The sequence below is a fragment of the Heterodontus francisci genome, chromosome 29 (assembly GCF_036365525.1).
Source record: "Heterodontus francisci isolate sHetFra1 chromosome 29, sHetFra1.hap1, whole genome shotgun sequence".
Lineage (NCBI taxonomy): Eukaryota > Metazoa > Chordata > Chondrichthyes > Heterodontiformes > Heterodontidae > Heterodontus > Heterodontus francisci.
In genome coordinates, this window is record NC_090399.1 from 19,577,999 (window position 1) to 19,648,956 (window position 70,958).

The following is a 70,958-nucleotide window of genomic DNA, read 5'->3' on the forward strand; positions in this document are numbered from 1 at the left end:
AGTCCCTCACATTAATCCCAGTCTGGGCCAGTGTCGATGTCTCAGTCCCTCACATTAATCCCAGTCTGGGTCAGTGTGGGTGTTTCAGTCCCTCACATTAATCCCAGTCTGGGCCAGTGTGGGTGTCCCAGTCCCTCACATTAATCCCACTCTGGGACAGTGTGGGTGTCTCAGTCCCTCACATTAATCCCAGTCTGGGTCAGTGTGGGTGTCTCAGTCCTTCACATTAATCCCAGTCTGGGTCAGTGTGGGTGTCTAAGTCCCTCACATTAATCCCAGTCTTGCTCAGTGTGGGTGTTTCAGTCCCTCACATTAATCCCACTCTGGGACAGTGTGGGTGTCTCAGTCCCTCACATTAATCCCAGTCTGGGTCAGTGTGGGTGTCTCAGTCCTTCACGTTAATCCCAGTCTTGCTCAGTGTGGGTGTCTCAGTCCCTCACATTGATCCCAGTCTGGGTTAGTGTGGGTGTCTTAGTCCCTCACATTAATCCCAGTCTGGGTCTGTGTGGATGTCCCAGTCCCTCACATTAATCTCAGTCTGGATCAGTGTGGGTGTCTCAGCCCCTCACATTAATCCCAGTCTGGGTCAGTGTGGGTGTCTCAGCCCCTCACATTAATCACAGTCTGGGTCAGTGTGGGTGATCCAGTCCCTCACATTAATCTCAATCTGGGTCAGTGTGGATGTCCCAGTCCCTCACATTAATCTCAGTCTGGGTCAGTGTGGATGTCCCAGTCCCTCACATTAATCTCAATCTGGGTCAGTGTGGATGTCCCAGTCCCTCACATTGATCCCAGTCTGGGTTAGTGTGGGTGTCTTAGTCCCTCACATTAATCCCAGTCTGGGTCTGTGTGGATGTCCCAGTCCCTCACATTAATCCCAGTCTGGGTCAGTGTGGATGTCCCAGTCCCTCACATTAATCTCAGTCTGGATCAGTGTGGATGTCCCAGTCCCTCACATTAATCTCAGTCTGGATCAGTGTGGGTGTCTCAGCCCCTCACATTAATCACAGTCTGGGTCAGTGTGGATGTCCCAGTCCCTCACATTAATCCCAGTCTGGGTCAGTGTGGATGTCCCAGTCCCTCACATTAATCTCAGTCTGGGTCAGTGTGGGTGATCCAGTCCCTCACATTAATCCCAGTCTGGGTCAGTGTGGGTGATCCTGTCCCTCACATTATTCCCAGTCTGGGTCTGTGAGGATGTTCCAGTCCCTCACATTAATCCCAGTCTGAGTCTGTGTGGATGTCTCAGTCCCTCACATTAATCCCAGTCTGGGTCAGTGTGGGTGATCCAGTCCCTCACATTAATCCCAGTCTGGGTCTGTGTGGGTGTCTCAACCCCTCACATTAATCCTAGTCTGCGTCAGTGTGGGTGTCTCAGCCCCTCACATTAATCCCAGTCTGGGTCAGTGTGTGTGTCTTAGTCCCTCACATTAATCTCAGTCTGGGTCAGTGTGGATGTCCCAGTCCCTCACATTAATCCCAGTCTGGGTTAGTGTGGGTGTCTTAGTCCCTCACATTAATCCCAGTCTGGGTCTGTGTGGATGTCCCAGTCCCTCACATTAATCCCAGTCTGGGTCAGTGTGGATGTCCCAGTCCCTCACATTAATCTCAGTCTGGATCAGTGTGGGTGTCTCAGCCCCTCACATTAATCACAGTCTGGGTCAGTGTGGATGTCCCAGTCCCTCACATTAATCCCAGTCTGGGTCAGTGTGGATGTCCCAGTCCCTCACATTAATCTCAGTCTGGGTCAGTGTGGGTGATCCTGTCCCTCACATTATTCCCAGTCTGGGTCTGTGAGGATGTTCCAGTCCCTCACATTAATCCCAGTCTGAGTCTGTGTGGATGTCTCAGTCCCTCACATTAATCCCAGTCTGGGTCAGTGTGGGTGATCCAGTCCCTCACATTAATCCCAGTCTGGGTCTGTGTGGGTGTCTCAACCCCTCACATTAATCCTAGTCTGCGTCAGTGTGGGTGTCTCAGCCCCTCACATTAATCCCAGTCTGGGTCAGTGTGTGTGTCTTAGTCCCTCACATTAATCGCAGTCTGGGTCAGTGTGGGTGTCTCAGCCCCTCACATTAATCCCAGTCTGGGTCTGTGTGGGTGTCTCAGCCCCTCACATTAATCCCAGTCTGGGTCAGTGTGGGTGATCCAGTCCCTCACATTAATCCCAGTCTGGGTCAGTGTGGGTGTCTCAGCCCCTCACATTAATCCCAGTATGGGTCTCTGTGGGTGTCTCAGCCCCTCACATTAATCCCAGTCTGGGTCAGTGTGGGTGTCTCAGCCCCTCACATTAATCCCAGTCTGGGTCTGTGTGGGTGTCTCAGCCCCTCACATTAATCCCAGTCTGGGTCAGTGTGGGTGATCCAGTCCCTCACATTAATCCCAGTCTGGGTCAGTGTGGGTGTCTCAGCCCCTCACATTAATCCCAGTATGGGTCTCTGTGGGTGTCTCAGCCCCTCACATTAATCCCAGTCTGGATCAGTGTGGGTGTCTCAGTCCCTCACATTAATCCCAGTCTGGGTCAGTGTGGGTGTCTCAGCCCCTCACATTAATCCCAGTCTGGGTCAGTGTGGGTGATCCAGTCCCTCACATTAATCCCAGTCTGGGTCAGTGTGGGTGTCTCAGTCCCTCACATTAATCCCAGTCTGGGTCTGTGTGGGTGTCTCAGTCCCTCACATTAATCCCAGTCTGGGTCAGTGTGGGTGATCCAGTCCCTCACATTAATCCCAGTCTGGGTCTGTGTGGGTGATCCAGTCCCTCACATTAATCCCAGTCTGGGTCAGCGTGGGTGATCCAGTCCCTCACATTAATCCCAGTCTGGGTCAGTGTGGGTGATCCAGCCCCTCACATTAATCCCAGTCTGGGTCAGCGTGGGTGATCCAGACCCTCACATTAATCCCAGTCTGGGTCAGTGTGGGTGTCTTAGTCCCTCACATTAATCCCAGTCTGGGTCAGTGTTGGTGATCCAGTCCCTCACATTAATCCCAGTCTGGGTCTGTGTGGATTTCTCAGTCCCTCACATTAATCCCAGTCTGGGTCAGTATGGGTGATCCAGTCCCTCACATTAATCCCAGTCTGGGTCTGTGTGGATTTCTCAGTCCCTCACATTAATCCCAGTCTGGGTCAGTGTGGGTGATCCAGTCGCTCACGTTAATCCCAATCTGGCTCAGTGTGGGTGTCTTAGTCCCTCACATTAATCCCAGTCTGGGTCAGTGTGGGTGATCAGGTCCCTCACATTAATCCCAGTCTGGGTCAGTGTGGGTGATCCAGTCCCTCACATTAATCCCAGTCTGGGTCAGTGTGGGTGTCTTAGTCCCTCACATTAATCCCAGTCTCGGTCAGTGTGGGTGTCTTAGTCCCTCACATTAATCCCAGTCTGGGTCAGTGTGGGTGATCCAGTCCCTCACATTAATCCCAGTCTGGGTCTGTGTGGATGTCTCAGTCCCTCACATTAATCCCAGTCTGGGTCAGTGTGGGTGTCTCAGTCCCTCACATTAATCCCAGTCTGGGTCTGTGTGGATGTCTCAGTCCCTCACATTAATCCCAGTCTGGGTCAGTGTGGGTGAACCAGTCCCTCACGTTAATTTCGTGACAGAGGACCAGGTGGAAGATATTGCTGTGTGAGGGGCGGGAGTAACACTGGAGTAATGTGGGAGCAATGATTCTGAAATCAATTCCCTAGGAAGCAAAAACAGTGGAGTTGGGAATGGTCTTGGGTGTTTGATTGTTGTGTTTCTATGTGGAAGAGTATCAGAGGTTCTACTTGAGGTGGGATTTGGGGAAAGTTGGCCGTCGTCTGATGGGGGCAGGGGGCAGAGGTGAGGAAGGGCAGAAAATAACCAAGAGATTTCTGCAATGTTATTCACAATTACAGTTGCCTCACTAGTGATAGACTTTGACATGATTTGTTTTACATCGTTGTAACAAGCTGAAGCAAACAAATGTTGCTTTCCCAAATACATGGACAATTTATCTTTTAAAATGTAAAGAACAATTGGAAAGAATGACTTTTTGGTGTTGGTGGCAAGGACACAAAAATCGAAATCAGTAACTGGGAGCATCACTCCAGAGGCTGGCTCTCCTTTGTTGAGTAACATTTTTCTACTGATCCCTTTCCCATCCCCTTCTCCAGCTCTGCTCAAGGTTCAAACTTATTTGAAATGCGGTTAATTATTGCCGTGTTGTTACATAAATCCCAGCGTCTTTTGTCCAGTCCACTCAGTGTCCGCTTGGATCTGTGAAGGCTGTAATTTTGGGATCAGTTGGTGCAATTCTTGTTTTTTGAAAGTTCTTTTTTGCAGTTATGTATCAACGACTGTGGTCATGGATGATGTATCTCTTCGGACTCACCTTGCAAGCTCTTTGGCAATGTGAATATGATGAAAAAGTGGCTGCTGGAAGCCTCAACAAGACCCAGGTAAAAAGAACTAAGTCCGGCACAGCTTTTTCAAGCCAGGAACCGGTGGCTTGGATGGGGAAATATGGGACGTGGGGGATTGAGCCACTGAGACCAGGAAGGTGTTGAGGCTACATTTCTTGCCTGTGCTGATGGCAGACAGGGGTGACCTAAAGCAGGCCTCTTTTTTTTTTCGGGAGGGGACAGAGAATTCAGCCTCGACCTCTAGCTGCTGAATTGCTAGCCTGCTGGAAAGCGCGTGTATGCGCGTGTGATGCCCTCTGCGGTTAAGCAACTTGCTGCGCAGTTTAGTCCGTGGGTCTGTGAGCTGAGTCTCCGGAGCCGCATGCGGCTGATTAAGGACTCGTGCGGCCACTGACTTTGACCGATCGGACCTATTTTGACGGCAATTAAATAGCTTGTTTCGTGTTTGTGAACTTTTATTAACATTGTACTTGTGAGAAAGTAGCATTCAATTATCAACTTTTTTTTTGTAAAATCCTTTAAAATATTGTTGAAATGGCCTGTTTTCCATCATTATTGGCATTTACATAGCAGCATTGCGGCTGTTACGATCGCGCAGCTTTGACTAAATTTCAAAAGATGGCCCTTCTTGATGCTAAAGTTGCCGATCCCCGGCCTAGGCCCACATGTGAAGAATGGTCATCAGACTGAGTTGTCAAAGAGGAGGCCAGTGCCATGTAGCAGTACAAGTCCGAACAAGCCAGGATGGAGGGAAGATAGCAGCCGGGGTGGGAGAGAAAATAAAATGGTCAGATGTGTCGCGGAGGGAGGGAAAGAAAAGGAAGAGGTAGAAAATGCCACTCAATGACTCGGCGGTAACTTGGGGCAGGATGGGGCCAGGAGGGCAACCGTTGTCACTGGTACGAAACTTGCACGAAATAAAGCATCATGTCGACACTGCTGTACATTAAAAAGACCTTGGGGTAGATCTTGGCGTTGAGTGATGGTGCAAGATGGACGACACTGAGGTGGCAACTCCATTTTACATCATTCCCGCTTTGATTCCAATGGAAGTAAGCGCAGGGAGAGATGAAAATCTGGCCGCCAACTCAACACACTATTTCCCAAAGTCAACAGCTAGCCCGCTTTGTCTTTTATGAAAGCGTTTGACAAACTTCAGTGGCGGACGCACTGGAAGGATTGTGTGTTGGCTTTACCAAGCATTGCGATGATGCTTACCGATGTGGTTTATAGATTGCGCCCTGCAGTTAGAAACAAACACAAAAAAAGTGCACTTTTTCCATGAGGCTCGTTGCCTCTTTACACAGGATACACAGACGTTATGGGGATGGTTACTGCGTCCCTCCACTAGCTGAACAACAACTTGCATTTATATAGCACCTGTAGCGCAGTAAAGTGCCCCCAAGGTGCTTCACAGGAACGATGATCAAACAAAATTTGCCACCAAGCCACGGAAGGAGTTTTAAGGACAGGGGTCAATGAGGTAGGTTTTAAGGAGCGTCTTAAAGGAGGAGGGAGAGGTAGAGAGGCGGAGAGGTTTAGGGAGGGAATTCCAGAGCTTGGGACCTAGGCAGCTGAAGGCACGGCCGCCAATGGTGGAACGATGGAAATCAGCCAGGATTGGAGATGCACAGAGATCTGAGAGGGTTGCAGGGCTGGGAGAGGGTACAGGGATAGGGCATGGCTCATTTTCCCAGCAGTAACATAAAGCAAGAAAGAACCTGCATTTATATAGCGGCTTTCACATCCTCAGGCCAACCTAGTGTGCTTTGCAGCCATTTTGTTTTGAAGTGTTGTCATTGCCGTAATGTAGCACACAGCAAGCTTTCAGGAACCGCACTGTGATAATGACCAGAAAATCTGTTGGTTGAGGGATAAGTATTGACCTGTTACATGAAAACACAAGCAGGCCATTCAGCCCATCATGATTTATCTGAGCAGTTTGCTTTTTCCCTTTGTGCATCCATGTTTGTTTTTCATTTGTGGATGTCGCTGGGCGAGGCCAGCATTTGTTGCCCATCCGTAATTTTCTGTGAAATGAGTGGCTTGCTAAGCCATTACAGAGGGCATTTTAAGAATCAATCACATTGCTGTGGGCCTGGAGTCACATGCAGGCCAGATCAGCTAAGGACATTAGTGAACCAGATGGGTTTTTACAACAATCGACAACGGTTTTATGGTCGCCCTTAGACTAGTTTTTTAGTTCCAAATTAATTGAATTCAAATTTCACCATCTGCTGTGGTGGGATTTGAACCCATGTCCCCAGAGCAGTAGCCTGGATCCCTAAGTTACTAGTCCAGTGACATTACCACGACGTCACCGCCTCCCCAGTTTGCAAAGTGATTGCGCTGCTCTCTGCCTTGGCTGGAGGGACTGAGCACAGCTGTGGCGCAGTTGGGAACACTCTCACCTCTGAATCAGAGGGTTGCAGTTTTAGGCCCCATTCCAGAGCCGTGAGCAGAAAATCAAGGCTGACACTCCCAGTGCAGTACTGAGGGAGTGCTGCACTGTCAGAGCTACCAGCTTTTTGAATCAGCTGTTGAACCCATCTGCTCTCTCAGGTGGACATAAAAGATTCCATGCCACTGTTTTGAAGAGGAGCAGTGGAGTTTGTCCCAGTCTCCTGGCCAATATTTGTTGCTCAACTATCATCACAAAAACAGATTCTCAGGACATGTTGTTTCTGGGAGCCACTTTTCCTACATTACAACAGTGATGACACTGCAAAGGGTACTTCATTGGTTGTAAAGCTCTCTCGAATGTCCTGAGGTTGTGACAGGAGATATCTAAATGCAAGATCTACTTTTCTTGTTTGGAGGACCAGGAAAATTACAGTCCCCTCTTCAGTCCCTGAAATAGATAATTAGGAAGGAAACACACGTTTTGCTTGTTTTGTCACCCAACACTGGTTCCAACTTGGGAATGCAATAGGTTACTGATGAGGGAATCTTCAGAGCACACCAGCCTTACAAGGACTCAGCGGTATGTATGACCTCTAGTTCTAAGCCATTGATTACGGAAAGATATCTAATAAGTTACTAACAAACAGAGGTTAGGCTATCAGTGGCAGCTGAAAGCAGGTCCTTTAATCATGTAAACACATAAGGTCACAGAGCAGGTTTATCATTGGATAATTGAGGGGTCGGGGTTCAATGGTTTATATATAGAATAATGGATACCTGGGAGTGAGTTACAGACTGGAATCTAATCGAGGGGTTCAGATGGTTTATATATAGAATAATGGATACCTGGGAGTGAGTTACAGACTGGAATCTAATCGCGAGGTTCAGATGGTTTATATATAGAATAATGGATACCTGGGAGTGAGTTACAGACTGGAATCTAATTGAGGGGTTCAGATGGTTTATATATAGAATAATGGATACCTGTGAGTGAGTTACAGACTGGAATCTAATCGAGGGGTTCAGATGGTTCATATGTAGAATAGTGATTACCTGGGAGTGAGTTACAGGCTGGAATCTAATCGAGGGGTTCAGATGGTTGGGTAATGGTGTGGCTGGTTTCCACTGTTCTCCTTGCAACAGACCACAGCAATTGTTTTTGCTACGAGTGTCTTAACCCCCTGTTTTGTATTTGTTAAATAAACAGCTAGTGACTGATTTCCTTGTTGGTTTAAAACAAATGCATGGGAACATCACCACCTGCAAGATCCCCTCCAAGTCACACACCATCCTGACTTGGAACTATATCGCCGTTCCTTCACTGTCGCTGGGTCAAAATCCTGGAACTCTCTTCCTAACAGCACTGTGGGTACACCTACCCCAAATGGACTGCAGCGGTTCAATAAGGCAGTTCGCCACCACCTTCTCAAAGGCAATTATCTGGGCAACAAATGCTGGCCTAGCCAGCGACGCCCACATCCCATGAATGAATAAGAAAAAAATTCTGGTTTTCTATTCTTCCTGCCGAAGTGGACAACCCCACAGTTTCCCACATTATACTCCATCTGCCTAATTTTTGCCCACTCACTCAACCTATCTGTATCCCTTTGCAGAGTTATGTCCTCCTCACAACTTGTTTTCCTACTTAATTTGTATCATCTGCAAATTTGGCTACAATACACAGTCCCTTCATCCAAGTCATTAATATAGCTTCTAAATTGTTGAGGTCCCAGCACTGATCCCTGTGGTATGACACTAGTTACAGTTTGCCATCCTGAAAATGTCCCGTCTATCCCGACTCTCTCTCTTTTCTGCCAGTTAGCCAATCCTCCCTCCATGCTACTGTATTACCCCCTTATCTTGTGCAGTAACCTTTTATGTGGCACCTTACTGAATGGAAGTCCAAATGCACTACATCTACTGTTCCACTTTATCCACCCTGCTTGTTACCCCCTTTCATTAAACCAATTTGACTCTGCCTGATTGCATTATGATTTTCTAAATGTCCTGCTACTACTTCCTTAATAATGGATGTAGCATTTTCCCAATGACAGATGTTAGGCTTACTGGCCTCGAATTTCCTGCTTTCTATTGCCCCCACCACCCCCCCCCCCCCCCCCCACCTCCCAACTTTCTTGAATAAAGGTGTTACATTTGCGGTTTTCCAGTCTGCAGTGACATTTTTAGAATCTAGGGAATTTTGGCAGATCAAAACCAATGCATCCACTATCTCTGCAGCCACTCCCTCTGAGACCCCAGGAAACAGGCCATCAGGTTCTGCCAGCCTTGAGTCCCATTAGTTTTCCTGGTACTTTTTCTCTCGTGATGGTGATTGTTTTAAGTTCCTCATTCCCTTTTGCCTCTTGATTTTCTACTATTCTTGGGATGTTTTCTGTGTCTTCTCATGTGAAGACGGATACAAAATACTTGTTCAAAGCCTCTGCCATTTTCTCATTTCCCATTATTAATTCCCCAGTCTCACCCTCTAAGGGACCAATGCTCACTTGTCTGTTTTTATATTTCTTGCTAGTTTTCTCTCACAGTCAAATTTCTCCCTTTTTTTTAAGTCATCCTTTGCTGAGGCAACCAGGGATGGGTAACAAATGCTGGCCTTGCCAGTATTGCCTCAATGATAAGAATGAATTTTTCAAAATGATTAAAGATGAGAAGGTGTATAGGTGACAATCCATCACAAATGTGGGCTTGGCAGCACTAAACCCTGTCGTGAGTTACAAGCTGTTATCTAACTGGCAGATGTATACTCACAATTCCCAGTGTCGCTGAGCTCACCATCCTGGGTTACAGTACCCTTTGCACAAACATATTAAATTTCCAAAGCATATCACAGACCATTCCTGGTCCATGCCAGTGTTTATGCTCCACAAGAATTTCCTCTAACCCCTCTTCATCTCACCCCATCACCATCTCCTTCTATTCCTTTCTCCTTCATCTGTTTCGCCTTAAATATATCTGTGCTATTTGTTTCAATCACTGCCTGTGGTAATGAGTTCCACATTCTCACCACTCTGAGTAAAGAAGCTTCTCCTGAATTCCTTATTGTATTTATTAGTGACTATTTTGTATTTATGGCCCCTAGTTCCGGTTTTGCCCGCAACTGGAAACATCTTCTCTCCGTCTACCCGATCAAATTCGTTCATAGTCTTAAAGGCCTCAATCAGGTCACCCCTCAGTCTTCTCTTTTCAAGAAAAAAACAGCTTTAGTCTGTTCAATCTTTCCTGATAGTTATCAGCTCCTAGTTCTGGTATTATTCTAGCAAATCTTTTTATTTGCACTTTCTCCAGTGTCTCTATATTTTTTTTCATAATATGGAGACCCAAACTGTTCACAGTACTCCAAGTCTGCACAAACCAAGGTTCCATACCAATTTAACTTAGCTTCTCGCTTTTTCAATGCTCTCCCTCCGGAAATGAGGGAGTGTTTTGTTCATTTTTTTATTGGCCATATTAACCTGCACGCGACTTTTAATGATTTGTGTATCTGTATCCCAGATCCGTCAGATCTTCCACCACATTTAGACATCTATTTTCCGAGCAGTACGTGACCTCCTTATTCTTCTGACCAAAATGAACCACCTCACACTTATTTACATTTGCCAATAACATGCTTATTCTCCAAGTATATTTTATCTTTTGATTAAGCGCAAGTCAGTGCTCCCAACATACAGTATGTGCTGTTGTTGTGACAAAAGAAATTTCTGTTCATATCTAGGCACTCTGGATATCCCCTTCCCAGCAGAAGGAATTAATCCTCTCAACCAGCTCTTGGTAGGCCGACACTGTGTTCTAGTGAGCTGCATAACTAGGGAAGTAGAGAGGGTTTTAAACTGAATAGTGGGGGCGAGGGATCAAATTTGGGAAGATATGGTAAATCAAGGAGTAGAGACAAGGCAAGAGAGAAAGGTATTAATATGAGAAATGGTAAACAGACTGTGACAGGAAGGGACAGAGCGTACAAATCTAAGAGTAAATCAATAGGTAAGGCTAGAAGTTACGAAAATAATAAAAGGACACAACTAAAGGCTCTGTATCTGAATGCACATAGCATTCGAAACAAAACAGATGAACTGAGATCGCAAATAGTAATAAATAAGTACAATCTGATAGTCATTACAGAGACATGGCTACAGGACGACATAGATTGGGAGCTGAATATTGAAGGGTACATGGCATTTAGGAAGGACAGGATGTATTGTACTTAGATTTCCAGAAGGCATTTGATAAGGTGCCACATGAAAGGTTATTGCAGAATATAAAAGCTCATGGTGTAGGGGGTAACATATTGGCATGGATAGAAGATTGGTTAGCGAACAGGAGACAGAGGGTAGGCATAAATGTGTCATTTTCTGCCAAGATGTAATGAGTGGTGTGCCACAGGGATCTGTGCTGGAGCCTCAACCTTTTACAATTTATATAAATTACTTAGATGAAGGGACCGAAGGTATGGTTGCTAAATTTGCTGACGACACACAGATAGATAGGAAAGTAAGTTGTGAAGAGGACATAAAGGGGCTACAAAGGGATATAGATAGGTTAAGCGAGTGGGCAAAGACCTGGCAAATGGAATATAATGTGGGAAAGTGTGAAATTGTCCACTTTGGCAGGAAGAATAAAAAAGAAGCATATTATCTAAATGGTGAGAGATTGCATAGCTCTGAGATGCAGCAGGATCTGGGTGTCCTAGTGCATGAGTCGCAAAAGGTTAGTATACAGGTACAGCACATAATTAGAAAATATAATAGAATGTTATCGTTTATCACAAGGGAATTGAATACAAAAGTAAGGAGATTATGCTTCAGCTATACAGGGCAATGGTGAGACCACATCTAGAGTACTGTGTACAGTACCGGTCTCCTTATTTAAGGAAGGATGTAAATGTGTTGGATGCAGTACAGAGAAGGTTTACTAGACTAATACCTGGAATGGACAGGCTGCCTTATGAGGAAAGATTGGACAGGCGATGCTTGCATCCATTGGAATTTAAGAGAGTAAGAGGTGACTTGATAGAAACATAAGATCCTGAGGGGTCTTGACAGGGTGGATGTGGAAAGGATGTTTCCCCTTGTGGGAGAATCTAGATCTAGGGGTCACTGTTTAAAAATAAGGGGTTGCCCATTTAAGACAGAGATGAGGAGAACTTTTTTCTCTCAGAGGGTTGTGAGTCTTTGGAATTCTCTTCCTCAAAAGGCGGTGGAAGCGGAAGCTTTGAATATTTTTAAGGCAGAGGTAGATAGATTCTTGATAAGCAAGGGAGCGAGAGGTTATCGGAGGTAGGTGAAATTGTGGAGTAATCAGTTCAGCCAGGAACTTACTGAATGGCGAAGCAGGCTCAAAGGGCCAAGTGGCCTACTCCTGCTCCTAATTCAGATGTTCGTATGACACTGAATGGCCTGTTTTCCTGGGGGAGGGAGGACTGAACCCTCCCATGAGCACTTCCTCACTCCCAGTGGAGATGACATTAACCCTCTTACCCACTTCTTCACCATTGACATTGACACACTGCACAGCCAGCTTCTGGTACAGGGGAATCAACACTGTCGCCCACCCAGTGCCAGTCACTGTGAGACACCAGGTACCATAGTAACTATTTTAAACTAAACGAACCCCCTCCCCACCACACCCACCCATCGGGAGACTGGCAAGATTGGGGAGGGGGGCAAAGCTGATTTTACACCCAACGCCAATTTGACCCTCCATTGAAGACGATGTGTAATACTGGGCAGAATGTCAAACCAGCGTTCCAGCAGATCTTGTGGGAATCCCGCCCAGTGAGTTTGGTTAAAATTTCTTCCACGTGTTCTTAACGGGGGCTGAAAATAAAGCAAAGCAAGCTGTTTATTTCTGGGGTGTGGTGGGAATAGAATTGAAAAGCAGAATATTTAATTTCACCTTGCACAGAATCTTGAATTGGACCACACCTGCAGTACTCGACTGGTTATATTATTAAAAAGGGTCTCGAGACATTGGAGAAGGTGTAAACAATATTTACGAGGAGGACCCAAGAACTGGGAGGTTATACTGATCAGGAAAGATTAAACAGGCTGGTGCTGTTTTCTCTAGAAAAGAGAAGGCAGGGGTGGGGAGTTGATCTAATAGAAGCCTCTAAAGCTATGAGGAGGGCTCAAGAGGTAGACGTAGAGAAGATGTTTCCAGTTGTAGGCAAGAGCAGAACTAGGGGCCATCAATACAAGATAGTCACGAATAACTCCAATAGAGAATTAAGGAGAAATTTCTTCAGCAAGAGAGTGGTGAGAATGTGGAACGCACTACCAAAGGGAGTGGTTGAGGTGAATAGCATTTAATGGGAAGCTGGATAAGTGCAGGAGGGGGAAAGGAACAGAAGGTTATGGCGATAGGGTGAGATGAAGAAGGGAGGGAGGACGTTCGTGAGGGCAGGGACATTGATATGGACCAGTTGGGCAGAATGGCCTATGTTTGTGCTGGAAACACTTTGTAATATTTTGTAACTAATGCTGTTAGTCGAGATGGTTGTGTTTGCAATCAGTGCAGTGTTTCCCTGATGGGGTTTGTTTTTCCAATTCCTTCCACAGTACTCTGGCACATGGTACTTCGTCATGATGGCAGCAGACTCGGAGACCTCACTGCTTAAATTCAGGGCCATGGACAGTGCAGTCTTCCTGCTCACACCCATGAAGGCCAAGGAGAAGCTGCACCTCCGGGGAGAAATCCGACTCAGACAGTACGTTATTCACTGCTTACATAAGCTTGGATTTCACCACACTTGTACCTCTCAATATGATCAAAGAGCTGGCACAGGCACGATGGGCCAAATGACCAACTTTTGTGTTGTATCTTTATATGAATCTATATCTATTATTCTATGTATATATATATGAATTACCAAAACCCCTCAATTAGATTCCAGTCTGTAACTCACTCACAGATATCCATTATTCTATATATAAACCATCTGAACCCCTCGATTAGATTCCAGTCTGTAACTCACTCCCAGGTATCCATTACTCAATATATAAACCATCTGAACCCCTCGATTAGATTCCAGTCTGTAACTCACTCCCAGGTATCCATTATTCTATATATAAACCATCTGAACCCCTCGATTAGATTCCAGTCTGTAACTCACTCCCAGGTATCCATTACTCAATATATAAACCATCTGAACCCCTCGATTAGATTCCAGTCTGTAACTCACTCCCAGGTATCCATTACTCAATATATAAACCATCTGAACCCCTCGATTAGATTCCAGTCTGTAACTCACTCCCAGGTATCCATTACTCAATATATAAACCATCTGAACCCCTCGATTAGATTCCAGTCTGTAACTCACTCCCAGGTATCCATTACTCAATATATAAACCATCTGAACCCCTCGATTAGATTCCAGTCTGTAACTCACTCCCAGGTATCCATTATTCTATATATAAACCATCTGAACCCCTCGATTAGATTCCAGTCTGTAACTCACTCCCAGGTATCCATTACTCAATATATAAACCATCTGAACCCCTCGATTAGATTCCAGTCTGTAACTCACTCACAGATATCCATTATTCTATATATAAACCATCTGAACCCCTCGATTAGATTCCAGTCTGTAACTCACTCACAGATATCCATTATTCTATATATAAACCATCTGAACCCCTCGATTAGATTCCAGTCTGTAACTCACTCACAGATATCCATTATTCTATATATAAACCATCTGAACCCCTCGATTAGATTCCAGTCTCTAACTCATTCCCAGATATCCATTATTCTATATATAAACCATCTGAACCCCTCGATTAGATTCCAGTCTGTAACTCACTCCCAGGTATCCATTACTCAATATATAAACCATCTGAACCCCTCGATTAGATTCCAGTCTGTAACTCACTCACAGATATCCATTATTCTATATATAAACCATCTGAACCCCTCGATTAGATTCCAGTCTGTAACTCACTCACAGATATCCATTATTCTATATATAAACCATCTGAACCCCTCGATTAGATTCCAGTCTGTAACTCACTCACAGATATCCATTATTCTATATATAAACCATCTGAACCCCTCGATTAGATTCCAGTCTCTAACTCATTCCCAGATATCCATTATTCTATATATAAACCATCTGAACCCCTCGATTAGATTCCAGTCTGTAACTCACTCCCAGATATCCATTATTCTATATATAAACCATCTGAACCCCTCGATTAGATTCCAGTCTGTAACTCACTCCCAGATATCCATTATTCTATATATAAACCATCTGAACCCCTCGATTAGATTCCAGTCTGTAAATCATTCCCAGGTATCCATTATTCTATATATAAGCCATCTGAACCCCTCGATTAGATTCCAGTCTGTAACTCACTCCCAGATATCCATTATTCTATATATAAACCATCTGAACCCCTCGATTAGATTCCAGTCTGTAACACACTCCCAGATATCCATTATTCTATATATAAACCATCTGAACCCCTCGATTAGATTCCAGTCTGTAACTCACTCCCAGATATCCATTATTCTATATATAAACCATCTGAACCCCTCGATTAGATTCCAGTCTGTAAATCATTCCCAGGTATCCATTATTCTATATATAAGCCATCTGAACCCCTCGATTAGATTCCAGTCTGTAACTCACTCCCAGATATCCATTATTCTATATATAAACCATCTGAACCCCTCGATTAGATTCCAGTCTCTAACTCATTCCCAGATATCCATTATTCTATATATAAACCATCTGAACCCCTCGATTAGATTTCAGTCTGTAACTCACTCCCAGGTATCCATTATTCTATATATAAACCATCTGAACCCCTTGATTAGATTCCAGTTTGTAACTCACTCCCAGGTATCCATTATTCTATATATAAACCATCTGAACCCCTCGATTAGATTCCAGTCTGTAACTCACTCACAGATATCCATTATTCTATATATAAACCATCTGAACACCTCGATTAGATTCCAGTCTGTAACTCACTTACAGATGTCCATTATTCTATATATAAACCATCTGAACCCCTCGATTAGATTCCAGTCTGTAACACACTCCCAGGTATCCATTATTCTATATATAAACCATCTGAACCCCTCGATTAGATTCCTGTCTGTAACTCACTCCCAGGTATCCATTATTCTATATATAAACCATCTGAACCCCTCGATTAGATTCCAGTCTGTAACTCATTCCCAGATATCCATTATTCTATACATAAACCATTTGAACCCCTGACCCTTCAAATATCTAATTTAAATCTGACAAACATGTTTTGTCCTTATTTTTCTCAATGATTCCCATTGGCAGGTTACCCTCTGTATGTGAGTAATCTATTGGGACTTTATCTGAAAGCTCTCAGACACTTTCTTTCTACTCTGATCAGTCCAGATTCTCCATCCTTTCCATGTAACTGAAACCATTCCAGGGAGGCATTTCATTCTAACCCCCCCTTTTGGTAACTGATGGGTTTGTATGCAGTGCTGGTTTTACATCCTGACTGATTTTACTCTCCAAAGTCAGCAGTGCACAATATTGGGCGGGGAAGTAAAACCGGCATTCCAATGAATTCTGTGGTTCCCTGTCCAGTTCAGTTAAAATGACTCCATACTCTCTATGTATTTCTGATTAGAGTGCGTGTGGGAGAGTGAGGTTATATGAAACTTCCAGTAGCCTGGTTAGGGTACACTTACAGTACCATTCTCCACTAGTGAAAGGATGTAGAAGCACTGCAAAAAGTGCAATAAAGATTACAGAATCATAGAAAGTTTAAGGCACAGAAAGAGGCCAGTCGGCCCATCATGTCTGTGCCAGCCAAAAAATTATACACCTATTCTAATCCCACCTTCCAGCATTTGGTCCGTAGCCCTGCAGATTACGGCACTTGAGGTACATATCCAGACTCCTTTTCAATGAGTTGAGGGTCTCTGCCTCAACTACCCTCTCAGGCAGTGAGTTCCAGCCCCCATCACCGTCTGCGTGAAAAAGTTTTTCCTCATCTCCCCTCTAATTTTTCTACCAATCACTTTAAATCTATGCCCCCTAGTCACTGACCTCTCTGCTAATCAGATTTCAATCAGATTGCCCCTCAGCATTCTCTGTTCCAAGGAGAACAACCCCAGCCTATCCAATCTTTCCTCATAGCTGCATTTTTCCATTCCTGGGAACATCGTCATAAATCTCCTCTCTACCCTCTCTAGTGCAATTACATCCTTTCTGTAACGAGGTGACCAGAACTGCACACAGTACTCAAGTTGTGGCCTAAACAATGAGTTATACAGTTCCAGCATAACCTCCCTGCTCTTATACTCTATACCTCAGCTAATAAAGGAAAGGATTCCATATGCCTTCTTAACCATCTATCAACCTGTCCTGCTGCCTTCAGGGATCTGTGGACATTCACTCCAAGGCCCCTCACTTCCTCTACACTTCTCAGTATTTTCCCATTAATCATGTGTTCCTTTGCCTTGTTTGATCGCCCCAACTGCATCACCTCACATTTCTCCAGGTTGAATTCCATTTGCCACTTTTCTGCCCATCTGACCAGACCATCAATATCTTCCTGCAGCCTACAGCTATCCTCTTTGCTATCTACAAACAACCAACCTTTGTGTCGTCTGCAAACTTTTTGATCATGCCCCCTACATATACGTCCAAATCATTAATATGGACCACAAAAAGCAGGGTACCCAGTACTGAGCTCTGCGGAACGCCACTGGAAACAGCCCTCCAGTCGCTAAAACGCAGTCAACAATTACCCTTTAGTTCCTGCCACTGAGCCAATTTTGTATCCACCTTGCTGCATTTTCCTGGATCCCATGGGATTTTATTTTTTTAACCAGTCTGCCATATGGGACCTTGTCAAAAGCCTTGCTAAAATCCATGTAGACCACATCAACTGCACTACCCTCATCTATCTTCCTTGTTTTTTTTATTTCCAAAATATACTTTATTCATAAAAATCTGTAAAAATTACATTCCCAAACAGTTTAAAACAGCATCAAGTCAAAAAATACAAACAGTTCAAAGGTGATCAGTTACCTTCCATACAATCATGAGTTGCCTCTCAACCCTTCCATTTCATTGTCATGCCATATACATTTTTACATTTACAGCACACTAAATTTCTCCGATACAGTTCGAGGGGTTTCCCATGGATCCAGCCCCTCAGTTCAGCTTGGTGGGGGGACCTTACACTGTGGTCTTTCCCCATTGAGCCTTTGCTGCGGCTGCCCCAAGCTTTAGTGTGTCCCTCAGCACGTAGTCCTGGACCTTGGAATGTGCCAGTCTGCAACATTCGGTCGTGGACAACTCTTTTCGCTGGAAGACCAGCAAGTTTCGGGCAGACCAAAGGGCGTCTTTCACTGAATTGACAGTCCTCCAGCAGCAGTTGATGTTTGTCTCAGTGTGCGTCCCTGGGAACAGCCCGTAGAGCACAGACTCCTGTGTTACAGAGCTGCTTGGGATGAACCTCGACAAAAACCACTGCATCTCTTTCCACACCTGCTTTGCAAAGACACATTCCAGGAGGAGGTGGGCAACCGTCTCTTCCCCACCACAGCCACCCCGGGGGCCTTGTGCGGAGGGGGCGAGACTTCGGGTGTGCATGAAGGATCTGACAGGGAGGGCCCTTCTCACCACCAGCCAAGCTACGTCTTGGTGCTTGTTTGAAAGTTCTGGTGATGAGGCATTCCGCCTATCTTCCTTGTTACTACTTCAAAATATTCGATCAAGTTGGTCAAACAAGATCTTCCCTTAACAAATCCATGCTGACTATCCTTGATTAATCTGTGCCTTTCTAAGTGACAGTTTATCCTGTCTCTCAGAATAGATTCCAATAATTTTCCCCCTACTGAGGTTATCGGGAAAGATGGAGATAAATGTTATTGGAACTGGAAAAGCAAATAAGAGAAGCAGAAGAGAGAGTGTGAGAAGGGTCTGGCAGCTGACATAAAAGGGAATCCCAAAGACTTGTATAGACATATAAATAGTAAAAGGGTGGTAAATGGAGGAGTGGGGCCTATTAGGGACCAAGAGGGGATTTATGCATGGAGGTAGAGGGCATAGCTGAGGTTTGAAATGAATACTTTTCATCTGTCTTTAATGAGGAAGAAGATGCATCCCAGGTAATGGTGAAAGAAGAGGTAATAGAAGGGTTTAAAATTGATAAAGAAGAAGTATTAGATCAGCTGTCTGAACTTAAAGTGGACAAAGCACCAAGGCCGGATGAGGCACATCCAAGGATACTGAGGGAAGCAAGGGTGGAAATCGCGGAGGCTCTGACCATAATTTTGCAGCCTTCCTTAGACTCAGGATGGTGCCCGAGGACTGGAGAATTGCAAACATTACACCCTTGTTCAAAAAAAGGTGTAAAGATAAGCCCAGCAACTACAGGCCAGTCAGTTTAACTTCGGTGGTGGGGAAACTTCAAGAAAAAATAATTCGGGAGAAAATCAATCGTCACATGGACAAATGTGAGTTAATTAAGGAAAGCCAGCATGGATTTATTAAGGGAAAATCATGTTTAACTAACTTGCTGGAGTTTTTTGAGGAGGTAACAGAGAGGGTTGATGAGGGCTATGCTGTTGATGTGATGTACATGGACTTTCAAAAGGCATTTGATACAATGCCACACAATAGACTTGTGAACATGTTTGTAGTTCATGGAATAAAAGGGACGGGATGGATATGGAATTGGTTGAATGACAGGAAACAAAGAGTCGCAGTTAACGGATGTTTTTCGGGCTGGAGGAAGGTTTGCGGTGGAGTTCCCCAGGGATCAGTGTTGGGACCCTTGCTTTTCCTGATAGATATTAATGACCTAGACCTTGGTGTACAGGGATCAATTTCAAAATTTGCAGATGATATGAAACTTGGAAGCATTGTGAACTGTGAGGAGGATAGTGTAGAACTCCAAAATGACATAGACAAGTTGGTGAAATGGGCACACAGCTGGCAGTGGCAGATGAAGTTCAATGCAGAGAGATGTGAAGTGATTCATTTTGGTAGGAAGAACAAGGGGAGAGAATATAAAATAAAGGGTACAATACTAAAGGGGATGCAGGAGCAGAGGGACCTAGGTGTTTATGTGCATAAGTCATTGAAGTTGGCAGGACAGGCCAAGAAAGCATTCAATAAAGGAAACAGTATCCTGGGATTTATTAATAGGGGCATAGAGTAAAAGAGCAAGGAAGTTATGTTGAAATTGTCTAAGACATTGGTTGGCGTCAGCTGGAGTATTGCGTCCAGTTCTGGGAACTGCACTTTAGGAAAGACATGAGGGTCTTGGAGAGAGTACAGAAAAGATTCAGGAGAATGGTTCCAGGGATGAGGAATTTTAGTTATGGAGATAGATTGGAGAAGTTAGGACTATTTTCCTTGGAGAAGAGAAGGCTGAGAGGTGATTTGATAGAGGTATTCATAACCATTGAGGGGTCTGGACAGAGTAGATAGAGAGAAACTGTTCCCACTCGTGAAAGGATCGAGAATGAGAGGGCAAAGATTTAAAGTATCTGGTAAGAGAAGCAAAAGTGAAATGAGGAAAAGTTTTTTCACGCAGCGAGTGGTTAAGGTCTGGAATGCACTGCCTGAGAACGTGGTGGAGGCAGGTTCAATTGAAACATTCAAAAAGGAATTAAACTTTTATATGGAAAGGAAAAATTTGCAGGGTTACAAGAAGAAGGCGGGGGAATGGAACTGAGGGAGTTCTCTTTCAGAGAGCCAGTGTGGAGATGATGGGCCGAATGGCCTCCTTCTGCACTGTAACAATTCTGTGACTCTGTGATCCCAAAGTGCTTTACAGTCAATGAAATACATTTGAAGTGTAGTCATTGTTGTAATGTACTAAGCTCCCACCTACAGCAATGATCAGATCATCTGCTCATTTTAGTTAAGTTGGTTGAGGGATAAGTACGGATCTGGGGAAATCTCCCCTGCTTTTCTTCAAAATAGTGCCCGAGGATCTTTTATGTCCACCTGATAGGGCAGAAGGGGCCTTGGTCAAAACCCAATTCACTTACAACTGTGCTTTTAAAGTCCCACCTATCTAGCCTTTGGCCCTCCATTCACCGTGACATTTCAACAGCTACTGATTTGCTCAACCACAACCCTCAGCTGCACCATTAAAACCATTACTCTCTCTCTCTCAACCTGGCCGTTCCCTTGGTGCAGCCTTTATGTCCGCTCCGTTAAGCCCAAGGAGCACAGATTTCCTGCTGCACTGTAACAAATCTGTGATTCTGTTGGGATGTCACCAGAAAAGAGAGAATACAGCTATCGGCAAAGAGGGAGAAGGATGATAACGGAACTGAGAGCAATCAGTGTCTCAGTAGAGCAGGAGAGAGAGTAATCAGTGTCTCAGGAGTGGATGTGAAAGAGTAATCAGTGACTTGGTAGAAGACGTGAGAGAGTAATCAGTGACTTGGTAGAAGACGTGAGAGAGTAATCAGTGTCTCTATAGAGGAGGTGAGAGAGTAATCAGTGTCTCTATAGAGGAGGTGAGAGAATAATCAGTGTCTCAGTAGAGTAGGAGAGAGAGTAATCAGTGTCTCTGTAGAGGAGGTGAGAGAGTAATCAGTGTCTCAGTAGAGTAGGAGAGAGAGTAATCAGTGTCTCTGTAGAGGAGGTGAGAGAGTAATCAGTGTCTCAGTGGAGTAGGAGAGAGAGTAATCAGTGTCTCAGTAGAGTAGGAGAGAGAGTAATCAGTGTCTCTGTAGAGGAGGTGAGAGAGTAATCAGTGTCTCTATAGAGGAGGTGAGAGAGTAATCAGTGTCTCTATAGAGGAGGTGAGAGAGTAATCAGTGTCTCTGTAGAGGAGGTGAGAGAGTAATCAGTGTCTCCATAGAGGAGGTGAGAGAATAATCAGTGTCTCAGTAGAGTAGGAGAGAGAGTAATCAGTGTCTCTGCAGAGGAGGTGAGAGAGGAATCAGTGTCTCAGTAGAGTAGGAGAGAGAGTAATCAGTGTCGCTGTAGAGGAGGTGAGAGAGTAATCAGTGTCTCAGTAGAGTAGGAGAGAGAGTAATCAGTGTCTCAGTAGAGTAGGAGAGAGAGTAATCAGTGTCTCTATAGAGGAGGTGAGAGAGTAATCAGTGTCTCAGTAGAGGAGGTGAGAGAGTAATCAGTGTCTCTGTAAAGGAAGTGAGAGTGTAATCTTTGTCTTTATGGAGGAGGTGAGAGAGTAATCTGTGTCTCTGGGGAGGAAGAGAAAGAGTAATCAGTGTCTCGGTAGAGGAGGAGAGAGAGTAATCTGTCTCAGTAGAGGAGGAGAGAGAGTAATCTGTGGCTCTGTAGAGGAGCAGAGAGAGTAATCAGTGACTCGGTAGAGGAGGTGAGAGGATAATCCGTGACTCGGTAGAGGAGCTGGGAGGGTAATCAGTGTCTCAGTAGAGGAGGTGAGAGAGTAATCAGTGTCTCAGTAGAGTAGGAGAGAGAGTAATCAGTGTCTCTATAGAGGAGGTGAGAGAGTAATCAGTGTATCAGTAGAGGAGGTGAGAGAGTAATCAGTGTCTCTGTCGAGGAAGTGAGAGTGTAATCTTTGTCTTTATGGAGGAGGTGAGAGAGTAATCTGTGTCTCTGTGGAGGAAGAGAAAGAGTAATCAGTGTCTCGGTAGAGGAGGGGAGAGAGTAATCTGTCTCAGTAGAGGAGGAGAGAGAGTAATCTGTGTCTCTGTGGAGGAAGAGAAAGAGTAATCAGTGTCTCGGTAGAGGAGGAGGGAGAGTAATCTGTCTCAGTAGAGGAGGAGAGAGAGTAATCAGTGGCTCAGTAGAGGAGGAGAGAGAGTAATCAGTGTCTCGGTAGAGGAGTAGAGAGAGTAATCAGTGTTCCGGTGGAGGAGGAGAGAGAATAATCAGTGTCTGTGTAGAGGAGGAGAGAGAGTAATCAGTGTCTCTGTAGAGAAGGAGAGTAATCAGTGTCTGTGTAGAGGAGGAGAGAGAGTAATCAGTCTCTTGGTAGAGGAGTTGACAGAGTAATCAGTGTCTCGGTCGAGGAGGACAGTAATCAGTGTCTCACTGGATTAGTTGGGAGAGTAATCTGGGTCTGGGTAGAGGAGGAGAGAGAATAATCAGTTTCTCCATGAAGCTGGTGAGAGAGTAATCAGTGTCGCAGTGGAGGAGGAGGCAGAGTAATCATTGTCTCTGTAGAGGAGTAGAGAGAGTAATCACTGTATCTCTAGAGGACGTGAGTGAGTAATCAGTGTCATGGTATAGTAGCTGGGAGTGTAATCTGTATCTCTGTAGAGGAGCAGAGAGAGTAATCAGTGACTCGGTAGAGGAGGTGAGAGGATAATCTGTGACTCGGTAGAGGAGCTGGGAGGGTAATCAGTGTCTCAGTAGAGGAGGTGAGAGAGTAATCGGTGTCTCTGTAGAGGAGGTGAGAGTGTAATCAAAGTCTCAGTAGTGGAGGAGAGAGAGTAGTCAGTGTCTGTGTAGAGGAGTAGAGAGAGTAATCGGTGTCTCTGTAGAGGAGGTGAGAGAGTAATCAGTGTCTCGGAAGTGGAAGTGAGAGAGTAATCAGTATCTCTGTGGTGGTGAGAGAGGAATCAGTGTCTCGGTGGTGGAGGAGAGAGAGTAATCAGTATCTCTGTGGAGGAGAGAGAGTTATCAATGTCTCAGTAGAGGAGGAGAGAGAGTAATCAGTATCTCTGTGGAGGAGAGAGAGTTATCAATGTCTCGGTAGAGGAGGAGAGAGTAATCAGTCTGTGTAGTGGAGGACAGAGAGTAAACAATGTCTCAGTGGAGGAGGTGAGAGTGCAATCATTGTCTTGGCAGAGGAGGTGAGACTGCAATCAGTGTCTCGGTGGAAGAGGTGAGAGAGTAATCAGTTTCTCTGTGGAGGAGGAGAGAGAGTTATCAATGTCTCGGTAGAGGAGGAGAGAGTGTAATCAGTGCACCAGTAGAGGAGGTGAGAGAGTAATCAGTATAATGGTGGAGGAGCTGGGAGAGCAATCAATGTCTAGGTAGAGGATGTGAGAGAGTAATCAGTGTATGTGTAGAGGAAGAGAGAGAGATTCTGAGACATGGGTCCTGAATCTTACTAAATGAAACCATGAAGGTATGAGGCGTGAGTTGGCTATGATGGATTGGGAAACGTTACTTAAAGGGATGATGGTGGATAGGCAATGGCAAATGTTCAAAGAGCGCATGGATGAACTGCAACAATTGTTTATTTCTGTCTGGCGCAAAAGTAAAACGGGAAAGGTAGCCAAACAATGGCTTGCAAGGGAAATTAGAGATAGTATTAGATCCAAGGAAGACGCATATAAATATGCCAGGAAAAACGACAGACCTGAGGATTGGGAGCAGTTTAGAATTCAGCAAAGGAGGACCAAGGGATTGATTAAGAAGGGGAAAATAGAGTACGAGAGCAAGCTTGCGGATAACATAATAACTGACTAAAAGTTTCGAGAGGTATGTGAAGAGAAAAAGATTGGTGAAGACAAATGTAGGTCCCTTACAGTCAGAAACAGGGGAATTTATTATGGGGAATAAAGAAATGGCTGTTCAACTAAACGCTTTCGTTGGTTCTGTCTTCACAAAGGAGGACACAAATATCATACCAGAAATTTTGGGGAACACAGGGCTTAGTGAGAGAGAGGAACTGAAAGAAATCAGTATTAGTAGACAAAGGGTGTTGGGGAAATTGATGGGATTGAAGGCCGATAAATCCCCAGGACCTGATGGTATGCATCCCAGAGTACTTAAGAAAGTGGCCCTAGAAATAGTGGATGCATTGTGGGCGGCACAGTGGTGCAGTGGTTAGCACCGCAGCCTCACAGCTCCAGCGACCCGGGTTCAATTCTGGGTACTGCCTGTGTGGAGTTTGCAAGTTCTCCCTGTGTCTGCGTGGGTTTCCTCCGGGTGCTCCGGTTTCCTCCCACATGCCAAAGACTTGCAGGTTAATTGGCCATTATAAATTGCCCCTAGTGTTGGTAGGTGTTAGGGAAATATAGGTACAGATTGGGATCTGGTAGGAATATGGGATTCGTGTAGGATTAGTATAAATGGGTGGTTGATGGTCGGCACAGACTCGGTGGGCCGAAGGGCCTGTTTCAGTGCTGTATCTCTAAACTAAACTAAACTAAACTAAACATTGGTGGTCATCTTCCAAGATTCTATAGACTCTGGAGCAGTTCCTCCAGATTGGAGGGCAGCTAATGTAACCCCACTATTTAAAAAGAGAGGTAGAGAGAAAGCAGGGAATTATAGACCAGTCAGCCTGATGTCGGTAGTGGGGAAAATTCTAGAGTCCATTATCAAAGATTTTATAGCAGAGCACTTGGAGAACAGTGGTAGAATCGGGCAGAGTCAGCATGGATTTATGAAAGGGAAATAATGCTTAACAAATCTACTACAATTCTTCGAGGATGTAACTAATAGAGTTGATGATGGGGAGCCAGTGGATGTGGTTTATTTGGACTTTCAGAAGGCTTTCGACAAAGTCCTACATCAGAGATTAGCATGTAAAATTAAAGTGCATGGGATTGGGGGTAGTGTATAGAAAATTGGTTGGCGGACAGGAAATAAAGTGTAGGGATAAATGGGTCTTTTTCTGAATGGCAGGCAGTGACTAGTGGGGTACCACAGGGATTGGTACTAGGACCCCAGCTTTAACAATATACGTTAATGATTTAAATGAGGGAACAGAATGTAACATTTGCAGATGACACAAAACTAGGTGGGATGGTGAGTTGTGAGGAGGATGCAGAGAGGCTTCAGGGTGATTTGGACAAGTTGAGTGAGTGGGCTAATGTATGGCAGGTACAGTATAATGTGGGTAAATGTGAGGTTATCCATTTTGGTAGCAAAAACAGGAAGGCAGATTATTATCTGAACGGCTATAAACTGAGAGAGGGGAATATGCACTGAGACCTGGGTGTTCTCGTACACCAGTTGCTGAAAGTAAGCATGCAGGTGCAACAGGCGGTAAAAAAGGCAAATGGTATTTTGGCCTTCATAGTGAGAGGATTCGAGTACAGGAGCGGGGATGTTTTGCTGCAATTATACAGGGCCTTGGTGAGGCCATACCTGGAATATTGTGTGCAGTTTTGGTCTCCTTATCTGAGGAAGGATGTTCTTGCTATAGAGGGTGTGCAGTGAAGGTTGACCAGACTGATTCCTGGGATGGTGGGACTGATGTATGAGGAGAGATTGAGTCGGTTAGGATTATATTCGCTGGAGTTCAGAAGAGTGAGGGGTGATCTCAAAGAAACCTATAAAATTCTAACAGGACCTGACAGGGAAGATGCAGGAAGGATGTTCCCGATGGTGGGGGAGTCCAGAACCAGGACTCATAGTCAAAGGATACGGGGTAAACCATTCAGGACTGAGATGAGGAGAAATTTCTTCACCCAGAGAGTAGTGAACCTGTGGAATTCGCTACCACAGAAAGCAGTTGAGGCTAAAACATTGTATGTTTTCAAGAAGGAGTTAGATATAGCTCTTGAGTCTAAAGGGATCTAAGGGTATGGGGTGAAAGCAGGAACAGGCTACTGAGCTGAATGATCAGCCATGGTCATAATGAATGGCGGAGCAGGCTCGAAGGGCTGAATGGCCTATTCCTGCTCCTATTTTCTATGTATCTATGTTTCTATGAGAGTACTCAATGTCTCAGTACAGGAGGTGAGTGAGTAATCAGTGTCATGTTACAGGAGCTGGCAGTGTAATCAGTGTCCCTGTAGAAGAGGTGAGAGAGTAATTACTGTCTGGATAGAGGAGGAGGGAGAGTTTTTGCTGTCTGTGTAGAAGAGTGACACAATAATCAGTGTCTGGGTAGAGGAAGGCAGAGAGCAATCAGTGTCTCTGTAGAGGAGGTGTGAGAGTAATCAGTTTCTCCTTACAGGAGGTGAGAGAGTATTGAGTGTCTCAGAAGAGGAGGTGAGAGAGTAATCAGTGTCTCAGTAGAGGAGATGAGAGAGTAATGAGTGTCTGGGTGGAGGAAGAGAAAGAGTAATCAGTGTCTTGGTGGAGGAGGAGAGAGAGTAATCAGTGTCTGGGTAGAGGAAGGGAGAGAGTAATCAGTGTCAGGGTAGAGGAGCTGGGACAGTAATCAGTTTCTCGGTAGAGGAGGTGAGAGAGTAAACAGTGTCCGGTAGAAGAGATGAGAGAGTAATCAGTGTCTCGGTGAAGGAGGAGAGAGAGTTATCAATGTCTCGGTACAGGAGGAGAGAGAGATATCAGTGCGTTAGTCAAGGACGTGAGAGAGTAATCAGTGTCTCTGTAGAGAAGGAGAGGGGGTAATCAGTGTCCCTGTAGAAGAGGTGAGAGAGTAAAGAGTGTCTGTGTAGAGGAGCTGAGAAAGTTATCAATGTCTCAGTAGAGGAGGAGAGAGAGTAATCCATATCTCAGTGGAGGACGAGAGTAATCAGTGTCTCAGTGGATGAGTTGGGAGAGTAATCAGTATCTCGGTAGAGGAGGAGAGTGAATAATCAGTTTCTTCGTGGATCATGTGAGAGTGTAATCAGTGTCTCGAGAGAGGAGGTGAGAGAGTAATTAGTGTCTCAGTAGAGGAGGAGAGAGAGTAATTAGTGTCTCGGTAGAGCAGGAGAGAGAGTAATCAGTGTCTCGGGAGAGGAGGAGAGAGAGTAATCAGTGTCTCGGGAGAGGAGGAGAGAGAGTAATCAGTGTCTCGGTAGAGGAGGAGAGAGAGTAATCAGTGTCTCGGTAGAGGAGGAGAGAGAGTAATCAGTGTCTCGGTAGAGGAGGAGAGAGAGTAATTAGTGTCTCGGGAGAGGAGGAGAGAGAGTAATTAGTGTCTCGGGAGAGGAGGAGAGAGAGTAATTAGTGTCTCGGTAGAGCAGGAGAGACAGTAATTAGTGTCTCGGGAGAGGAGGAGAGAGAGTAATTAGTGTCTCGGTAGAGCAGGAGAGAGAGTAATTAGTGTCTCGGTAGAGCAAGAGAGACAGTAATTAGTGTCTCGGTAGAGGAGGAGAGAGAGTAATTAGTGTCTCGGTAGAGGAGGAGAGAGAGTAATCAGTGTCTCGGGAGAGGAGGAGACAGAGTAATTAGTGTCTCGGTAGAGGAGGTGAGAGAGTAATCAGTGTCTCGGTAGAGCAGGAGAGAGAGTAATTAGTGTCTCGGGAGAGGAGGAGAGAGAGTAATCAGTGTCTCGGTAGAGGAGGAGAGAGAGTAATTAGTGTCTCGGTAGAGCAAGAGAGACAGTAATTAGTGTCTCGGTAGAGGAGGAGAGAGAGTAATTAGTGTCTCGGTAGAGGAGGAGAGAGAGTAATCAGTGTCTCGGGAGAGGAGGAGACAGAGTAATTAGTGTCTCGGTAGAGGAGGTGAGAGAGTAATCAGTGTCTCGGGAGAGGAGGTGAGAGAGTAATTAGTGTCTCGGTAGAGGAGGTGAGAGAGTAATCAGTGTCTCGGGACAGGAGGAGAGAGAGTATCAGTGTCTCGGTAGAGGAGGTGAGAGAGTAATCAGTGTCTCAGTAGAGGAGGTGAGAGTAATCAGTGTCTCGGTAGAGGAGGAGTGAGAGTAATCAGTGTCTCGGTAAAGGAGGAGTGAGAGAGTAATCAGTGTCTCGGGAGAGTAGGAGAGAGAGTAATTAGTGTCTCGGGAGAGGAGGAGAGAGAGTAATTAGTGTCTCGGTAGAACAGGAGACAGAGTAATCAGTGTCTCGGTAGAGGAGGAGAGAGAGTAATCAGTGTCTCGGTAGAGGAGGAGAGAGAGTAATCAGTGTCTCAGTAGAGGAGGAGAGAGAGTAATTAGTGTCTCGGGAGAGGATGAGAGAGAGTAATTAGTGTCTCGCGAGAGGAGGAGAGAGAGTAATTAGTGTCTCGGTAGAGCAGGAGAGAGAGTAATTAGTGTCTCGGGAGAGGAGGAGAGAGAGTAATTAGTGTCTCGGTAGAGCAGGAGAGAGAGTAATTAGTGTCTCGGGAGAGGAGGAGAGAGAGTAATTAGTGTCTCGGGAGAGGAGGAGAGAGAGTAATTAGTGTCTCGGTAGAGGAGGAGAGAGAGCAATTAGTGTCTCGGTAGAGCAGGAGAGACAGTAATTAGTGTCTCGGTAGAGGAGGAGAGAGAGTAATTAGTGTCTCGGTAGAGGAGGAGAGAGAGTAATTAGTGTCTCGGGAGAGGAGGAGAGAGAGTAATTAGTGTCTCGGTAGAGGAGGAGAGAGAGTAATCAGTGTCTCGGTAGAGATGGAGAGAGAGTAATTAGTGTCTCAGTAGAGCAGGAGAGACAGTAATTAGTGTCTCGGTAGAGGAGGAGAGAGAGTAATCAGTGTCTCGGTAGAGGAGGAGAGAGAGTAATTAGTGTCTCGGTAGAGGAGGAGAGAGAGTAATTAGTGTCTCGGGAGAGGAGGAGAGAGAGTAATTAGTGTCTCGGTAGAGGAGGAGAGAGAGTAATCAGTGTCTCGGTAGAGATGGAGAGAGAGTAATTAGTGTCTCAGTAGAGCAGGAGAGACAGTAATTAGTGTCTCGGTAGAGGAGGAGAGAGAGTAATCAGTGTCTCGGTAGAGGAGGAGAGAGAGTAATTAGTGCCTCGGTAGAGCAGGAGAGACAGTAATTAGTGTCTCGGTAGAGGAGGAGAGAGAGTAATTAGTGTCTCGGTAGAGGAGGAGAGAGAGTAATCAGTGTCTCGGGAGAGGAGGAGACAGAGTAATTAGTGTCTCGGTAGAGGAGGTGAGAGAGTAATCAGTGTCTCGGAAGAGGAGGAGACAGAGTAATTAGTGTCTCGGTAGAGGAGGTGAGAGAGTAATCAGTGTCTCGGGACAGGAGGAGAGAGAGTATCAGTGTCTCGGTAGAGGAGGTGAGAGAGTAATCAGTGTCTCAGTAGAGGAGGTGAGAGTAATCAGTGTCTCGGTGGAGGAGGAGTGAGAGTAATCAGTGTCTCGGTAAAGGAGGAGTGAGAGAGTAATCAGTGTCTCGGGAGAGGAGGAGAGAGAGTAATTAGTGTCTCGGGAGAGGAGGAGAGAGAGTAATTAGTGTCTCGGTAGAACAGGAGACAGAGTAATCAGTGTCTCGGTAGAGGAGGAGAGAGAGTAATCAGTGTCTCGGTAGAGGAGGAGAGAGAGTAATCAGCGTCTCGGTAGAAGAGGAGAGAGAGTAATTAGTGTCTCGGGAGAGGAGGAGAGAGAGTAATTAGTGTATCGGGAGAGGAGGAGAGAGAGTAATTAGTGTCTCGGTAGAGCAGGAGAGAGAGTAATTAGTGTCTCGGGAGAGGAGGAGAGAGAGTAATTAGTGTCTCGGTAGAGCAGGAGAGAGAGTAATTAGTGTCTCGGGAGAGGAGGAGAGAGAGTAATTAGTGTCTCGGGAGAGGAGGAGAGAGAGTAATTAGTGTCTCGGGAGAGGAGGAGAGAGAGTAATCAGTGTCTCGGTAGAGGAGGAGAGAGAGCAATTAGTGTCTCGGTAGAGCAGGAGAGACAGTAATTAGTGTCTCGGTAGAGGAGGAGAGAGAGTAATTAGTGTCTCGGTAGAGGAGGAGAGAGAGTAATTAGTGTCTCGGGAGAGGAGGAGAGAGAGTAATCAGTGTCTCGGGACAGGAGGAGAGAGAGTAAATAGTGTCTCGGTAGAGGAGGAGAGAGAGTAATCAGTGTCTCGGGAGAGGAGGAGACAGAGTAATTAGTGTCTCGGTAGAGGAGGAGAGAGAGTAATCAGTGTCTCGGGAGAGGAGGAGAGAGAGTAATCAGTGTCTCGGTAGAGGAGGTGAGAGAGTAATCAGTGTCTCAGTAGAGGAGGTGAGAGTAATCAGTGTCTCGGTAGAGGAGGAGTGAGAGTAATCAGTGTCTCGGTAGAGGAGGAGAGAGAGTAATTAGTGTCTCTGTAGAGGAGGAGAGAGAGTAATTAGTGTCTCGGGACAGGAGGAGAGAGAGTAATCAGTGTCTCGGTCGAGGAGGTGAGAGAGTAATCAGTGTCTCGGTAGAGGAGGTGAGAGAGTAATTAGTGTCTCGGTAGAGGAGGAGAGAGAGTAATTAGTGTCTCGGGACAGGAGGAGAGAGAGTAATCAGTGTCTCGGTGAAGGAGGAGGCAGAGTAATCAGTGTCTTGGTGGAGATGATGAGAGAGTAATCAGGTTTTCAGTAAAGGAGGTGAGAGAGTAATCACAGCCTCTGTGGAGGATGTGAGAGAGTAATCAGTGTCTGGGTAGAGGAAAGGAGAGAGTAATCAGTGTCAGGGTAGAGGAGCTGGGACAGTAATCAGTTTCTCAGTAGAGGAGGTGAGAGAGTAAACAGTGTCCGGTAGAAGAGATGAGAGAGTAATCAGTGTCTCGGTGGAGGAGGAGAGAGAGTTATCAATGTCTTGGTACAGGAGGAGAGAGAGTAATCAGTGCGTTAGTTAAGGAGGTGAGAGAGTAATCCGTGTCTCTGCAGAGAAGGAGAGAGGGTAATCAGTGTCCCTGTAGAAGAGGTGAGAGAGTAAAGAGTGTCTGTGTAGACGAACTGAGAAAGTTATCAATGTCTCAGTAGAGGAAGAAAGAGACTAATCCATATCTCAGTGGAGGACGAGAGTAATCAGTGTCTCAGTGGATGAGTTGGGAGAGTAATCCGTATCTCGGTAGAGGAGGAGAGTGAATAATCAGTTTCTCCGTGGAGCATGTGAGAGTGTAATCAGTGTCTCAAGAGAGGAGGTGAGAGAGTAATTAGTGTCTCGGTAGAGGAGGAGGCAGAGTAATCATTGTCTCTGTAGAGGAGTAGAGAGTGTAATCACTGTCTCTCTCGAAGAGGAGAGAGATTAATCAGTGATCTGCAGAGCAGTAGAAAGAGTAATCACTGTCTCTCTCGAAGAGGAGAGAGAAGAATCAGTGAACTGTAGGGGAGTAGAGAGAGGAATCACTGTCTCTCTCGAAGAGGAGAGAGATTAATCAGTGATCTGTAGAGGACTGGAGAGAGTAATCACTGTCTCTCTCGAAGAGGAGAGAGATTAATCAGTGATCTGTAAAGCAGTAGAGAGAGTAATCACTGTCTCTCTTGAAGAGGAGAGAGATTAATCAGTGATCTGTAGAGCAGTAGAGAGAGTAATCACTGTCTCTCTCGAAGAGGAGAGAGATTAATCAGTGATCTGTAGAGGAGTAGAGAGAGTAATCACTGTCTCTCTCGAAGAGGAGAGAGATTAATCAGTGATCTGTAGTGCAGAAGAGAGAGTAATCACTGTCTCTCTTGAAGAGGAGAGAGATTAATCAGTGATCTGTAGAGCAGTAGAGAGAGTAATCACTGTCTCTCTCGAAGAGGAGAGAGAATAATCAGTGTCTCTGCAGAGCAGTAGAGAGAGTAATCACTGTCTCTCTTGAAGAGGAGAGAGATTAATCAGTGATCTGTAGAGGACTAGAGAGAGTAATCACTGTCTGCCTCGAAGAGGAGAGAGAATAATCAGTGATCTGTAGAGGAGTAGAGAGAGTAATCACTGTCTCTTTCGAAGAGGAGAGAGATTAATCAGTGATCTGTAGAGGACTAGAGAGAGTAATCGCTGACTCTCTCGAAGAGGAGAGAGATTAATCAGTGATCTGTAGAGCAGTCGAGAGAGTAATCACTGTCTCTCTCGAAGAGGAGAGAGATTAATCAGTGATCTGTAGAGCAGTAGAGAGAGTAATCACTGTCTCTCTCGAAGAGGAGAGAGATTAATCAGTGATCTGTAGAGGAGTAGAGAGAGTAATCACTGTCTCTCTCGAAGAGGAGAGAGATTAATCAGTGATCTGTAGAGGAGTAGAGAGAGTAATCACTGTCTCTCTCGAAGAGGAGAGAGATTAATCAGTGATCTGTAGAGGAGTAGAGAGAGTAATCACTGTCTCTCTCGAAGAGGAGAGAGATTAATCAGTGTCTCTGTAGAGCAGTAGAGAGAGTAATCACTGTCTCTCTCAAAGAGGAGAGAGATTAATCAGTGATCTGAAGAGCAGTAGAGAGAGTAATCACTGTCTCTCTCGAAGAGGAGAGAGATTAATCAGTGAACTGTAGAGGAGTAGAGAGAGAAATCACTGTCTCTCTCGAAGAGGAGAGAGAATAATCAGTGATCTGCAGAGCAGTAGAGAGAGTAATCACTGTCCCTCTCGAAGAGGAGAGAGAATAATCAGTGATCTGCAGAGGAGTAGAGAGAGTAATCACTGACTCTCTCGAAGAGGAGAGAGAATAATCAGTGATCTGTAGAGGAGTAGAGAGAGTAATCACTGACTCTCTCGAAGAGGAGAGAGATTAATCAGTGATCTGTAGAGGAGTAGAGAGAGTAATCACTGACTCTCTCGAAGAGGAGAGAGAATAATCAGTGATCTGTAGAGCAGTAGAGAGAGTAATCATTATCTCTCTCGAAGAGGAGAGAGATTAATCAGTGATCTGTAGAGGACTAGAGAGAGTAATCACTGACTCTCTCGAAGAGGAGAGAGAATAATCAGTGATCTGTAGAGCAGTAGAGAGAGTAATCATTATCTCTCTCGAAGAGGAGAGAGATTAATCAGTGATCTGTAGAGCAGTAGAGAGAGTAATCACTGTCTCTCTCGAAGAGGAGAGAGAATAATCAGTGTCTCTGTAGAGCAGTAGAGAGAGTAATCACTGTCTCTCTCGAAGAGGAGAGAGAATAATCAGTGTCTCTGCAGAGCAGTAGAGAGAGTAATCACTGTCTCTCTCGAAGAGGAGAGAGAATAATCAGTGTCTCTGCAGAGCAGTAGAGAGAGTAATCACTGTCTCTCTCGAAGAGGAGAGAGATTAATCAGTGTCTCTGTAGAGGAGTAGAGAGAGTAATCACTGTCTCTCTCGAAGAGGAGAGAGGTTAATCGGTGATCTGTTGAGGAGTAGAGAGAGTAATCACTGTCTCTCTCGAAGAGGAGAGAGATTAATCAGTGATCTGTAGAGCAGTAGAGAGAGTAATCACTGTCTCTCTCGAAGAGGAGAGAGAATAATCAGTGATCTGCAGAGGAGTAGAGAGAGTAATCAGTGTCTCTCTCGAAGAGGAGAGAGATTAATCAGTGATCTGTAGAGCAGTAGAGAGAGTAATCACTGACTCTCTCGAAGAGGAGAGAGATTAATCAGTGATCTGTAGAGGAGTAGAGAGAGTAATCACTGTCTCTCTCGAAGAGGAGAGAGAATAATCAGTGTCTCTGCAGAGCAGTAGAGAGAGTAATCACTGTCTCTCTCGAAGAGGAGAGAGATTAATCAGTGATCTGTAGAGGAGTAGAGAGAGTAATCACTGTCTCTCTCGAAGAGGAGAGAGAATAATCAGTGTCTCTGCAGAGCAGTAGAGAGAGTAATCACTGTCTCTCTCGAAGAGGAGAGAGATTAATCAGTGATCTGTAGAGCAGTAGAGAGAGTAATCACTGTCTCTCTCGAAGAGGAGAGAGAATAATCAGTGATCTGTAGAGGAGTAGAGAGAGTAATCACTGTCTCTCTCGAAGAGGAGAGAGATTAATCAGTGTCTCTGTAGAGGAGTAGAGAGAGTAATCACTGTCTCTCTCGAAGAGGAGAGAGATTAATCAGTGTCTCTGTAGAGGAGTAGAGAGAGTAATCACTGTCTCTCTCGAAGAGGAGAGAGATTAATCAGTGTCTCTGCAGAGGAGTAGAGAGAGTAATCACTGTCTCTCTCGAAGAGGAGAGAGATTAATCAATGTCTCTGTAGAGGAGTAGAGACAGTAATCATTTTCTCTCTCGAAGAGGAGAGAGAATAATCAGTGTCTCTGCAGATCAGTGGAGAGAGTAATCACTGTCTCTCTCGAAGAGGAGAGAGATTAATCAGTGTCTCTGCAGAGCAGTAGAGAGAGTAATCACTGTCTCTCTCGAAGAGGAGAGAGATTAATCAGTGATCTGCAGAGCAGTAGAGAGAGTAATCACTGTCTCTCTCGAAGAGGAGAGAGAATAATCAGTGTATCTGCAGAGCAGTAGAGAGAGAAATCACTGTTTCTCTCGAAGAGGAGAGAGATTAATCAGTGATCTGTAGAGCAGTAGAGAGAGCAATCACTGTCTCTCTCGAAGAGGAGAGAGAATAATCAGTGTCTCTGCAGAGCAGTAGAGAGAGTAATCACTGTCTCTCTCGAAGAGGAGAGAGAATAATCAGTGTCTCTGCAGAGGAGGAGAGAGAGTAATCACTGTCTCTCTCGAAGAGGAGAGAGATTAATCAGTGTCACTGCAGAGGAGTAGAGAGAGTAATCACTGTCTCTCTCGAAGAGGAGAGAGAATAATCAGTGATCTGTAGAGCAGTAGAGAGGGTAATCAATGTCTTTCTCGAAGAGGAGAGAGATTAATCAGTGTCTCTGTAGAGGAGTAGAGAGAGTAATCACTGTCTCTCTCGAAGAGGAGAGAGAATAATCAGTGTCTCTGCAGACGAGTAGAGAGAGTAATCACTGTCTCTCTCGAAGAGGAGAGAGAATAATCAATGATCTGCAGAGTAGTAGAGAGAGTAATCACTGTCTCTCTCGAAGAGGAGAGAGATTAATCAGTGTCTCTGCAGAGGAGTAGAGAGAGTAATCACTGTCTCTCTCGAAGAGGAGAGAGATTAATCTGTGTCTCTGCAGAGGAGTAGAGAGAGTAATCACTGTCTCTCTCGAAGAGGAGAGAGATTAATCAGTGATCTGTAGAGCAGTAGATAAAGTAATCACTGTCTCTCTCGAAGAGGAGAGAGATTAATCAGTGTCTCTGCAGAGGACTAGCGAGAGTAATCACTGTCTCTCTCGAAGAGGAGAGAGATTAATCAGTGTCTCTGCAGAGGAGTAGAGAGAGTAATCACTGTCTCTCTCGAAGAGGAGAGAGATTAATCAGTGATCTGTGGAGCAGTAGAGAGAGTAATCACTGTCTCTCTCGAAGAGGAGAGAGATTAATCAGTTTCTCCGTGGAGCATGTGAGAGTGTTTTCGGTGTATCTTTAGAGGAGGAGAGAGAGTAATCAGTGTCTCTGTCGAGGAGGTGAGAGAGTAATCAGTGTCTCGGTAGAGGAGGGGAGAGAGTAATCACTGTCTCTCTCGAAGAGGAGAGAGAGTAATCAGTGTCTCGGTAGAGGAGGAGAGAGAGGAAACAGTGTCTCGTTAGATGAGGTGAGAGAGTAATCAGTGTCTCGGTAGAGGAGGTGAGAGAGTAAGCAGTGACTCGGTAGAGGAGGTGATAGAGTAATCGGTGTCTCGGCAGAGGAGGTGAGAGAATAATCAGTGACTCGGTAGAGGAGGTGAGAGAGTATTCAGTGTCTCGGTAGAGGAGGTGAGAGAGTAATCAATGTCTCGGTAGAGGAGGAAGAGAGTAATCGGTGTCTCGGTAGAGGAGGTGAGAGAGTAATCAGTGTCTTGGTAGAGGAGGTGAGAGAGGAATCAGTTTCTCTGTAGATTTGGTGCGAGAGTAATCGGTGTCTCTGTAGAGGGGGTGAGAGAGTAATCAGTGTCTCGGGAGAGGAGGTGAGAGAGTAATCGGTGTCTCGGTAGATTTGGTGATTGATTAATCAGTGTCTCTGTAGAGGAGGTGAGAGAGTAATTGGTGTCTCTGCAGAGGAGGTGAGAGAGTAATCGGTGTCTCGGGAGAGGAGGTGAGAGAGTAATCGTTGTCTCGGTAGAGGAGGTGAGAGAGTCATCAGTGTCTCTGTAGAGGAGGTGAGACAGTAATCGGTGTTTCTGTAGCGGAGGTGAGAGAGTAATCAGTGTCTTGGTAGAGGACGTGAAAGAGTAATCGGTGTCTCGGTAGAGGAGGTGAGAGAGTATTCAGTGTCTCGGTAGAGGAGGTGAGAGAGTAATCAGTGTCTCTAGAGGAGGTGAGAGAGTAATCGGTGTCTCGGTAGAGGAGGTGAGAGAGTAATCAGTGCCTCGGTAGAGGAGGTGAGAGCGTAATCAGTGTCTCGGTAGAGGAGGTGAGAAGTAATCAGTGTTTCTGTCGAGGAGGTGAGAGAGTAATCAGTGTCTCGGTAGAGGAGGGGAGAGAGTAATCACTGTCTCTCTCGAAGAAGAGAGAAAGTAATCAGTGTCTCGGTCGAGGAGGAGAGAGAGTAAGCAGTGTCTGGTTAGAGGAGGAGAGAGAGTAATCAGTGTCTTGGGAGAGGAGGAGACAGAGTAATTAGTGTCTCGGTAGAGGAGGTGAGAGAGTAATCAGTGTCTCGGGACAGGAGGAGAGAGAGTAATCAGTGTCTCGGTAGAGGAGGTGAGAGAGTAATCAGTGTCTCAGTAGAGGAGGTGAGAGTAATCAGTGTCTCGGTAGAGGAGGAGTGAGAGTAATCAGTGTCTCGGTAGAGGAGGAGAGAGAGTAATTAGTGTCTCTGTAGAGGAGGAGAGAGAGTAATTAGTGTCTCGGGACAGGAGGAGAGAGAGTAATCAGTGTCTCGGTCGAGGAGGTGAGAGAGTAATCAGTGTCTCGGTAGAGGAGGTGAGAGAGTAATTAGTGTCTCGGTAGAGGAGGAGAGAGAGTAATTAGTGTCTCGGGACAGGAGGAGAGAGAGTAATCAGTGTCTCGGTGAAGGAGGAGGCAGAGTAATCAGTGTCTTGGTGGAGATGATGAGAGAGTAATTAGGTTTTCAGTAAAGGAGGTGAGAGAGTAATCACAGTCTCTGTGGAGGATGTGAGAGAGTAATCAGTGTCTGGGTAGAGGAAAGGAGAGAGTAATCAGTGTCAGGGTAGAGGAGCTGGGACAGTAATCAGTTTCTCGGTAGAGGAGGTGAGAGAGTAAACAGTGTCCGGTAGAAGAGATGAGAGAGTAATCAGTGTCTCGGTGGAGGAGGAGAGAGAGATATCAATGTCTTGGTACAGGAGGAGAGAGAGTAATCAGTGCGTTAGTCAAGGAGGTGAGAGAGTAATCCGTGTCTCTGCAGAGAAGGAGAGAGGGTAATCAGTGTCCCTGTAGAAGAGGTGAGAGAGTAAAGTGTGTCTGTGTAGACGAGCTGAGAAAGTTATCAATGTCTCAGTAGAGGAAGAAAGAGACTAATCCATATCTCAGTGGAGGACGAGAGTAATCAGTGTCTCAGTGGATGAGTTGGGAGAGTAATCCGTATCTCGGTAGAGGAGGAGAGTGAATAATCAGTTTCTCCGTGGAGCATGTGAGAGTGTAATCAGTGTCTCAAGAGAGGAGGTGAGAGAGTAATTAGTGTCTCGGTAGAGGAGGAGGCAGAGTAATCATTGTCTCTGTAGAGGAGTAGAGAGAGTAATCACTGTCTCTCTCGAAGAGGAGAGAGATTAATCAGTGATCTGCAGAGCAGTAGAAAGAGTAATCACTGTCTCTCTCGAAGAGGAGAGAGAAGAATCAGTGAACTGTAGGGGAGTAGAGAGAGTAATCACTGTCTCTCTCGAAGAGGAGAGAGATTAATCAGTGATCTGTAGAGGACTGGAGAGAGTAATCACTGTCTCTCTCGAAGAGGAGAGAGATTAATCAGTGATCTGTAAAGCAGTAGAGAGAGTAATCACTGTCTCTCTCGAAGGGGAGAGAGATTAATCAGTGATCTGTAGAGCAGTAGAGAGAGTAATCACTGTCTCTCTCGAAGAGGAGAGAGATTAATCAGTGATCTGTAGAGGAGTAGAGAGAGTAATCACTGTCTCTCTCGAAGAGGAGAGAGATTAATCAGTGATCTGTAAAGCAGTAGAGAGAGTAATCACTGTCTCTCTCGAAGAGGAGAGAGATTAATCAGTGATCTGTAGAGCAGTAGAGAGAGTAATCACTGTCTCTCTCGAAGAGGAGAGAGATTAATCAGTGATCTGTAGTGCAGAAGAGAGAGTAATCACTGTCTCTCTTTAAGAGGAGAGAGATTAATCAGTGATCTGTAGAGCAGTAGAGAGAGTAATCACTGTCTGCCTCGAAGAGGAAAGAGAATAATCAGTGATCTGTAGAGGAGTAGAGAGAGTAATCACTGTCTCTTTCGAAGAGGAGAGAGATTAATCAGTGATCTGTAGAGGTCCAGAGAGAGTAATCACTGACTCTCTCGAAGAGGAGAGAGATTAATCAGTGATCTGTAGAGCAGTAGAGAGAGTAATCACTATCTCTCTCGAAGAGGAGAGAGATTAATCAGTGATCTGTAGAGCAGTCGAGAGAGTAATCACTGTCTCTCTCGAAGAGGAGAGAGATTAATCAGTGATCTGTAGAGCAGTAGAGAGAGTAATCACTGTCTCTCTCGAAGAGGAGAGAGATTAATCAGTGATCTGTAGAGGAGTAGAGAGAGTAATCACTGTCTCTCTCGAAGAGGAGAGAGATTAATCAGTGTTCTGTAGAGGAGTAGAGAGAGTAATCACTGTCTCTCTTGAAGAGGAGAGAGATTAATCAGTGATCTGTAGAGGAGTAGAGAGAGTAATCACTGTCTCTCTCGAAGAGGAGAGAGATTAATCAGTGTCTCTGTAGAGCAGTAGAGAGAGTAATCACTGTCTCTCTCAAAGAGGAGAGAGATTAATCAGTGATCTGAAGAGCAGTAGAGAGAGTAATCACTGTCTCTCTCGAAGAGGAGAGAGAAAAATCAGTGTCTCTGCAGAGGAGTAGAGAAAGTAATCACTGTCTCTCTCGAAGAGGAGAGAGAATAATCAGTGATCTGCAGAGGAGTAGAGAGAGTAATCACTGTCTCTCTTGAAGAGGAGAGAGATTAATCGGTGATCTGTTGAGGAGTAGAGAGAGTAATCACTGTCTCTATCGAAGAGGAGAGAGAATAATCAGTGATCTGCAGAGGCGTAGAGAGAGTAATCACTGTCTCTCTCGAAGAGGAGAGAGATTAATCAGTGATCTGCAGAGCAGTAGAGAGAGTAATCACTGTCTCTCTCGAAGAGGAGAGAGAATAATCAGTGATCTGCAGAGGAGTAGAGAGAGTAATCACTGACTCTCTCGAAGAGGAGAGAGAATAATCAGTGATCTGTAGAGGAGTAGAGAGAGTAATCACTGTCTCTCTCGAAGAGGAGAGAGAATAATCAGTGATCTGAAGAGCAGTAGAGAGAGTAATCACTGTCTCTCTCGAAGAGGAGAGAGAAAAATCAGTGTCTCTGCAGAGGAGTAGAGAAAGTAATCACTGTCTCTCTCGAAGAGGAGAGAGATTAATCAGTGATCTGCAGAGCAGTAGAGAGAGTAATCACTGTCTCTATCGAAGAGGAGAGAGATTAATCAGTGATCTGTAGAGCAGTAGAGAGAGTAATCACTGTCTCTCTCGAAGAGGAGAGAGAATAATCAGTGATCTGCAGAGGAGGAGAGAGAGTAATCACTGACTCTCTCGAAGAGGAGAGAGAATAATCAGTGATCTGTAGAGGAGTAGAGTGAGTAATCACTGACTCTCTCGAAGAGGAGAGAGAATAATCAGTGATCTGTAGAGGAGTAGAGAGAGTAATCACTGTCTCTCTCGAAGAGGAGAGAGATTAATCAGTGATCTGTAGAGCAGTAGAGAGAGTAATCACTGTCTCTCTCGAAGAGGAGAGAGAATAATCAGTGTCTCTGCAGAGCAGGAGAGAGAGTAATCACTGTCTCTCTCGAAGAGGAGAGAGATTAATCAGTGATCTGTAGAGGAGTAGAGAGAGTAATCACTGTCTCTCTCGAAGAGGAGAGAGAAAAATCAGTGTCTCTGCAGAGGAGTAGAGAGAGTAATCACTGTCTCTCTCGAAGAGGAGATAGAATAATCATTGATCTGCAGAGGAGTAGAGAGAGTAATCACTGTCTCTCTTGAAGAGGAGAGAGATTAATCGGTGATCTGTTGAGGAGTTAAGAGAGTAATCACTGTCTCTCTCGAAGAGGAGAGAGAATAATCAGTGATCTGCAGAGGAGTAGAGAGAGTAATCACTGTCTCTCTCGAAGAGGAGAGAGATTAATCAGTGATCTGTCGAGCAGTAGAGAGAGCAATCACTGTCTCTCTCGAAGAGGAGAGAGAATAATCAGTGTCTCTGCAGAGCAGTAGAGAGAGTAATCACTGTCTCTCTCGAAGAGGAGAGAGATTAATCAGTGTCTCTGTAGAGGAGTAGAGAGAGTAATCACTGTCTCTCTCGAAGAGGAGAGAGATTAATCAGTGTCTCTGTAGAGGAGTAGAGAGAGTAATCACTTTCTCTCTCGAAGAGGAGAGAGAATAATCAGTGTCTCTGCAGAGCAGTAGAGAGAGTAATCACTGTCTCTCTCGAAGAGGAGAGAGATTAATCAGTGATCTGCAGAGCAGTAGAGAGAGTAATCACTGTCTCTCTCGAAGAGGAGAGAGAATAATCAGTGTCTCTGCAGAGCAGTAGAGAGAGTAATCACTGTCTCTCTCGAAGAGGAGAGAGATTAATCAGTGATCTGCAGAGCAGTAGAGAGAGTAATCACTGTCTCTCTCGAAGAGGAGAGAGAATAATCAGTGTCTCTGCAGAGCAGTAGAGAGAGTAATCACTGTCTCTCTCGAAGAGGAGAGAGATTAATCAGTGATCTGTAGAGCAGTAGAGAGAGTAATCACTGTCTCTCTCGAAGAGGAGAGAGAATAATCAGTGATCTGTAGAGCAGTAGAGAGAGTAATCACTGTCTCTCTCGAAGAGGAGAGAGAATAATCAGTGTCTCTGCAGAGCAGTAGAGAGAGTAATCACTGTCTCTCTCGAAGAGGAGAGAGATTAATCAGTGTCTCTGTAGAGGAGTAGAGAGAGTAATCACTGTCTCTCTCGAAGAGGAGAGAGAATAATCAGTGTCTCTGCAGAGGAGGAGAGAGAGTAATCACTGTCTCTCTCGAAGAGGAGAGAGATTAATCAGTGTCACTGCAGAGGAGTAGAGAGAGTAATCACTGTCTCTCTCGAAGAGGAGAGAGAATAATCAGTGATCTGTAGAGCAGTAGAGAGAGTAATCACTGTCTTTCTCGAAGAGGAGAGAGAATAATCAGTGTCTCTGCAGAGGAGTAGAGAGAGTAATCACTGTCTCTCTCGAAGAGGAGAGAGATTAATCAGTGATCTGTAGAGCAGTAGATAAAGTAATCACTGTCTCTCTCGAAGAGGAGAGAGATTAATCAGTGTCTCTGCAGAGGACTAGCGAGAGTAATCACTGTCTCTCTCGAAGAGGAGAGAGATTAATCAGTGTCTCTGCAGAGGAGTAGAGAGAGTAATCACTGTCTCTCTCGAAGAGGAGAGAGATTAATCAGTGATCTGTGGAGCAGTAGAGAGAGTAATCACTGTCTCTCTCGAAGAGGAGAGAGATTAATCAGTTTCTCCGTGGAGCATGTGAGAGTGTTTTCGGTGTCTCTTTAGAGGAGGAGAGAGAGTAATCAGTGTCTCTGTCGAGGAGGTGAGAGAGTAATCAGTGTCTCGGTAGAGGAGGGGAGAGAGTAATCACTGTCTCTCTCGAAGTGGAGAGATAGTAATCAGTGTCTCGGTAGAGGAGGAGAGAGAGGAAACAGTGTCTCGTTAGATGAGGTGAGAGAGTAATCAGTGTCTCGGTAGAGGAGGTGAGAGAGTAAGCAGTGACTCGGTAGAGGAGGTGATAGAGTAATCGGTGTCTCGGCAGAGGAGGTGAGAGAATAATCAGTGACTCGGTAGAGGAGGTGAGAGAGTATTCAGTGTCTCGGTAGAGGAGGTGAGAGAGTAATCAATGTCTCGGTAGAGGAGGAAGAGAGTAATCGGTGTCTCGGTAGAGGAGGTGAGAGAGTAATCAGTGTCTTGGTAGAGGAGGTGAGAGAGGAATCAGTTTCTCTGTAGATTTGGTGCGAGAGTAATCGGTGTCTCTGTAGAGGGGGTGAGAGAGTAATCAGTGTCTCGGGAGAGGAGGTGAGAGAGTAATCGGTGTCTCGGTAGATTTGGTGATTGATTAATCAGTGTCTCTGTAGAGGAGGTGAGAGAGTAATCGGTGTCTCTGCAGAGGAGGTGAGAGAGTAATCGGTGTCTCGGGAGAGGAGGTGAGAGAGTAATCGGTGTCTCGGTAGATTTGGTGATTGATTAATCAGTGTCTCTGTAGAGGAGGTGAGAGAGTAATCGGTGTCTCTGCAGAGGAGGTGAGAGAGTAATCGGTGTCTCTGCAGAGGAGGTGCGAGAGTAATCGGTGTCTCTGTAGAGGGGGTGAGAGAGTAATCAGTGTCTCGGGAGAGGAGGTGAGAGAGTAATCGGTGTCTCGGTAGATTTGGTGATTGATTAATCAGTGTCTCTGTAGAGGAGGTGCGAGAGTAATCAGTGTCTCGGGAGAGGAGGTGAGAGAGTAATCGGTGTCTCGGTAGATTTGGTGATTGATTAATCAGTGTCTCTGTAGAGGAGGTGAGAGAGTAATCGGTGTCTCTGCAGAGGAGGTGAGAGAGTAATCGGTGTCTCGGGAGAGGAGGTGAGAGAGTAATCGTTGTCTCGGTAGAGGAGGTGAGAGAGTAATCAGTGTCTCTGTAGAGGAGGTGAGACAGTAATCGGTGTTTCTGTAGCGGAGGTGAGAGAGTAATCTTTGTCTCGGTAGAGGAGGTGAGGGAGTAATCGGAGTCCTGGTAGAGGACGTGAAAGAGTAATCGGTGTCTCGGTAGAGGAGGTGAGAGAGTATTCAGTGTCTCGGTAGAGGAGGTGAGGGAATAGTCGGTGTCCTGGTCGAGGAGGTGAGAGAGGAATCGGTGTCTCGGAAGAGGAGGTGAGAGAGTATTCAGTGTCTCGGTAGAGGAGGTGAGAGAGTATTCAGTGTCTTGGTAGAGGAGGAGTGAGAGATACCAGTGTCTGTGTCGAGGAGGTGAGAGTGTAATCAATGTCTCGCTGGAGGAGCACAGAGAATTATCACTGTTTCGGTAGAGGAGCAGAGGATGTAATTGGTGCCTCTGAAGAGGAGGTGTACGAGTTGCCAGTGTCTAAATAGAGGAAGTGAGAGAGTAATCAGTGTCTCGGTAGAGGAGGTGAGAGAGTAATCGGTGTCTCAGTAGAGGAGGTGAGAGAGTAATCAGTGTCTCGGTAGAGGTGGTGAGAGAGTAATCGGTGTCTCGGTAGAGGAGATGAGAGAGTAATCAGTGTCTCGGTAGAGGAGGTGAGAGAGTATTCAGTGTCTCGGTAGTGGAGGTGACAGAGTATTCAGTGTCTCGGTAGAGGAGGAGAGAGAGTATTCAGTGTCTCGGTAGTGGAGGTGACAGAGTATTCAGTGTCTCGGTAGAGGAGGTGAGAGTGTAATCACTGTCTTGGTAGAGGAGGAGTGAGAGATACCAGTGTCTGTGTAGAGGAGGTGAGAGAGTAATCAATGTCTCGCTGGAGTAGGAGAGAGAATTATCACTGTTTCGGTAGAGGAGCAGAGGTTGTAATTGGTGTCTCTGTAGAGGAGGTGAGAGAGTAATTGGTGTCTCTGTAGAGGAGGTGAGAGAGTAATCGGTGTCTCTGTCGAGGAGGTGAGAGAGTAATCAGTGTCTCGGGAGAGGTGTGAGAGAATAATTGATGTCTTGGTAGATTTGGTGAGAGAGTAATCAGTGTCTCTGTGGAGGAGGTGAGAGAGTAATCAGTGTCTCTGTAGTGGAGGTGTGAGAGTAACCAGTGTCTCGGTAGAGGAGGTGAGAGAGTAATCGGTGTCTCGGTAGAGGAGGTGAGAGAGTAATCAGTGTCTCGGTAGAGGAGGTGTGAGAGTAATCGGTGTCTCTGTTGAGGAGGTGACAGAGTGATCAGTGTCTCTTTCGAGGAGGTGAGAGAGTAATCGGTGTCTCGGTAGAGGAGGTGAGAGAGTAATCGGTGTCTCGGTAGAGGAGGTGAGAGAGTAATCAGTGTTTCTGTAGAGGATGTGAGAGAGTAATCAGTGTTTCTGTAGAGGAGTTGAGAGAGTAATCAGTGTTTCTGTAGAGGAGGTGAGAGAGTAATCTGTGTCTCGCTAGAAGAGTTGAGAGAGTATTCAGCGTCTTGGTAGAGGAGGTGAGAGAGCAATCAGTGTCTCGGTAGAGGAGGTGAGAGAGTAATCGGTGTCTCGGTAGAGGAGGTGAGAGAGTATTCAGTGTCTTGGTGGAGGAGGTTAGAGAGTAATCGGTGTCCTGGTAAAGGAAGTGAGAGAGTATTCAGTGTCTCGGTAGAGGAGGTGAGAGAGTAATCGGTGTCCTGGTAAAGGAAGTGAGAGAGTATTCAGTGTCTCGGTAGTGGAGGTGAGAGAGTAATCGGTGTCCTGGTAAAGGAAGTGAGAGAGTATTCAGTGTCTCGGTAGAGGAGGTGAGAGAGTAATCGGTGTCTCAGTTGAGGAGGTGAGAGAGTAATCAGTGTCTCGGTAGAGGAGGGGAGAGAGTAATCAGTGTCTTGGTAGAGGAGGTGAGAGAGTAATCGGTGTCTCTGTAGAGGAGGTGAGAGAGTAATCATTGTCTCCGTAGAGGAGGTGAGAGAGTAATCAGTGTCTCGGTAGAGGAGGTGAGAGAGTAATCAGTGTGTCTGTAGAGGAGGTGAGAGAGTATTCAGTGTCTCGGTAGAGGAGGTGAGAGAGTAATCAGTGTGTCTGTAGAGGAGGTGAGAGAGTATTCAGTGTCTCGGTAGAGGAGGTGAGAGAGTAATCAGTGTGTCTGTAGAGGAGGTGAGAGAGTAATCAGTGTCTCGGTAGAGGAGGTGAGAGAGTAATCAGTGTCTCGGTAGAGGAGGTGAGAGAGTAATCAGTGTGTCTGTAGAGGAGGTGAGAGAGTATTCAGTGTCTCGGTAGAGGAGGTGAGAATGTAATCACTGTCTTGGTAGAGGAGGAGTGAGAGATACCAGTGTATGTGTAGAGGATGTGAGAGAGTAATCAATGTCTCGCTGGAGGAGGAGAGAGAATTATCACTGTTTCGGTTGAGGAGCAGAGGGTGTAATTGGTGCCTCTGAAGAGGAGGTGAACGAGTTGCCAGTGTCTAAATGGAGGAAGTGAGAGAGTAATCAGTGACTGTAGAGGAGGAGAGAGTGCAATCTGTGTCTCGGTAGACAAGGTGAGCAGGTAATCAGTGTCTCTGTAGAGCAGGTGAACGAGTAATCAATGTCTCGGTAGAGGAGGTGAGAGTCTAATCAGTGTCTCGGGAGAGGCGAAGAGCGCGTAATCAAAGTCTTGGTAGAGGAGGCGCGAGAGTAATCAGTCTCTCTGTAGAGGAGGTTACAGCGTAATCACTGTCTTGGTAGAGGAGGAGAGAGACGTGCCAGTATCTTTGTGGAGGAGGAGAGAGAATAATTGGTGTCTCTGTAGAGGAGGTGGGAGAGTAATCAGTGTCTGGGTAGAGGGAGGGAGAGAGTAATCAGTGTCTCAGGAGTGAAAGTGAAAGAGTAATCAGTGTCTCGGTAAAGGAGCGGAGAGAGTAATCAGTGTCTCAGTGGAGAGATGAGAGCGTAGTCAGTGACTCTGTAGAGGAGGAGCGAGTAATCAATGTCTCTGTCGAGCAGGCAAGAGTCAGCAGTATTTCTCGAGGGGATGATGTGAGTGAGTTATCAACAAATCGGTAGAGGAGGTGATAGAATAATCAGTCTTTCTGTAGAGGAGCTGGGAGAGTAATCACTTTCTGGGTAGAGGAGGAGAGAGAGTAATCAGTGTCTCAGCAGAGGAGGTGAGAGGTTAATCAGTATGTCGGTGGAGAGTGAGGGCATAATCGAAGAAGTGACTTTCTTTTTGTTCGACAGGTCGACGAACTGTTTGTCTCGACATTGGCTCTATCACATCAGCAACGAGACACAGGAGATGATCCTGGAAGGTGAGCTCACAGCAGGCGGAACTCTATTGAAGTCTTCCCTGTCATCAGCTATTTCGCAACTCAAATCATTCACTTTGCGGACACATACCAACAAACAGAACATACTTTAAAATAGTCCAGAGCTTTCTCCCTGCACGTTCCTCAGTATTAGTTTATGTGCTGTTTTATAACATACATTGGAACAGGAAGAGGCCACTCAGCCCCTTGAATCTGTTCCGCCATTCAGTGACATGATGGCTGATCTGTATCTCTTTCCATGCTCCCGATCCCTTAATACCCTCGACTAGCACAAATCTATCAATTCCTTATTTAAAATTATTAATTAAGTAGCATCTACTGCTTTTAATGAGGAAGAGTTTCTCACATCCATCACCCTTTGGGTGAAGAAGTGGTTCCTAACCTCACTCCATTAAGATTATGTTCCTTTGTTCAAAAATCACCCTGCCAACAGAAAGCTTTTCTCTCTCTGTACCCCAATCAACGTCTTTCAAAATCCTCAAAACCTCAATCATATCAGCCTTTATAATCCTGAAATGCAAGCCCAGTGTCTGGGGGAGGTGGTGGTGTAGTGGTAATGTCACTGGACTAATAATCCGGAGGCCTAGGCTAATGCTCTAGGGATATGTGTTTGAATCCCACCACGGCAGATGGTGAAATATGAATTCAAATATTAAAGCTAGTCTAACGGCGACCATGAAACGATTGTTGTAAAAACCCATCGGGCTCACTAATGTGCTTCAGGGAAGGAAATCTGACCTACATGTGACTCCAGACCCACAGCAATGTGGTCGACGCTTAACTGCCCTCTGAAGTGGGTGAGCAAGCCACTCAGTTTAAGGGCATTTAGGGATGGGCAATAAATGCTGGTAAGGCTCACATCCCATGAAAGAATAAAAAAATCTTTCATGCCAATTGTACTGTGATATAATGCACTGGGGAACTTTAGACCCAGTGTTTGAGGCCAGTCATCTCAGCCCCAGGACATGGCTGCAGCAGTTCCTCAGGGTAGTGCCCTAGGCCCAACCATCTACAGCTGCTTCATCAGTGACCTTCCCTCCATCATAAGGTCAGAAGTGGGGATGTTCTCTGATAATAGCACAGCGTTCAGTACCATTTGCAGCTCCTCAAATAATGAAAAAGTCTGTGCTCATATGCAGCAAGACCTGGAAAACATTCAGGCTTAGGGTCACAGGTGGCAAGTAACATTCGTGCCACACAAGTGCTAAACAATGACCATCTCCTACAATAGTTTAACCACCTCCCCTTGACATTCAATGGCAATACCACATCTGGGACTGGACGGGGCTGTGAATCAGACACTGTCCTTTCCCCCTCTGGGACTGGACAGGGCAGTGGGTCAGACGCTGCCCTTTTCCCCTCTGAGACTGGCTGGGGCAGTGGGTCAGACACTGTCCCTTCCCCCTCTGGGACTGGACAGGGCAGTGGGACAGACGCTGTCCTTTTCCCCTCTGGAACTGGCCGGGGCAATGGGTCAGATACTGTCCTTTCCCCCTCTGGGACTGGGTGGGACAGTGGATCAGACACTTTCCTCTTTCCTCCTCTGGGACTGAGTGGGGCAATGGGTCAGATACTGTCCTTTCCCCCTCTGGGACTGAGTGGGGCAGTGGGTCAGACACTGTCCTTTCCCCCTCTTGGACTGGGTGGGCCAGTGGGCCAGACACTGTCCTTTCCCCCTCTTGGACTGGGTGGGACAGTGGATCAGACACTGTCCTCTTTCCCCCTCTGGGACTGAGTGGGGCAATGGGTCAGATACTGTCCTTTCCCCCTCTGGGACTGGGTGGGACAGTGGATCAGACACTGTCCTCTTTCCCCCTCTGGGACTGAGAGGGGCAATGGGTCAGATACTGTCTTTTCCCCCTCTGGGACTGGGTGGGACAGTGGATCAGACACTGTCCTCTTTCCCCCTCTGGGACTGAGTGGGGCAGTGGATCAGACACTGTCCTCTTTCCCCTTCTGGGATTGAGTGGGGCAGTGGATCAGACATTGTCCTCTTTCCCCCTCTGGGACTGAGTGGGGCAGTGGGTCAGACACTGTCCTTTCCCCCTCTGGGACTGGGTGGGCCAGTGGGCCAGACACTGTCCTTTCCCCCTCTTGGACTGGGTGGGACAGTGGATCAGACACTGTCCTCTTTCCCCCTCTGGGACTGAGTGGGGCAGTGGATCAGACACTGTCCTCTTTCCCCTTCTGGGACTGAGTGGGGCAGTGGGTCAGACACTGTCCTCTTTCCCCCTCTGGGACTGGGTGGGGCAGTGGGTCAGACACTGTCCTTTCCCCCTCTGGGACTGGGTGGGACAGTGGATCAGACACTGTCCTCTTTCCCCCTCTGGGACAGAGTGGGGCAGTGGGTCAGACACTGTCCTTTCCCCCTCTGGGACTGAGTGGGGCAGTGGGCCGGACACTGTCCATTCCCCCTCTGGGACTGAGTGAGGCAGTGGGTCAGACACTGTCCTTTCCCCCTCTGGGACTGGCCGGGGCAGTGGGTCAGACACCGTCCTTTCCCCCTCTGGGACTGGGTGGGGCAGTGGGTCAGACACTGTCCTTTCCCCCTCTGGGACTGGGTGGGGCAGTGGGTCAGACACTGTCCTTTCCCCCTCTGGGACTGAGTGGGGCAGTGGGTCAGACACTGTCCTTTCCCCCTCTGGGACTGGCCAGGGCAGTGGGTCAGACACTGTCCTTTCCCCCTCTGGGACTGGGTGGGCCAGTGGGTCAGACACTGTCCTTTCCCCCTCTGGGACTGGCCGGGGCAGTGGGTCAGACACTGTCCTCTCCCCCTCTGGGACTGAGTGGGGCAGTGGGTCAGACACTGTCCTTTCCCCCTCTGGGACTGGGTGGGCCAGTGGGTCAGACACTGTCCTCTTTCCCCCTCTGGGACTGAGTGGGGCAGTGGGTCAGACACTGTCCTTTCCCCCTCTGGGACTGAGTGAGGCAGTGGGTCAGACACTGTCCTTTCTCCCTCTGGGACTGACCGGGGCAGTGGGTCAGACATCATTTCCTGATGGGATTGGGTTTTAATGTTCTCAGTCTGCAGCAACCGTCGACAACTAAGCTGGTATTTCGCAGGCAATCAGTTTAAGAGACCTTGGTGCTGCCAAAGCCACAGATATGCTTGTTTGGTTCTTACACATCTTTTCCATTTATCGCCTTCTTCCAGGCCGGCCTGAACTGAAGACAGAGCTCTTTGTGAAGGATGGTGATGATTATATCATGCTCCTAGAGACACAGGAGAAAGGACTGGAGACCTTCAGGAGGCTGATGCTTTATGGTAGGAGTCAGCCCATTGGCACAACCCTTGGTGGGCATGGGGATAAATGCCAGCACAGACTGGTTGGGCTGAATGGCCTGTTTCCATTTTGTACCCTTTATTTTATACTGAAGGGTCAGGCTTCGAAGACTAGGCTTGTATTCCCTTGAGTACAGGAGATTGAAGGGTTGATCTAACTGAGCTGGTTAAAGGATTTGATACAGTAGACGGAGAGAAATTATTACCGCTGATGGGAAGAGTTCAGAACAAGGGGGCATAACCTTAAAATTAGAGCAAGGCCATTCAGGGGTGATGTCTGGATGCTCTTCTTCACACAAAGGGTAGTGGAAATCTGGAATTTTCTCCCCCGAAAAGCTGTTGAGGCTGGGGGTGAATTGAACATTTCAGGACTGAAATTGATATGGTTTTCATATGAGACAAGGCTATGAAGGGTCACAGAAATCTCTGGTTCAGCCTGAACTGCAGTCTTCTGTCTAATTCTGGGCACCGCACCTAAGGGAGGGTTGCCAAGACCTTGTCGAGGGGACAGAGGAGGCTTAGAGGAGGTTGTGCCAAGAAATGAGGGACGTCATGCGGAGAGGTATTAGAAGCTGGGATTGTTCTCTTTAAAGTAGAGAAGGTTAAGGGACGACCTAATAGAGATATTCAAAATTATGAGGGGGTTTTGACAGAGCAAGCAGGGAGAAACTGTTTCCTCTGGCAAGTGGGTCAGTAACCAACCGTCATAGATATAAAATAATTGGCATGAGAACGAGAGAAGAAATGAGGAGAATTTGTTAAGATCTAAGACCACACTACCTGAAAGGGTGGTCTAATTTGCAAGGTTTTGGGGACAACGTTGAGGAGTGGGATTAAATTAGACATTTTTTTTCAAACAGCTGGCACAGGGGCATGGTGGATGTAATAGCTTCCAGGGCTGAGTGATTCTATATTTCTACCCAAGGCAAGCAAATGGAATTGAGATCCCGATCAACCACGATTGGACTGAATTAACAGGTTCCACAGGCTGAATTGCCTCCTCCCATTGCCTATTTGTAATAAGTAGCCAGCGGGAGCCAAAAAAAGACTGGTTCAGATTTGTCTTCTTCTGATTGATGCATTTTCAGCTGCAGAGCCTTGAATTCAACCCGTTCCACCACCCACCCCTCCTCCCCCTGCCCCCACCTCATTCTAGAATAGTGCGACCACTCTGCCCTCTTCCAAAAGCCTCCCCAGAAACCCAGCTTGCAGTCACTGCTCTAGTTCTTTTCTGCCTCTGTGAAGCAACTTGGAATATTTTGTTTGATAAAAGGTGCTATACAAAGGAGAGTTGTTGAACTTTAATTAAACTAACCTCTACCTAACCTGGAGATGAGTCATATGTACATTGCTTAAACTTTGTGGCCTCAGTGGGACAGGCTAAATTAAGCCTTAGCTACAGAATAATACATTGTGAGGTGAGAGTGACTGTCCTTGACATCAAGGCAGCATTTGACCGACTATGGCATCAAGGAGCCCTAACAAAACTGGAGTCAAAGGGAATCAGGGGGGAAACTCACCACTGGTTGGAGTCATATCTAGCACAAAGGAAGATGGTTGTGGTTGTTGGAGATCAATCATCTCAGCCCCAGGACATCGCTGCAGGAGTTCCTCAGGATAGTGTCCTAGTCCCAACCATCTTCAGCTGCTTCATCAATGACTTTTGTGGGGATGTTCGCTAATGATTGCACAATGTTCAGCACCATTCACAACTCCTCAGATACTGAAGCAGTCCGTCTCCAGATGCTGCAAGACCTGGACAACATCCAGGCTTGGGCTGATAAGTGGCAAGTTACAGTGGCGCCACACAAGTGCCAGGCAATGACCATCTCAAACAAGAGAGAATCTAACCATCTCCCCATGATGTTCAAAGGCATTACCACTGCTGAATCCTTCACCATTGACCAGAAACTGAACTGGTCCAGCCACGTAAATACTGTGGTGACAAGAGCGGGTCAGAGGCTAGGAATTCTGCAGCCAGTAACTCACCTCCTGTCCACCATCTACAAGGCACAAGTCAGGAGTGTGTTATGACCGAGGTTGGAGGAATGCACTGTCTCCCTCTAATCCCACTACTCCACTTATGTACTTTTATCTATTCATTTCAGAATACAAATCCACCAACCAGATTTCTTGAATAAACAACAAAATTATTAATTTATTATAAAACAAGACTCATTCAATAAAGATAAAAAGCTTATTAACACACAGATTGAAATATGAAAGTATAAACATATTCCCTTCTAAATAACCCAAAACACACGTGCGCGCACACACACACCGGTTAAAGGTAAATAAAGCTTTCCTTGCAGAGTTCAACTTTACAAAAAAACAAAAATACTTTGGCCAAATACTTGTTAATTCTTGAAGAAAAAGGATAAGATATGAAATGTTCCAGATGACGTTCGGTCTGGCGCCTGGGCACACATATACGGGTGTCAATGGACACTTGCACTTGTCACTGGGATCTTCTCAGAAGCAGTCGTTCAGGAGACGTTGAGATGAAGTCTTGCAGAAGTTTCTCAGGAGAAATGCTGCATTGGTTTCTGCAGTTCTCATACAGGATTATCAGGGTTTCTCAAAGACGTGGATCGAGACGTGTTGGTTGCTTCTGTCTCTCTGCAGACTGCAATCCCAACTGAACTCCGAACAATACCCAAAAATGAAACCAAAACTCTTGAGCCATAAACCCAGACATGTGACTTCTCTAAGTCCAAACAGTTCCATAGTCCATAAGGCTCCGGCTGTTTAGTTAGCTTAAGACATGTGACTTTAAACAAAGTCCCAAGTGTCCTTCCAGTGATCCCTTAAAAAAAGACAAGTCCAGTATCTCCTCAGGTATTTTCCACTGTCTTTTAAAGACAAGTCCTCCAAAAATATTAATAATGGAAGCACCTTCATGACAAGTGTGATGGAATACTCTCCACTTGCCTGGATGGGTGCAGCTCCAACAACACTCAAGAAACTCAACACCATCCAGGACAAAGAAGCCCACTTGATTGACACCCCATTCACCACCTTCAACATTCACTCCCTTCACCACTGATGCATGCTGGCGACAGTGTGCACCATCTACAAGATGCACTGCAGCAACTCACCAAGGCTCCTTCGACAGTATCTTCCAAACCTGCGACCTCCACCACCTAGAAGGCCAAGGGCAACAGATGCATGGGAACACCACCACCTGCAAGTTCCCTTCCAAGTCACACACCATCCTGACTTGGAACTATATCGCAGCTCCTAACAGCACTGTGGGTGTACTTAAACCCCAAGGACTGCAGTTCAAGAAGGCAGCTCACCACCACCTTTTCAAGGACAGTTAGGGATGGGCAATAAACGCTGACCTAGCCAGCGACGCCCACATCCCATGAACGAATTAAAAAATCTTTGAAGTTAGTTGAAGCTGTTTAAAAATCTTACAGGATCTTTGGCTTTATTAATAGGGGCAGAGAGTACAAAAGTGATAATGCTATGCTGAAGCTTTATAGAACACTGGTTAGGCCACAGCTGGAATGCTGTGGCCAGTTCGCAGCACCAGACTTTCGGAAGGTCTTGGAGGGGGTGCAGAGGAGATTTACTAGGATGGTTTCAGGGATAAGGGACTTCAGTTATGTGGAAAGACTGGAGAAGCTGAGATTGTCCTTAAAGCAGAGAAGTCTAAGAGGAAATTAAATAGGGGGTGTTCAAAATTATGCAGGATTTTGGCCGAATAAATAGGGAGAAACAGTTTCCAGTGGCAGAGGGGTCAGTAACCAAAGGACACCAATTTAAAATAACTGGCAAAAGCATAGAGGTGACATGAGGGAGAAATACTCTGGGATTGTTATGATCTGGAATGCACTGCCTAAAAGTGTGGTGGAAGCAGATTCAATAGCAATCTTCAAAGGGGAATTTAATAAACGTTTGAAGGAGAAAACTTTGCAGGAGTTTGAGGGGAAAGACCAGAGGGAATGTGGAACTAATTGGATAGCTCTACCAAAGGCCTGGCACAGGCATGATGGGCCAAATGGTCTCCTTCTGTACTGTATCATTCTCTGTACAAAACTCCAGGCCCTCTGGCTCCCCATGAGAAGTAGCACAGGGACCTGCTAGTTATCTGGTGATTACTAAAGGCATGTCATTGAGTTATCGCACTCCAATGTGCATCATGTCTTCCTAGGCAGTTCCTCAGGATTGAGGATGACTTGATTCCACTCTGGTTTGATGGGTTCTGAGATGGCCGATAAGTCCAATGTGTGATCTACAGAGTCTGCCACAAGGGGCTAGTGGTGTTTCAAGGGTCGGGGTAGATAAGTAGTTTGGAGGTTTGTGCGCTCCCTCCGATGCCTCAACTTCACCTCCACATGTGCCCGACAAAGTCCCTCGAGGTGTACGATGCCTTCCCCAGTGAGCTTTCTCTATCTCGGATGGTCAGGAGCCAGGGACTCCCATGAGTCGATGGGGTTGTTTAATTTCTTCAGAGATGCTTTGAGGACACCTCTAAAGCGTTTCCGCTGTCCTCCTGCGAGTCTCCTACCGCAACACAGTTCTGAGTAGAACAGCTGCTTTGGGAGTCTGGTGTCAGGCATGTGAACGACATGACCCACCCAGCGGAGCTGTTTGTGGGTGATAAGCACCATGATGCTGGGCAGGTTGGCTTGGGATAGGACGCTGCTGCTGGACTGCCTTTCTTGCCATCGGATTTGGAGGATCTTGCAGAGGCACCTCTGCTGGCACTTCTCCAGCGCTTGGAGGTGCCTGCTGTGGGTTGTCCAAGTCTCCAAAGCATACAGGAGCGCAGGGTTCACCGCTGCCCAGTAAACCATGACCTTAGTCTCAGGTTTGAGATCCTGATCCTCAAACAGTCTCCTCCTCAGTCGGCTGAAGGCTGAGTTGGCACATTGGAGGCAATAATGAAACTCATTGTCTATGTCTACCTTCGCCAAGAGGAGGTTCCCAAGATATGGGAAAATGGTCCACATTTTCCAGGATCTTGTCATAGATCTTGATTGATGGGGTTGGGTGGGGCAGGGGTGTGACTGCTGGGAGGGAGATCGGAGACTGTGGGAGCTGGTTGGGAGAGGACCTTCATTCTCCGAGTGTTTAGTGAAAGATCCATTCATCATGTATGAGGATTGCTAGGGGAGTGTCAGTTTTAGGCATCCATCGATCGCTGCCAATCTACTAATACACACAGAGCATGATATTAAAATGCATCTCCCTCTCTCTCTCCTTCCATCCTTTTTCTCCTCTCCCAATACAGGCAGGTCTCCAACTTTGACCAATAACATCCGCCTGGGGTTTGAGCACCGTGCCAGTTGCTTGGACTTGATGGCCATTTTTGTTCTGGAGCAAGCCCAAGGTTAGTGACAACGGGCATTTTCTCACCTTTCTCTCTTTCTTTCTCTCTCTCCCCCACCCACATGAAGATGCTGACAAGTTTGTAAGAATATATTATTCAATGAACTTATTAAATAAAATTAGTTAATTGGTAAAAGAAAGAATTCTCAGGTCATCCCAAAGTGTTTTACAGCCAATGAAGTGCTTAGTTGCTGTTGTAAAGAAGGAAACACAGCAGCCAATCTGCACAGAGTAAGTGCTCAGAAACAGCATTGAGATAATGAGCAGATCATCTGTTTTAGTGATGTTGTTTATACCGGTCAGGACACGGGGCAGGGGTGGGGGGGCGGGGGGGGTGCGGCGGCGTAAACTCCACATCCATTCCTTGAACACGGGATCTTTTACATGCACTTGAGAGCAAACATGGAGCTTCAGTTTAACATCTCATTCCGAAGACTGCACCTCTGTCAGTGCAGCACTCCCTCAGTGCTGGAATTATCAGCTGAGGTTTTATACTCAAGTCTCTGGAATGGATCCTGAACCCAGAACCTTCTGACCTGGGCAGAGTGGAACCACCCACCGTGGCACAACTCACACCCATTGGGCACAGGCAGCGCCGGGTGTGTTACAAAGTCATAAGGAACCTCACACTAAATCCAGTGAGTGGGCTTCAGCTGAAGGCAGGTTCAGTCGATTAAAAATAGGGTAAATATTGAAAATGTGAGTTTAATTCCACATTATCGTTTTGAAATTGCAGTAATTTTTTTTCTCCTTCTTCCTGCAGAACCTTGTGAGATTTCTTGAGTTACAATTTTCAACCTCCGTTACCTTGTACGTCAGGACCGCATGGGCCCAATTCATGACTGCCCTTCTCTGCACTTGCTACTGGGATGTCCTTAGTGGAGTAAAAGACGCTATTGTATCTTGTTAATTGATGATTGACTTAATTATGCTGCAATTCACTTCGGTTTCCATTAGAGAACTCCAAAAGAAATGCTCTCTGCCTGTTAGATGGAAAATGGGTAGAGGTGAGAAAAATGAATAGAAACCTCTCTTTTTAATCTGGGTCTTTTGAGACAAGATCTTTTAGACAAGATCTCTTTTGCCCTCCTGCCCACAGATGGCGCTGATGCATGGTGAGGAAAAGCTTTATAACATGGCCAATTGCAGGCAGAAATGCGCTAGTACAGGATTAAATAATTGTTTCTCAGCCCTTCCCTCCTGTTCCTGAACCATAGGAGCCAAGGGAAGTCCCAGATTTAATTCACACTCTGTGCTGAGTCAGCTGAACTCACCATGGGTGATAATAGGGGGTAACCACAACTGGCCTCAACACTCCTAGCCTAGGGAAGGTTAAAAAATAGGAGCAGTAGACCAGACGGCCCCCACCACTCAATAAGATTGTAGCTGATCTTCTACCTCTTCCCCACCCTATCCCCCATATTCCTTGATTCCCTTAAGTGCCCAAGAATCAATCGACCTCAGCCTTCAATATACTCAACAACTGAGAATCTACAGCATTCTGGAGTAAAGATTCACAACGCCTAACTCCTAAATGGCTGACCCCTTATCCTGAGATCCTTGATCTCGGCTCTCCAGCGAGGGGGAAACAGCCTCTCAGCATCTACCCTGTCAAACCCTCCAAGAATTATATACATTTCAATGAGGTCACCTCACATTCTTCTAAACTCCAGAGATTATAGGCCCAATTTGCTCAATCTCCCCTCCTAGATCACAAGATAATGATGGGTGAGGAAGGTGCTTTTGGCCATATTAGTTCTTCCAAGCTTGTGTCATTCTCCACTGCAGCATCCAATTTATTTCTCAAATGCATCTAGAATTTTCACCTTCACAAAGCTTACCGGGAAGTCTACCCAAGTATTGATCATTCTGCATAAAACAAACATGTTGGTACTAATCCTAAAGCTACCTTTTAATAGTTTGAATTGATGTCCCCTTGTCCTGCTCCTGTAATTTAATTTAAAGTCATACTTCAGACTTACTCATTCCATATTATTTACTATTTTATAAGATTATCTAATTATACAGGTTCACAACACAATAAATTATATGAAAAGGTAAATCAAGGAAGGTTAAAATTAGCCAGTGCTCCCGGTGACTGCTGGGAAGTTTGTGTGCCTGTCAGTGTCAGGTGAGGGCAGGGTCTGACACGATCATGACAAATAGCCGACCGACACTTGCTGACCAAATGGACATAGGAGGAGTGGCCATTTGGGGCAGAGCCACCAGTGCACATACGGTGAGGAAACATTAATTATTCATCAAGTGGCATCAAGAGGAGCAACTGGCAATTTTAAAAACAAGAATTTTGAAACACAATATACGCTTCAATTTCACGTTTCACCTGTTTGAAACGCATCCGAGATCGCACTGTTGGCGTGACTGTGTCAATCTCTCGACTGTAGCCTGGTAGCAGGCTGGTAAAAGAAGGTCTTGCATTTATCTACAATGAAGGAACACCAAAGGCAAGTCGATCTCCAATCCTTCCAGGTCTAGACCCAAGCCAGTTGCTGTGTGTCTGTTTGCTCCGTTCTGCACACCCTAGTCTGTAGACCAGGAGTTGATCAGTCTCACAAAGACTTCTAGTCAGTCACACGTTGATATGCACACCTGTATTCAAGGGAACTTTCAAAGGGGTGGGGCAGCGCATCACAGAACAACATCCCAAGGCACTCCACACAGCTGCATTCATAGAAATGAACGCTGAACCAAAGAAGGAGATATCATAAGGGGGTGCAACCAAAAGTCTGGTCAAAGAGGATCTCAAAGGAGGAGAATAAGGTGAAGGGATTTGGGGTGGAGAGCCCACAATGTGGGGCCTGGACAACTGAAGACATTGCTACCAATGGTGGGGCGAGGAGACCCGGGGGTCGGCGTTGTAAAGAGTTCTTTATGTCGTCTGATGCAACATAAATATGATGCGTGGAATCCAGTTTGCTGAAGATCTCAAACAGGTTTATTACAGCTAATCTATTATATCCAGTACAGAGCAAACTATTTACAGAACCTTAATCTGGGTGTTACAGTTGCAGAGTACTCTGGCTTTGGGTCCTTGTACTCAGCTCATGAGCATACTGAGCTCTTAAAGGGACATCACTCTTAAAGGCAATTATACAACATCCCCCTTCTTTCCAAAGATAAGTTGCATATGCTACAACTAAAAATACATTAAATTCGATAACATCAAAAATTGTTATACAGGGTAGAGACTATAAAATTTACAGGTACAAGGGTAGAGATTGTGAAATTTACAATTGCAGAGGCTTACAAGTTCATATATTATTTCGGTGCTGTGTTGGAGAATTTGCGTCTAAGCTGTTGCTGTTTTTTACTGAAGTTTCTCCCTTTCTGCATTCAGTTTCTGTTGCTCTGCCTTCAGCCTGCTAACATACTCTGTTGCTTTTCTCAAGATGACCATTGTTGAGGTCTTGTAATTCTTGGAAAGTTCTGGCACCTCATCTCGAAGAGCCAATAGACAATGCTTCAACTCATTTCTCCTCTTCCTCCTCAGGACATTGTGTGTCTTTTGCCTCTCCTCATTTTCTGCATCTGAAGGCTTGGGGCTCAAGGTCAAGGACATCTTGGGGGAAAGAGTCCATGGCCTCATTGCGGTACCTGTCCATTCTGGCTCGATGTGGCACTGGCAGTTCTCTAGAGAGCAGAAGTGAAGGCATGGCACAGTTGTGCTGTTGCTGATTTCCACACTGCACCGTTTGATGCAGACCAGAGTCTGCAAGTGGGTTCCGGTCCTTGGTGATTTCCCCTTGGCAATGCTCCCCACTGCCAGCCTTTGCTTGTCAGTAGTGACAACATCAATCTCTTCTTCTGAGTCGCTGGATCGCAAGGAAACACTGCCTGTTGACAAAGAACTTTCACCATCTGAGTTTGGATCTTCATTCTCTTGGTGTGGCATCTCTTGAGAAGAGGCTGATACTCTCCAAACCAGAACCACTGAGATCCTGGAGGAACTGTGACTCAATGCGAGTACCCTTGGTCTCTTCTGCTGTATCCGGTACCTTGGTGACCTCGTGGATCGTGATGATGTTAAGCTTATTATACACTGGTAGTGCTGCCACTGCTGGTCCTCGCATATCTACCAGCTAGAATATTTGTGGGTTCCATATCTTTGCAGGATCTTTCTGGTCCTCTTCAGATAAGCCAGAGTTATTGATTTTGTGTAATCCCTCATTTCCAACAGCGTTCAGTAGTTTTGCAGCCTGTTTTTTTTGGTTCTGCAATCATTTGGTCCATGAAACATAATTGCATTCTTTGTTTGAAAAGTTGGAACTTGGACAGGATATCCATGGCCTTCAGTTCAAGCTGGGAAATTTTGTATCCATCTTCCTGCTGTTCTTTTGCTTAAAACATGCTTTAAGTCTTGTTCTATGACTCTGCACTGTTTCCACTTTAAGAAACTCACTGTTATTTAGACTAGCTGATTGGATTGAGAGGAGCAGGTGTTTGACACTGCTCTGGGTTTATCTTGCTTGCAGCACTTAAGTCTGTCTGTTTACACCGCTGTTCAACAGTTCAATTGCTTTTTTGTTAGAGTTTGTTTATGTTCTTCTTGCTCAAATGGTTTTCATTTTTTTTTACTGTGGCTGCATGATTAGAAACTCTTCTTCATGCTCGAGTGATTTAATTTTTTGTTAACTTTAGCTGCGTGAAGGGAGACTCTGCAGTGATCGGGGTTTTCCCGTGATCTTTGCAATTGAACGCCTGCTGTAATGGCCACAACCTCAATCAGGCTGGGAGAGGAGATGGGTCTTCCCTTTTTTTTAGAAAGAGTCTTTAGAAAAATTCAATCTTTTGAGCACTTCAAAGCTTGTTTTCTTTTAAACCAGTATCCCTCAACTGTCGGCACATTGACTCACCTAATTTACTTGCAGCCTGTCGTGTTGTGCTCTGTCTTATACAGCTTGAGGTAAGTTTTTTTTTCGCTGTCTGAGCCAGTTTTTTAAATTAACTTTCTCTCCAGTGGCTGTAGGGAGGGTCATTTTCAAAGTGGTTTTACCTGTGGTCTTCAACTTAGACTTTGTCTTCTACCACAGCTGCCACCATATAAAGAGTTCTTTACATTGTCTGATGCAGCATAAATGAGATGTGTAGAGTGCAGTTTGCTGAAGATCTCAAACAGGTTTATTACAGCTAAACTATTATATCCATTACAGAGCAAACTATTTCCAGAAACGTACTCTGGGTGTTACAGTTGCAGAGTGACTCTGGCTTCGAGTCTCATGCCCACATCCTTTCACTCAGCTCATTAGCATACTGAGCTCTTAAAGGGACATCACTCTTAAAGACAATCATACAACGGGGGTAGGGGATAAATAATCAGTCAGAAGAATGGGGAGTTTGGTGCTAGACTATGGAGAGAGGGAGAGACGAGGCCATGAAGGGGTTTAAACGCAGGCATGAGAACTTTAAATTTGAGGTATTGGGGGGACCGGGAGCCAACAGTGTTGGTGGGGAAAGTGGGGTCAAAGCTAATATTTAACCACAGAGAGCCCATGAGTTGAAATCTCATGGAATGATATTTCTAAATGTTAATGCATTCCTATGAAATCCCTTTGTCTGCCATTTTAGGGAATATGTCAGTTCAGTCAAAATAAGCAGATTTTATTTCTTTTGGAAAAATGGCAGAGGAAGAAGTTTTCATGGCGATGCACTACCACAATGTTCAGCTACTACAGCAGTTTGGCAACAGGCGCCAACGTCAAGAACAACAAGTCACAGCGTCACTTGGCAGCTTCACGTGCTGCACTTGTAGCAGAACCTGCCTCTCAAGGATTGGCCTTCACAGCCATCAGCAAAGGTGCACCAAGAGAAGACACCCCACCTAAATGGGTTGTTTGCTGGGTTTCCATCATCTTTCATAGAGGGAAGGATGCCAAGAATTATATAGCACATTGTGCCTGTGCCGATTAGTTCCACTCCCCTGCTTTTTGCTCACAGCCCTGTAAATGTTCCCTTTTGAAGTACATATCCAATTGTTTTTCGAAAGTACGGCCAAGAACAGCTGAAGGCTCTGGTCATGGTGATGGATGAAGGGAGATTGGTGGGCGGGGAATGGAGAAGTTTGTGGGGAGATCAAAGGAGGTGATGTGGGAATATGCAGAGGCCACGATTGGAGGACTGAAGGGTTCCAAAGGCAACTCAGATTGATGGGGGATATAAATGCCAGGGTGCGGCAGTGCATGGAATGATTTAAAGATGAACACCTGGAATTGAACTTCAATGCACTGAGGTACAGGGAACCAGCGTAGATCAGTATGGACATGGGGCAATGCTTGATTGAGACTTAAGGGGCATAACACTGGACAGGATGCCAGCAAATTATTCAAATATGAACTAGGGGCTGGTGTAGGCTATTCGGCCCCTCGAGCCTGCTCCGCCATTCTATAAGATCATAGCTGATCTGATTGTGAACTCAACTCCACTTTCCTGCCAAACCCCAATACCCTCTGACTCACTTGTTTGTCAAAGATCTGTCTACCTCTGCCTTAAAACAATCAATGACCCTGCCTCCACCGCTCTCCGGGGAAGAGAGTTCCACAGACTCATGACCCCCGAGAGAAAAAATTTCACCTCATCTCTGTCATAAATGGGAGACCCCTTATTTTTAAACTGTGCTCCCTAGTTTTAGTCTCTCCCACGAGGGGAAACATCCTTTCAACATCCATCCTGTCAGGTCTCCTCAGGATCTTATGTGTTTCAATCAGATCATCTCTCATCCTTCTAAACTCCACTGAATATAGGCCCAACCTGGCCAACGTTTCCTCATAAGATAACCCTCTCATCCTTGGAGTCAGTCGAGTGAACCTTCTCTGAACTGCTTCCAATACAATTTTATCATTTCCTAAGTAAGGAGACCAAAACTGTACACAATACTCTAGATGTGGTCTCTCCAATGCTCTGTCCCTTCCCTTCCTTTTTTTCTTGGCCTCCTTGCCTCAAGAGACAATGGGTAAGTGCCTAGAGGTGGTCAGTGGTTTGTGGAGCAGCAGCTGGAGTGGCTATAAAGGGCAATTCTAGAGTGACAGACTCTTCCTCAGGCGCTGCGGGTAAAGTTGGTTGTCGGGGCTGTTACACAGTTGGTTCCCTCCTTACACTGCTGTCTCTTTTCCTGCCAATTGCTGAGTCTCTTCGACTCGCCTGTCTTTAGCCCCGCCTTTACAGCTGTCTGCCAGCATTTCTGGATGGAGCATTTTTGACGTCCTGCCCCATGATGTTCGTTTTCTTGAGGCTGATGGTTAGGCCAAATTCGATGCAGGCAGCCGCAATCCTGTCGATGAGTCTCTGCAGACACTCTTCTGTGTGAGATGTTAATGCAGCATCGTCAGCAAAAAGGAGTTCCCTGATGCGGACTTTCTGTACTTTGGTCTTCGCTCTGAGACGGGCAAGGTTGAACAACCTGCCACCTGATCTTGTGTGGAGGAAAATTCCTTCTTCTGAAGACTTGAAAGCATGTGAGATCAGCAGGGAGAAGAAGATCTCAAACAGTGTAGGTGCGAGAACACAGCCCTGTTTCACACCACTCAGAATGGGAAAGGGGTCTGATGAGGCAGCGCTATGCTGAATTGTGCCTTTCGTATTGTCATGGAATGAGGTGATGATGCTTAGTAGCTTTGGTGGACATCCAATCTTTGCTTGTAGTCTGAAGAGACCACGTCTGCTGATGAGGTCATAGGCTTTAGTGAGATCTATGAAAGCAACGTAAAGGGGCATCTGCTGTTCGCATTTCTCCTGTAGCTGGCGAAGGGAGAACAGCATGTCAATGGTGGATCTCTCTGCTCGAAAGCCACACTGTGCCTCAGGGTAGACACGCTCAGCCAGCTTCTGGAGTCTGTTTACAATGACTCGAGTGAAGTCTTTCCCCACTATGCTGAGCAGGGAGATTCCACGGTATTTGTTGCAGTCACCACGATCACCCTTGTTCTTATAGAGGGTGATGATATTGGCATCACGCATGTCCTGTGGTACTGCTCCCTCGTCCCAGCACAGGCAAAGCAGTTCATGGAGTGCTGAGAGTATAGCAGGCTTGGAAAACTTGATTATTTCAGGGGTAATGCCGTCCTTTCCAGGGGCTTTTCCACTGGCTAGAGAATCAATGGCGTTACTGAGCTCCGATTTTGTTGTCTGTTCGTCCAGCTCGTCCATGACTGGCAGAGACTGGGCTGCACTGAGGGCGGTATCAGTGACATAATTTTCCCTGGAGTACAGGTCTCGGTAGTGCTCCACCCAACGGTCCATTTGCTTGCTTGGGTCAGTGATCGTTTCCCCTGATTTAGTGTCGAGAGGGCGATCTTTCTGATGGTTGGCCCAAAAAACTCTTAATGCTGTCATAAATTCCTCTGATGTTTCCGGTGTTGGAGGCCAGCTGAATACGACTGCATAGGTGTTGCCAGTAGTCGTTTGCGCAGCGCCTGGCTGTTCTTTGTGCTGTGCTTCTGGCTGCTTTAAGTGCTAAGGATGTTAACTCGCTGGGGCTTTCTTGTAGTTCAGCAGTGCAGTGTGCTTAGCGGCTATGACAGGTTCCATTTTTTCAAAGCGATATTGAAACCAGTCTGCATTCTGCTTCTCACGTTTGCCATAGGTGGCCATTGCTGAGTCACAGATGACATCTCTGATGCGGGACCACTTGGTCTCTGCATCCCCTGCAGGAGTATTCTGAAGGGCGTTTTCAAGTGAATTGAGAAACTTTTGTGATAGCTGTGGGTAAGAAATTTTGGTAGTGTTGATGCGTGGGCGGCCCTTCTGCTTGGAGTGATGTAGCTTCTTTGATTTGAGTCTAACCTTGCTGCACCCCAGGGAGTGGTTGGTGTCGCAGTCCGCACTGTGGAAGCTGCGTATGATTTGAACACTGTTTATGGAGGCTCGCCTTGTGACTATGAGGTCCTACAACGTGATCTTGGGTGTCTCCATGAAACCTTGTGACAGGGTTTAGTGTGAAAGAATGAGTTGGTGATGCAGAGGTTATGATAGGTACACATCTCCAGCAGTCTTTGTTCATTCTCATTCATCCTTCCAAAGGCATAGCTCCTAAGGCAGGCGGGCCATGAGTCATGGTCGGCCCCAACCCTGGCATTAAAGTCCCCCAGCAGGAACAAATGTTCGGTATTGGGGATGCTACTAATGATATTATGGAGTTCCTCGTAGAAGTGGTCTTTAACTTCAGGTGGGGAGCAGAGTGTTGGAGCATAGATGCTGAGTCGATGTACTGGACCAGAGGCAGTGAGCAGTCGGATGGACAGTATGCGTTCCAAGCCATTTGTAGGTGGCTCTATCATTCTGAGCAAAGAGTTTCTGATGGCAAAGCCCACTCCATGCTGTCTTGGTTCTTCAGGAATCCCTACCCTGCCAGAAGAAGGTGTCGTCTTGCTCTCTTAGAGATCCGCTTGCAGGGAGGTGTGTCTCCTGAAGTGCTGCAATGTCCACATTGAGTCTACTGAGCTCGTTGTTAATGGTGACCGTCTTCCGAGAGTCGTCGATTTGCCTAAGATCTTCCAACAGGCCAAGACACATAGTTCTGACATTTCAGCATGCAAAACGAAGGGCTGGTACCTTCTTTCCTTTTTTTGTCATGCTCTTTGGTGTGGTGTTACAGTCCGCTTGTCAGGCAATGACCCTGAGCTCCAAGCACCCATTGAAGCAGGTGGACTATGGCAGGACAGAACCTTTCTGACCAGGTCTGCCCAGTTTGAGGCAGGCGGTAGCTGTCCAATGAGATGTGACAACCTCTCCCACCGACAAAGGCAACCCATGGCACCCAATCTCTACGCCAATTGAGCTGGACTTAAAACCTGTAACTGCTGCCTTCCATGTTGATTTGGTCACTGTGAGGCGACTAGGAGAGACCTCTCTATGGTGCATGCCTGCGCGGAATTTATGGAGGTTGTGAGTTGCCCAAGTGTCAAAACCCCCCTCTCAGCCTTCCTAGTGGGGTCCAAAGGAGTGCAGAGCACAATGTTTGGCACCAGTTTGGCTGCAGGAACTGCCGGAAACATGCCAAAGGTGACACATGACGGCCTTAGGGGCTCCGCTCCAGATTTTCTGTTCGGGTTCACTCCCTCAGCCTTAGTCTCTCCTGAGACACCCACAAGGCAGTGGGGTTGTTAGCTCCTATCCCTGAGCAGGGGCCCTAACCTAATCGGTCAATGCCCTGTACAACTAACAAAACATCCCTTACGATGAATGACAACATTGCATTTGCCTTCGTAATCACTTGTCTTACCTGCATACTAACTTTTCGTGTTTTGTGTACGAGGACACCCAGATCCCGCTGCATCTGAGTTCTGCAATCTCTCTCTATTTAAATAATATGTTGCTTTTCTATTTTTACAGCCAAAGTGGACAAATTCACACTTTCCCAGATTATACTCCATCTGCCAAATCTTTGCCCACTCACGTAACCTATCTCTATCTCTTTGCAGACTCCTGATGTCCTCTTCACAACTTACTCTCCTACCTATCTTTTAGTGTCATCAGCAAATCTAGCCACCATACATCCAGCCACCACCATGTCCCTTCATCCAAGTCATTGATATAGATTGTAAATGGTTGAGGCCACAGTATTGATCCCTGTGGCACTCGACTAGTTACATCTTGCCAACCTGAAAACGACCCATTTATGCCTACTCTCTTTTTACTTTTGGCTAACCAATCCTCTATCCATGATAATGTGTTACCCCATATACCACGAGTTCTTATTTTGTTTAGTAACCTTTGATGTGGCACCTTCAAATGCCTTCTGGAAATCCAAGTGCACCACATCCACAGGTTCCCCTTTATCCATGTTACTTGGTACTTCCTCAAAGAACTCTAATAAATTAGCCAAACACGATTTCCCTTTCACAAAACCATGCTGACTCTGCCTGATTGCATTGAGATTTTCTAAATGACCTCTATAACCTCCTTAATAAGATTCCAGCATTTTCTCTGACAGATTTTAAGCTAACTGGCCTGTAGTTTCCTGCTTTCTGTCTTCCTTCTTTCTTGAACAGCAGAGTTACATTTGCTATTTTCCAATCTGATGGGATCTTTCCAGAATCGAGGGAATTTTGGAAAATTAAAACCCATGCATCCACTATACTAGCAGCCACTTCTTTTAAGACCCTAGGATGAAGCCTATCAGCACCTGGGAACTGGTCAGCTTTTAGTTCTAATAATTTTCTCAATACCCTAGAGGAAGAGATGAAACAGACTTCCATTTATAAAGGACTTTTTGCAACCTCAGACCAGAAAGCACTTTACAGCCAATGAAGTGCTTTTGAAATGCAGTCACTGTTGTAATGTAGCAAAAACTCGGCAGCAAATTTGCACACAGCACGATCCCACAACAGCAATTGGACGAGCAGCAGATAATTCGTTTCTGTGATGTTAATTGAGGGATAAATATTGACCAAGGTATGAGGGAGAACTCCCCTGCTCTACTTCAAAATAGTGCCACGGGATCTTTTAGGTCCACCCGAGGGGGCAGTCAGGTTTAATCCTTCATCCAAAAAGCGCCACCTCCGGCAGTGCAGCGCTCCCTCGGTACTGCACTGGGAATGTCAGCCTAGATTTTGTGCTCAAGTCTCTGGAGTGGGACTTAACTCACAATACTGTGGCTATCATCAAAAGCACAGGTAAAAGTTATGGCGGTGGTGAGGGTGAGTTAATGTGGAGGCAGACGAGGTTACGGAGGTGGAAGTAGTTGTGGGGATGGATGGGGTGTGGGAAACTCAGCTCTGTGTCAAACAGGACACTTAAATTTCACACAGCCTAATTCAGTCTGAGTAAGTGGCTGGAAGGAGGGGCATGGAAAGGATTGGCGAATGTGGTCAAGGGTCACTGAGTTTTGGACTTCCTGTTGCTCAGTTATAATAAATTCTGACTCATCCATGACTAAATTTCAGTCAGACGAATGAACAGGGAAAGTAAAACTTGCATTTTTACATAGACTTTCAGAGTCTAAGGACGTCCAAAGTGCTTCACAGCCAATGAAGTACTTTATTGAAGGCTAGTCACTGTTGTAATGTAGGAAATGTTGCAGCCAATTTGTGCACAGCAAGCTCCCACAAACAGCAATGTGATAATGACCAGATAATCTGTTTTTAGTGAAGTTCGTTAAGGGATAAATATTGACCAAGGCATCGGGGAGAACTCACCTGCTCTTCTTCGAAATAGATCCATGGGGTATTTTACATGCTGAGGGGGCAGTCAGGGCCTCGGTTTAATGTCTGATCAGCACTCCCTCATTACTGCACTGGGACATTCCCCTTGAGAACAGGAGAAATCTCTTCACAAAGAGATATTTGAGGCTGTGGAATACACTTCCAGGGTTAGTGGTGGAGACAGAAACAATCAAGGTTTGGTTGGATCGCATGCCTCTTGCGCATCCATGAAGCAAACAATCCATTTCGCTGGGGTGTCTTCTGTTGGTGCACTTTTGCTGACGGCTGTGAAGGCCAATCCTTGAGAGGCAGGTTCTGCCACAAGTGCTGCATGTGAAGCTGCCAAGTGATGCTGTGAGTTGTTGGTTTTGATGTTGGCGCCTGTTGCCAAGCTTGTGTAGCAACTGGTCATCATGGCAGTGCACACCAGTCCACAGGACGTGTCGCCATTTCCCTCTTTCACCTGCTAGTGACTCCCAGGTGCGACAGTCGACATTTAGCGTCTTCATGTCACGCTTGCAAGCATCCTTGAAATGGAGCCTTGGGCGCCCCACTGGTTGTCTGGGCCCGGCTACTTCACCCCACAGACGGTCCTCGGGTACGCGACCGTCTTCCATCCTGCGGACGTGTCTGATCCACTGAAGCCGCCTCTATTTGATTAGTGACAACACACTGGGAGCTCTGTCTTTGTGCGGACTGCTGCATTTGTGATTTTGTCCAGCCAGGATATACCCACAATGCACCGCAGACAGCGAAGATGGGAATTATTGAGCTTCTTTTCCCTGTAGCTGTAAGTCGCCCACGTTTCACAGCCATACAGCAAGGTGCTGAGAACACAGGCCTTATAAACCATCAGCTTGTGCTAAGGGTCAGCTTGGTGTTATTCCATGTGCGTTTCACAAGTCGGCCAAAGGTGGTAGCTGCTTTCCCTACGCGTGTATCGAGCTCTGCATCAAGGGACAAATTGTCTGTCTTCATGGACTCAAAGTAGCAGCATTTCCTAACCACTTCCAGTGGGATGTTGTTTAGCGTGATCGGGGTGGAGATGCAACACCTTGTCCCATGACCATGGTTTTCTTGATGCGTATAGTCATGGAGAATAAGTTACAGGCACAGGAAAGACAGTCCATGAGTCTTTGTAGCTGAGTTTCTGTGTGAGCGACTAGCGCAGCATGATCAGTGTAGAGGAGTTCACTGAACAGGACACCATGTGTTTTTGTCTTTGATTTTAGCCTCGATGGACTGTAGAGCTTGCCGTCTGAGCTAGTGTGAAAGTAGACCCCTATCATATGTGCAGGGAAGGTGAAGGTCAGGAGCATGGGGAAGGAGATGCCAAACAGAATGGGGGCTAGGACACAACCCTGTTTCACTCCATGCTTCACTCAAACTGCTGGAAGTGGAGCCATCAAACTGTACAGTGCAGTGCATGTTGTCATGGAAGCAGCAGATGAGACTGAGGAGCTTTGGTGGACAGTCACAGTTTCCCAAAATCTTGTAGAACCCTGCTCTGCTGACGGTGTTGAACGCCTTAGTGAGATCTACAAATGTAAGGTAAAGGACTATCCTCTGTTCCCTGCACTTCTCTGGTTGCTGGCGTATGGAGAAGATCATATCCACAGTCGCTCTGCCGGCACTGGAACAGTACTACGCTCCCGGGTACACTCAGTGTGCAAGTAAGACACTCCCTATTTGTTGAAAAGCAAAATACTGCGGCTGCTGGGAATCTGAAATAAAAACAAAAAATGCTGGATAAACTCAGCAGGTCTGGCGGCATCTGCGGAGAGAGAAGCAGAGTTAACCAGAGTGAAGAAGGGTCACTGACCTGAAACATTAACTCTGCTTCTCTCTCCACAGATGCTGCCAGACCTGCTGAGTATTTCCAGCATTTTCTGTTTTTACTCTTATTTGTTTGGTCAAGTTTTAGGTCACCTGTCCTAATATCTCCTTATATGGCTCATGTCAAATTTTGTTTGATAATCGCTCCCGTGCTTTGAAATGTTTTACGACCTTAAAGGCGCTATATAATCACATGTTGTGGGAGTCAGTTGCCAGCGATCGCCAGAGCTGGCGGGCAGCCATAAAGGTGGGGCTAAAGTGTGGCGAGTCAAAGAGACTTAGCAGTTGGCAGGAAAAAAGACAGAAGCGCAAGGGGAGAGCCAACTGTGTAACAGCCCCGACAAACAATTTTTTCTGCAGCACCTGTGGAAGAGTCTGTCACTCTAGAATTGGCCTTTATAGCCACTCCAGGCGCTGCTCCACAAACCACTGACCACCTCCAGGCGCTTACCCATTGTCTCCTGAGACAAGGAGGCCAAAGAAGAAGAAGAAGATAAAGGCAAAGTTGTTGTTGGATAGCTGGATGAAGGAAAAGGGGTAAAGAACTATTTGATCAGTAAGAATAAACCCACACATGAATCTGGTTGGGACGAATGACTTGTTTCCAAGTTGTAACTTCTGTGTTTTACTACCATCCCCACCTCCACTTTCTGCTCTGTGTCTGTCCACTGTGGGTCGTTAAAATTTAGCCAGTGTTCCAAGATTATCCAAAAACGGCGAGATTCCCAAAACTTGAAATTGGAAAAAAAAAGCTTGCAATTGCTGGAAATACATAACAGAACAGTGAAACTGAAAGGTTGAACTTGAGTTCAATTATTTGCAAGGAAATAAAAAGGCGGGGGAGTGAGGGGACGTTGCACTGGTTCAGACTTCTGATTGACAGTGGAAACTGGACCATTTGTTATGAACTTGGAGGTCGGGATCCAGCCATGAGGGGCGCAGACTGGTTGATAGAAATTGCTCTCCAAATGCTGCTGCTTGGGCTGCAGTGCAGCAGCGATTGATTACCTCGGGTTTAGCTACCTGTTGTATTATTGCTCACTCGCGTGTTGCAAGAGCTAAAGTTGGGAAGGTACAACCTTCATGGCCAGTTCAGTTCCTTCCTCCTCGGCTGCCGCACAGCCACGGTGAGCTGCCACCGGCACTTGCTTAACGTGAGCAAGCCTCTAGCAATGGGCGGCCAGCAGAACGTCAGGAGCCACCACAGGTCACCTTGTCAAGAACCTATGTCCTTTAGGGCATGGCCCCTCTGTTGGGGCTGGCACAACAAGAGGCGAGAGCTAGAACGGGACAGAAGGGCAGCTTCAGGTTGCCCCTTGTGTGGGCAGTTTCTAAATCTGAGAGGGGAACGAGGGGATGTTGAAGACCAAGAACTTTCAACAACCTGGAGGCAAGCCAACTGCTTGCTGCTGCTGCTGCTCTGGCCAGTATACCTAGCAGGGAGAGGCCAAAACGAGAAGGGGAGTGGCACTCAAAATCTGGCTTGTCAACCGACCTTCCTCTCTGCTCAAGATATATACCCACAGCTTATAGGATTGAGAAGGATCTGCCATCTCCAACCTGGGGTCACAATCAGATGGCGAACAGGACAAGCAGCCTTAAAACTGGAGCTGTTGTTGGTCTACCATGCAGTGCAGACAAACCCAAGGACTGTCCTTTCCTCCCCTAAGTAAGGTTTCTGAAATCCGCAGAGGGACGGTTCAGTCTTTGCCCAGTGCCAGTTTAAAGACGTGGTGTTCTCCCACGGTCAAACGGGCCCTGTTTCCGATCGTCCCTTGCTCTGGCCGACCACTGGCACTGCTGGTCTCGGCTTCTCAACCCAAGCCAGCGACCGCTGCCAGCTGGGAAACGAGGCACCACAGCTTCTGGAGAAGGACGAAGAGGCAAGGGAACGACTGGAATAGGCTGAAAATGTCACTGAGGAATAGCAGGCCGCTGAGTAGAGTAATAATAGACTGACGGCGGTGGACATTTTGCGTGTTATAAAAATATATACTGCAGACAGGTTGCTAACTCTGCTCCATCACAGGCCGTCTGGCTGGCTGCTCACCAACCTACCCAGTCAAACAGCCTTTCCCACCTCCATTCCAGTATTTTGATAACGAATTAAAGGAAATTTCAAAGAAAATGAAGAAGAATTAGTTTTTTTTTA

At 46.1% G+C, this 70,958-nt stretch overlaps 1 protein-coding gene across 1 annotated transcript; it reads left to right on the plus strand.

Moving 5' to 3' along the window:
• Positions 1-4,191: 4,191 nt before the first annotated feature.
• apom (apolipoprotein M) lies at positions 4,192-56,796 on the plus strand. Its single transcript, XM_068009554.1, has 6 exons — positions 4,192-4,417; positions 13,354-13,502; positions 46,104-46,174; positions 49,347-49,457; positions 54,718-54,816; positions 55,579-56,796. Exons 1-6 carry the CDS (start codon positions 4,304-4,306, stop codon positions 55,596-55,598), a joined length of 564 nt encoding a protein of 187 aa, XP_067865655.1. The 5' UTR covers positions 4,192-4,303; the 3' UTR covers positions 55,599-56,796.
• The last annotated feature ends 14,162 nt before the right edge of the window (positions 56,797-70,958 follow it).

Excerpts from the sequence above, each read along its gene's own strand:
- apom (XM_068009554.1), top strand. The coding sequence starts at position 4,304 with ATGTATCAACGACTGTGGTCATGGATGATGTATCTCTTCGGACTCACC. Across the intron at positions 46,175-49,346 it reads ACAGGAGATGATCCTGGAAG|GCCGGCCTGAACTGAAGACA; the intron begins GTGAGCTCACAG and ends GCCTTCTTCCAG. Across the intron at positions 54,817-55,578 it reads TGTTCTGGAGCAAGCCCAAG|AACCTTGTGAGATTTCTTGA; the intron begins GTTAGTGACAAC and ends TTCTTCCTGCAG.